The following is a 72,089-nucleotide window of genomic DNA, read 5'->3' on the forward strand; positions in this document are numbered from 1 at the left end:
AGGAATAGAACAGAGAAGTAACTTATGTTGAGATTTGTGGGCAGACTAGAAACATGTAGCCGTTTAAAATTGTTCTGAGGAAAACTAATAACATGGGAATGTGTTTGCTGTGTTGAGTGAGGAAGAGTGTGTATAAAATTGCCCGAATACCAAGATCTCAGCTGTGTATAAACTAATCCACAAAGGACGAAGACTTAGAAGTTAAGTGGAAGAAGGAAAATAACTCTTGTGTTAAGGTGATAGAGTCTAAAACTTATTTAATGTGTTATTTTCTAAGTTTTGTTTTAGTTGTTTGCTGTTTATAATACATTGCCTGGATGGTCAGGATTCCAGCATTCTATTGGGCCTCCAGCCTCTTTAGTTCCAACTCATTAATGCATTGTTAGTTCATTTCATGCTTGCCATGTTGCAGGCTCTGTGCATAAGCAAGTGTCAATTGAGTCTGTGTGTCCGTCCATGACTGGGTCATCTCTCAGAGAGCTCAGCCCCCTGATTCCCCAGAGACCTTATCCCTCCATGGCTAGATGAACATACCTGCTCTTTCACTTGTTCTCAGAGACCTCTCTAATTAATATTCCCCTTTTGTTCATGTGATGAAAAAGAAAAGGCAGTACCACTTAGTGAACAGGCTTCTTCCAGGATCTAGAAGGAATTAAGTGGGGAAATTAAATAACCAGAGATGTGACAACCGAAATAACTGGGTGCCAGGCAGAAATGTCCATTTGACCTGGCTTATTACTGTTTGGAGTCTAGTGCTTTTGGAACATTGCCTGGCTTCTTCTATGCTTTCCACAGGGATCAAAGGCTTTGTTGTTCTGAATGTGTTATTAAGCAGTTAGTTGGAAATCTTCCCTTTCATGCAAGTCAGTGAGAAAAAAAGCAACATGCTGCCATTAGATTGGCCATTGGCAGGCAACCTTTACCTGTCAGTACTCTTTGTATATGTTCTGTGCATCTCTAAGGTTCTGTCCCTTCTGAAGGCAGTCTCAGGACACAGGAACAATTAAGAAATATGTTTAAAATATGATGTCTATCTAATATTTGCTTTAAAACGCTCCAATACACATACACAACGTATAAGAGGATATGAAATAAAATGAAGATGAAGGATGCATGAAGTTCCTTATACTATCCCCTTTACCTTGTTTATTTGAAAACTGTCAAAAGAAAAAACTTCTAAATAACATTTAAAAGACTGAGAAGAAGAAAATATCAGAAATAAGTGTGGAAAGCCCCACATGACAGTAACCCCTCTCATCTGCTTGGGGACAGCAGCTTCAGGTGCTGTGGCCCTCCCTGGACCCCAGAATTCAGTGGATTGGGAGCTGATGAGCCAGGGGAAGCAGAGGTGCCCAGAGGTGGCAGCTGCCCATGGACATGGGACTCTCCGCAGCTCTCTGAGGTGTTAGTTCAAATTATCAGATTGTTGGGAGTTTCAAGATGGCGGCGGCTGCGGCGGCTGGCGCGGAGTAGCTGAGGTGGAAAAGGTGGCCACTGGGCCTCAGGCAGCCGGGAAACTTGTGGACCTTCCTCTGGCCATCTCTTAAGGGAGGACTGCTGCTGCTGGCCGGTCGTGGGGGCTCAACGCCACTTTGCCCCCGGCAGGAGAGGCTGCCTCATTTACAGGCAACAGTTTTGAAGTATGGAGCAGGAAAAGAACTGATTCTTAGCTGCAAAAGCGAGTCTTGAAACAGGGAACACGGCGCCAGGGCTGCTGTGGATGCAGCCAGGATCCCGGAGGCTGGGGCCGCACTGAAGGCGGCCAGCTGCCCTATTTGGGATTCGAGGTTTCAGGCCGGCATTAAAGAAGATTCCTGGGAGCGCCCGAGCGGCGCCGCGACTGAACAGCCCGAGGCGGGAGCGCCGAGAACATGGAAGGCAACAAACCAGAGACAGAGCGAGCGCCCGACCTGGCACAGCACTGTGAGTGATCCCTGGCACAGCTCTGTTCGGGGGGTGGATGCCCACGCGGCTCCCGCCTGCACCACCAGGCCACTCACTGCCCCGGTGCTGCCTCCATTTTCCCAGGTGCGGGCAGCTCCGCCCTGCTCGGCCATCACTGAGCCCATTTGCTTGGCCTGGCGCGGGGCTTTCCGGAGCCTGCAGGCCGGCCTCCTCTCCCACTCCCTCCGCGGTTCTCTGGCGGGGCTGGGGGTGTGGGGCATCCCGACCAGTGTTGGGAGGGCTAGGAAGTACGGGCGGGCCGACTGTCACTCCACCACACCCTGGACTCCGCCCCGGTAAACTTCCTGTTACTGGGAGGCAGATACCATCTCTGCAACCACCAGTTTGGAAAAAAGCCTAACGAATTTCTGGTTGGGAATAGTGTGGCAGGAGAGTTCCCAGGTCCGCTTGAACCTGCCGGAGAGCAGGCTGCAGGCGGGCACTAGACTCGGTTTATACCGGGGGGATACAAAGGTGAACAAGACCCGAGAAAGATCTACACAGTGCTACAAAGGCACCCAGAGAGACCGGTCGTCTGTGCCTAGCAGAAACCTGGTAGACTTCCTGGGCGAGGCGGTGCTGAGCAGGGTCTTGAAGGCCCAGCTGATAGACGAGGGGTGCAGAAGACACACCCCAGCCCAGCACAGTGTGCACAGAGGGGGGAGACGTGCGGCCAGGGAGGCGGAGACTCGACAGAAACCACACACCCGGTGGGGTCGCCACTGCACGATCTAACAGCCTGGGCCAGAGCACACGGAACGGGGAGAAGTCCTGTACAGAAAGTGAAAGCTCAACAGAGATCACACACCCTGTGGTACGTGATCCACCAGCCCAGCAGAGTCCAAGCTGACCAGAAAGGTGGATCCCCGGAGAAGCCCAAGACCCGAGGCAACCACACACACAAGACACTAGAGGCCAACTGAGCAGTCACGGCGGGAGCCATACCAAATTGGCAACCACAGCAACATCCTAGTTAGTCATTAGTCTCAAACCGGTGGACTGTGAAACCCCCTGCCACAATGAATAAACACCAAAAAAAAGACACCAGAAATACAAAAAATCAAGAAAGTACACCACCAAAAGTTAATAAATCTCATACTCTAGATCCTATAGAACAAGAAGCCCTTGAAATAACTGACAAGGAATTTCGAGTGATAATTCTAAGGAAACTGAATGAGATACAAGAAAACTCAGCTAGACATCATGATGAAATGAGGAAAAGTATACAGGATCTGAAAGAGGAAATATACAAGGAAATCAATGTCCTGAAAAAAAATGTAGCAGAACTTGCTGAACTGAAGAAGTTATTCAGCGAAATAAAAAACACAACGGAGAGTTTAACCAGCAGGCTTGTCGAAGTTGAAGAGAGAACCTCTGAACTTGAAGATGGGCTGTTTGAAATAACACAAGCAGACAAAAAGAAAGAAAAAAGAATCAAGGACATGGAAGAAAATCTGAGAGAGATATCAGACAACCTCAAGCGCTCAAATATCCGAGTCATGGGTATTCCAGAAGGGGAGGAAAATGGAGATTCCATTGAAAACATATTCAACAAAATAGTGGCAGAAAACTTCCCAGGTATAGGAAAAATCACAGATCTTCAGATCCAGGAAGCTCAACGATCTCCAAACATATTCAACCCAAAAAGGCCTTCTCCAAGACATGTCATAGTCAAATTGGCAAAACTCAGAGACAAAGAGAGAATCTTAAAAGCTGCAAGAGAGAAGCGTCAAATCACCTATAAGGGAGCCCCAATCAGGTTAACATCAGACTTTTCATCACAAACCCTAAAAGCTAGAAAGGAATGGGATGATATTTTCAAAATACTAAAAGACAAAGATTGCCAGCCAAGAATACTCTACCCTGCAAGGCTATCCTTCCGAAATGAGGGGCAAATAGTATATTTCTCAGACAAACAAAAACTGCGGGAGTTCACTACCACACGACCACCCTTACAAGAAATCCTCAAGGGAGTACTGGGTTTGGTTCCTGAAAAATAACTACCACTGCCATAAAAACCTAAGAAAAATCTAAACCCGCTAGTACAATAAAAATGGCATTCATGAAGAGAAAACAAGCTAACAAAAACACTATCTACAACCTAAGGAACCAACAAACAAAGAAACCAAACAGTAAATCAGAAAGCAAGGAACAAAAGACACCTAAGACAACCAAACAACCAATAAAATGCTAGGAATAAATCAACACCTTTCAATAACAACTCTTAATGTTAAAGGCTTAAATTCCCCAATTAAAAGACACAGACTGGCTGACTGGATCAAAAAGCAGGACCCAACTATATGCTGCCTACAAGAGACCCACCTCACCCATAAAGATTCACATAGACTAAGAGTGAAAAGATGGAAAAAGATTTACCATGCAAACAGAAAAGAAAAACGAGCTGGAGTGGCTATTCTTATATCTGACAAAATAGACTTTAAACTAAAAACCATAAAAAGAGACAATGAGGGACACTACTTAATGATAAAAGGACTGATCCATCAAGAAGACATAACAATCATAAATATGTACGCACCCAATGTTGGAGCAGCCAGATTTATAAAACAAACTCTATTAGACCTAAAGAAGGAAATAGACAATAATACCATAATAGCAGGGGACCTGAACACTCCACTGTCAATATTAGACAGATCATCTAGGCAAAGAATCAGTAGAGAAACACAAGATCTAAACAAGACCCTAGACCAATTGGAATTGGCAGATATCTACAGAACATTCCACCCAACAACCTCAGAATATTCATTCTTCTCAGCAGCACATGGATCATTCTCCAGGATAGATCACATATTAGGTCACAAATCAAGTCTCAATAAATTCAAAAAAATTGGAATTATCCCATGTATCTTCTCAGACCACAATGGATTAAAACTAGAAATTAATAACAAACAAAACTCTGGAAACTATACAAACACATGGAAATTAAACAGCATTCTACTTAATGACATATGGGTCCAAGAAGAAATCAAGCAGGAAATCAAAAAGTTTATTGAAACTAATGAAAACAATGATACATCATACCAAAACCTGTGGGATACTGCAAAAGCAGTATTGAGGGGAAAATTTATTGCATTAAATGCTCACTTCAGAAGAATGGAAAGATGGCAAGTGAACAACCTAACACTTCACCTTAAAGAACTAGAAAAACAAGAACAATCCAATCCTAAAGTTAGCAGACGGAAAGAAATCATTAAGATCAGAGCAGAACTGAATGAAATTGAAAACCAAAAAACAATTCAAAAGATCAACGAATGAAAAAGTTGGTTTTTCGAAAAGATAAATAAAATTGACAAACCATTAGCATGGCTAACAAAAAAAAGAAGAGAGAAGACTCAAATAACAAAAATTAGAAATGAAAAAGGCGATATTACAACTGATTCATCTGAAATACAAGGAATCATTCGAGACTACTATAAACAACTATACGCCAACAAATTTGAAAATCTGGAGGAAATGGATAAATTTCTGGACACACACAAGCTCCCAAAACTGAACCGTGAAGACGTAGAAAATTTGAACAGACCAATAACAATAAAGGAGATTGAAGCTGTTATCAGAAGGCTCCCAACAAAGAAAAGCCCAGGACCAGATGGATTCACAGCAGAATTTTACCAAACATTCAAAGAGGAATTGACACCGATTCTTTACAAACTATTCCAAAAGATTGAAACGGATGCAAATCTCCCAAACTCATTCTATGAAGCAAACATCATCCTGATACCAAACCCAGGTAAAGATATAACCAAAAAAGAAAACTACAGGCCGATATCCTTGATGAATATAGATGCAAAAATCCTCACTAAAATACTAGCAAACAGAATACAGCAACACATACGAAAAATTATTCATCACGATCAAGTGGGATTCATCCCAGGGATGCAAGGTTGGTTCAACATACGCAAATCAATAAATGTGATACACCATATTAATAAACTCAAACACAAGGACCATATGATCATCTCTATAGATGCTGAAAAAGCATTTGATAAAGTTCAGCACTCATTCATGACAAAGACCCTCTATAAGTTAGGTATAGAGGGAAAGTATCTCAACATAATTAAAGCCATATATGCCAAACCCACTGCCAATATCATCCTGAATGGGGAAAAGCTGAAAGCTTTTCCTTTAAGAACAGGCACTAGACAAGGATGCCCACTCTCACCACTCCTATTCAACATAGTGTTGGAAGTACTAGCCAGAGCAATCAGAGAAGAGAAGGAAATAAAGGGCATCCAGATTGGAAAAGATGAAGTCAAACTGTCCCTGTTTGCAGACGACATGATCCTATATATCGAACAGCCTAAAACCTCTACAAAAAAACTCTTGGAATTGATAAATGATTTCAGTACAGTAGCAGGATACAAAATCAACACACAAAAATCAGTAGCATTTCTTTTCTCCAATAGTGAACATGCAGAAGGAGAAATCAAGAAAGCCTGCCCATTTACAATAGCCACCAAAAAAATAAAATACTTAGGAATTGAGTTAACCAAGGAGGTGAAAAATCTCTATAATGAGAACTACAAACCACTGCTGAGAGAAATTAGAGAGGATACAAGAAGATGGAAAGATATTCCATGCTCTTGGATTGGAAGAATCAACATAGTGAAAATGTCCATACTACCCAAAGTGATATACAAATTCAATGCAATCCCCATCACAATTCCAAAGACATTTTTCTCAGAAATGGAAAAAACTATTCAGACATTTATATGGAACAATAAAAGACCACGAATAGCCAAAGCAATGCTCAGCAAAAAAAATAAAGCTGGAGGCATAACACTACCTGACTTTAAGCTATACTACAAAGCTATAATAACCAAAACAGTATGGTACTGGCATAAAAACAGACACACTGACCAATGGAATAGAATAGAGAATCCAGAAATCAACCCACACACTTACTGCCATCTGATCTTTGACAAAGGCACCAAGCCTATTCACTGGGGAAGGGACTGCCTCTTCAGCAAGTGGTGCTGGGATAACTGGATATCGATATGCAGGAGAATGAAACTAGATCCATACCTCTCACCGTATACTAAAATCAACTCAAAATGGATTAAGGATTTAAATATACACCCTGAGACAATAAAACTTCTTAAAGAAAACATAGGAGAAACACTTCAGGAAATAGGACTGGGCACAGACTTCATGAATACGACCCCAAAAGCACGGGCAACCAAAGGAAAAATAAACAAATGGGATTATATCAAACTAAAAAGCTTCTGCACAGCAAAAGAAACAATTAAAAGAGTTAAAAGACAACCAACAGAGTGGGAGAAAATATTTGCAAAATATACATCTGACAAAGGATTAATATCCAGAATATATAAGGAACTCAAACAACTTTACAAGAAGAAAACAAGCAACCCAATTAAAAAATGGGCAAAAGAGCTAAGTAGGCATTTCTCTAAGGAAGATATCCAAATGGCCAACAGACATATGAAAAAATGCTCAACATCACTCAGCATCCGGGAAATGCAAATCAAAACCACATTGAGATACCATCTAACCCCAGTTAGGATGGCTAAAATCCAAAAGACTATGAACGATAAATGCTGGCGAGGCTGTGGAGGAAAAGGAACTCTCATACATTGTTGGTGGGACTGCAAAATGGTGCAGCCTCTATGGAAAATGGTATGGAGGTTCCTTAAACAATTGCAAATAGATCTACCATACGACCCAGCCATCCCACTGTTGGGAATATACCCAGAGGAATGGAAATCATCAAGTCGAAGGTATACCTGTTCCCCAATGTTCATCGCAGCACTCTTTACAATAGCCAAGAGTTGGAACCAGCCCAAATGCCCATCATCAGATGAGTGGATACGGAAAATGTGGTACATCTACACAATGGAATACTACTCAGCTATAAAAATGAATGAAATACTGCCATTTGCAACAACATGGATGGACCTTGAGAGAATTATATTAAGTGAAACAAGTCAGGCACAGAAAGAGAAATACCACATGTTCTCACTTATTGGAGGGAGCTAAAAATTAATATATAAATTCACACACACACATACACACACACACACACAAACCGGGGGGGGGGGGAAGAAGATATAACAACCACAATTATTTGAAGTTGATACAACAAGCAAACAGAAAGGACATTGTTGGGGGCGAGGGGGGAGGGAGAAGGGAGGGAGGTTTTGGTGATGGGGAGCAATAATCAGCTACAATGTATATCGACAAAATAAAATTAAAAAAAAAAAAAAAAAAAAAAACAAATTGTCAGATTGTTCACTTGTTCGTTCACTCAACAAGTACTGACTGAGCCCTGTTCTAGATGCTGAGGATACAGCAGTGAGGTTTCTGCTAACATTGAGCATACATCCCCCTGGGCAAAACTGATGATAAACTTGTACACGTATCAGTGAGCAAGACCATTTCAGGTGGTGCTAAGTGCCGTGAAGAAAATCACACAAGGTGATCTGAAGGACAGGGAAGAGCTGAAAGCTACTTCCGGTTGGGTAATTGGAGAAGACCCACTCTTCTGAGCAGATGCTGTTTGAACTAAGTCAGGGAAAATGGAAAAGGCAGCTTCTAAAATCTGTGGGAACAGATACCAAACAGAGGGAGCTGCAGAGACAGGAAGCAACCCAGGCTAGGTGGAAAAGCAGAATGCGAATGCCCAGAAGGTGAGTGTGCGAGCTCTGCCTTTGGTGGCTTTCTTCCTCTCTTTACTCCTTTCTTCTTTCCTATTCCTTATAAAATTTGTTTCTTCCCAGAGATCAGCTTATCTCTCTGGGTTCCATTTTCCAGTCATTTATGTAGCTCCTCTTTGAGCTCCCAGAAATGTTCTGCATTGATTTTTGGTTGGGGAGTGCTACACTGCTGAAATGAGACTAGGCTCCTAATAATGGGAAAACTTGTATGGATTAGTTGTAATGCACTGCCAAGCCACAAGTAACGTTGTCATTTGCTTTTGAACTGGATTTCAAGTCTGAAGTCAGCCATCAGTCCTTTAAAATTCACATCCAAATCTTCTTCCATCTTTCGCAAGTGGAATCAGAGATGTTTAGTTGTAAAGGAACCTTAGAAATTATGTAGTAATGAGGTTTTGTTTTTGGCCTGATTTTTAGTTTTAAAAAATGGCCTTCCCTGTATGAGAGAATGAGCAGATTATAATTAATATTGGCCTTACAAATATGCATGCCCTTTGTTTTTTTTTTTTTTTTTTTTTTAAATAAATAAATTTAATTTTATTTATTTATTTATTTATTTATTTATTTATTTTTTTTTTTTTTAAATTTTATTTTGTCGATATACATTGTAGCTGATTAATGCTCCCCATCACCAAAACCTCCCTCCCTTCTCCCTCCCCCCTCCCCCCCAACAATGTCCTTTCTGTTTGCTTGTTGTATCAACTTCAAATAAATGTTGTTGTTATATCTTCTTCCCCCCCCCCCCGGTTTGTGTGTGTGTGTGTGTATGTGTGTGTGTGTGAATTTATATATTAATTTTTAGCTCCCTCCAATAAGTGAGAACATGTGGTATTTCTCTTTCTGTGCCTGACTTGTTTCACTTAATATAATTCTCTCAAGGTCCATCCATGTTGTTGCAAATGGCAGTATTTCATTCGTTTTTATAGCTGAGTAGTATTCCATTGTGTAGATGTACCACATTTTCCGTATCCACTCATCTGATGATGGGCATTTGGGCTGGTTCCAACTCTTGGCTATTGTAAAGAGTGCTGCGATGAACATTGGGGAACAGGTATACCTTCGACTTGATGATTTGCATTCCTCTGGGTATATTCCCAGCAGTGGGATGGCTGGGTCGTATGGTAGATCTATTTGCAATTGTTTAAGGAACCTCCATACCATTTTCCATAGAGGCTAATATGCATGCCCTTTGACCAAGAAATTCCATCTTTAGTTTATTCTAAGAAAACACTCATGGTTGTGTACAAAAGGTTCGTTTACAAAATCTTCATCCCATGTTTATAAGAATCAAATGGGTAATGATACAAATGTTGAAAAATAGAAAACCAGTTAAGTGAATTGTGGTACATCTCTTTGGTAGAACACTATGTAGCCATTTAAAGTAATATTATAGGAGAGTTAACTTTAATGGTGTGGAAAGCTGTTTATGTTACATTTTATGGCAGGAATATATTTGGCTGCAACTAATTTAAAACACAATTGTTTACAGTGGCTGAAATAAACAGGGATTTACCTTTCTCACATATCAGGACTACTGATGTTGGCAGCTTCTGGCTGGATGGTTCAGCAACATCTGTACCAGCATCTCTACAATTCCCATGAACTTTTTAATGTTTGATACCTCATGGTCACAAAAGGGCTGCTACAGCTTCAGGCATCCAGTCTACCTCCAGAGCAGAGAGGGAGTGAGGGTGACAGACAACTGCTGCTTCTCTACTTTTTATCAGGAAAGCAGAAACTTTCCTGAAATCCTCCTAGCTGACATCTCTTTGCATCTTATTGGCCAAAATCATATGACATAGCAACGTCTGACTGCAAGGGATGCTAATAAAGTGAGTATTAGCTTTTCAAAACTATGGAGTAGAGGACAAGGGAGTTGAGGGTTAGAAATGAGTGTTGGGTCAGCCAACCCACAAGGTCTGCCACTCAGTGTTAAGTGAAAAATGTAGTTTGCAGAATAATATGTACAACATGGTCCCATTAAAATATTTAAAATAAAATGGATAAACATACAAATTTTTTAAAACTAGGAGGAAATACTTGAAAATTATTCCAGAATGATTCACTTTCTTGTTTTATATTTTCAATGTTTTGTACAATGCAGAGTTAAAAGGACTCCCCAACTCCCTATCGGCCACCTTAAAAGCCTTGAAGCACTGAGTGATGGGATTATAAATGGGATTATGGGATTATTTCTCCTTGACTTAAAAAAAAATAATTTCTATAATGAGCATGTATTACTTTTATAAAAAGTTATGAAAGATGGTTTTATTAAATTTTATATCAGGCATACAAAAAGATATTTAAAATCTTTATTTCGCTTAACTCCTCATTTTACCTATAAGTGAAACTCAGGGAAGTAGGTAATAAGGAGCTTGTCCCGAGTCCCACATCCAGTTAGACATGGAGCGTGGCCAGACCCCAGATGTCCCAGCTCCCACTTTTTCTTTTTTTAGATACTATTGCTTTACTTTGAGATCCTTTTCAAATTGAGTATGGACTTCTAAACTTTCCTAACCAACCACATCCCAACTTCCTCTTCTTCCTTCTGTATTGTGCTCGGTGTCCTTTGACAGATGACACATGTCTTTTCCCATTCAAATTATTGATACCTAAGGTTGTGCATATTCATTGCAGGGTCAATCACTTGGCAGTCGGTTATTGAACAAATATTTATTGTCAGACACTGTGTTATGTACTAGGAATATAATGGTGAACAAGACACAGTCCTTGACGCGAAGAAGTTTACACAGGCTCAGGAGGCAGGCAAGGAAACAAGCAGTCACAACACAGAGGGGTCTACTATGATAAGGGCAGGCTTGGGTACATAGGAGGGGCACTAACCTGGCCTTGGCAGGAGTGGGGAGGGTGGTGTATTTCTAGGATGTTCTTCATAAGGAAGTCACTGCAAGTAGAGGTCTGAAAAAGAAATAGGAGCTAACTAGGAAGAGGGGCACAGAAAGATGAGGGCAGAAGCTTCTTAGGCAAAGGAAAACAATCACCACCTTTCCCAAAAAGCATGTCTGAGGATTGTGGGATGCTAATATTTTTCCTGGAAAAGAGATATTTAGGTTAAATAAGGTTGGGAAAGCTTAACAAGTTTTTGCATGTCCCAAACTTTGTTCAGCTCTTTTTTTCACACACCATATTACCAGACTGCCTTTCTCTAGAGCTCTTGGACCTAATGGTTAATCTACTGAGTGTCATTGAATTGTATGACATAGGAAAATTCATATTTCTTTTCTAATTTTTAATCTAAAAACATCAGCCTTCCCCCCACCCCATTTTTATCACATTTTGGAGCAGATTTTAAGTTTGGATTGGGAGGAGGGGTAATTCTAGGACATTTTCTGGAAACTGACTCTTAATTCATTCTAGAAGGAATGATGTGAAGCAATGAGACACAAAGGATAAAAAGGCAAACTGGTTTAAAAAATTTAGTAGATGTGTATTTGATGGAATTTTGAGTAATTCTAGGGATTTTCTTAAAACCGTGTGCAAGGTTGCAGAGTATTCTTGGTCAGTGGAGAGTTGTTTAAACCCAACATAAGGACGGCATAGTCTGGGTTTGAAATTGATTGCTAGGAGAATCTAGAAAAGTGAGAGAGCTGCATCTCTTTAAGTTTGTTCCACCTGAGCAAGCCAGCCCCTCGCTCTCTGAGATATTTAGTTTTGTCATTAATAGCACCTTAGAGAAGAGAGGTAGAGATGTCAGGGAACATCTGGCTGCTGCTCACCCTGAATTTGCCAGGATCCAGCCTTCTGTCTTCCCTGGGGGGTCACGCTCCTTCCAGTTCCTATTGCCATGTGCAGGGTAGATTTCCATCCTCTACACCTCTTCAGTGCCTTTCCCATGCAGCTTGTCATAGCTTAAGCTGACTTTTCTCCCTTTACTTCCAAAGTAGCTTTGTACAGGTGGAAAAAGCAGGATATTTGGAATCAGTGTGGGTTTGAATCCCAACTTATTACATAGGAATATTGATTATACTTTTAAAAAATAAGTCATGGGCATCATCTCCAGGAAACTTTCCTCAGACCCGTCCCAGTTGGATTTTAGCCTCTCTTTAGGGTCTCTGACTCCCTGCACACATCTCTGTGCTTGGATTTATGATTTATTATATCATAAATGTCTCTTCTTTATGTGCTCCATTAGTCTGTAAGCTCCTGTAAGGGCCCAGACACTTGCTGTCTGTGCAGTGTTGGGACGCTGCTTAACCTTAACCTATGTATGCCTTAGTTTTCTCATCTATAAATGGGGAAATAATAGTCTCCTGCATAGGGTTGTTGCAATGATGAAATGAGAATAGGTATGTGTCAGGACCCAGCACATAGTAGGTACTCAATAACTATTAGTCCTATAACAGAAGAAAATTACTCACACTACACTAATATTTGCAAAGAAAGCATAGCTTATGTGTCTGCAGCTAACCCAGTCTTCACTTGAGCCCCTCTTCTCTCCTAAAGATGATAGCAGAGAAAAACCAACCAAGGTTATTCCAATCTGATAACTTTGTCCTATCTAGCAATTTAAGTAGGCTGTTTAAATAACATATACAGAATAAATCCCCTAATAAATTATTTTAGTAGGTATTTGTATTAGTCCGTTTCTATTGCTTATAACAGAATACCTGAAACTGGGTAAGTTATAAAAAAACCCAATATTTATTGCTTACAGTTTCAGAGGCTGGGAAGTCTGAAGTTCAGGGAACACATCTGGTGAGGCCCTTGTTGGTGGCTGTTAAGTGACACAGGGTATCACATGGTGAAATGGCTGAGCACGAGGGTGTCAACCTCCTCACTTGCTCTTCTTTTAAAGTGATCAGAACTGCGCCCATTATTTCATGAATTGGGATCAATCCATTCATGAGACTACAATCCAATCACTTCTTCAAGGCCTCTCCTTTCAATAACCATAATAGGATTCCGACTCTCTTAACACTGTCCCAGCGGGTATTAAGTTTCAGTGAGCTTTGAGGGGACCATAGCATTCCACCCCTGACCCACCAAAACTCACGTCCTTTTCACATACGAATACATTCATTTCATCCCAATAGCCCCAAAGTCTTAACGTCCCAGCACCAACTCAAAAAGTCGAAAGTCTTACCCGTGAAATCAAACAAGTTAGCTACTTCTAAGTTACAGGGATGGGACAAGCATAGGGTACATATTCCCATTCCAAAAGGGAGAAATAGGCCAAAAGAATGGGGTAACAGGTCCCAGACAAGTCCAAAACCCAGCAGGGCAGGCATTAAATCTGCATGCTGGTGCGAGAGTTGAGTCCCTAAGTCCTCCAGCAGCCCTGCTCCTATGGCTTTCCTGATCTCTGGCCATGCTTTAGTCCTCCCAGGCTGGCATTGCATGCTGGTAGCTCTATAGATCTGGGGTCTCTGTGGCAGTTTTGCTTTCATAGCTACACTAGGCATGGCCCTGGTGAGGTTTCTCTGCAACTCTGACCCCACATTTCCACTTGGCATTGCTCTAAGGAAGCCTCTATGCAATGACTCTGCCCCTGTGACAGATCTCTTCCTGGGTTCCCAGGCTTTTCCATACATCCTTAGCCTCCACAGCTCTGGCATTCTGCAAGCCAGCAGACTCAACATCATGTGGACGCTGCCAGGATTTCCAGCTTATGTCTTCCAAAGCTGTGGGTCTGGCAGCCACAGCTGGAGCAGCCGCAGCTGGGTGTGGGGAACAGCATCTTGAGGTGGCCTTTGGCAGTGAGCCTACAGAGGGTGCCTTGGGCCTGTTCTTTGAAATCATTCTGTTTTCCTAGGCCTCCAGGCCTGTGATGGGAAGGGCAGCTTCAAAGATCTCTGAAATGCCATCAGGGTCTTTCTTCTATTCTCTAGATAATCCATTTCTTCTGTACCAATCTCTTTAGCAAATGGTCACTGGGCTACATCCTTGGTTTTCTCTATCACATAGACTTTCTTACACTTTATGTGGCAAGGCTGAGAGTTTTCAAATTTTTACCCTCTGCTTCCTTTTTAATTATAAATTTCAGCTTTACATCGTGCCTTTGCTTCCATAACTCAGTGTAGACTGTTACAAATATTCGTGCAGCTTCCTGAATGCTTTGCTGCTTAGAAATTTCTTTGCCAAACATGGTGCATCAGCACCTGTAAGTTCAATATTCCATAAAACTTTTGGGCATGAACAGAATACAGCCAGGTTCTTTGTCAGTTCATTGGAAGGGTGATCTTTGTCCCAGTTTTCAATAACCTCTTCGTTTACATCTTAGATCTCCTCAGTAATGGCCTTTACTGTCCATATTTCTGTCGGCATTCTGGTCACCACCATTTAACCAGTCTCTAAGACATTCCAAACTTGTCTTCTAAACTCTCACCAGCATGGAGGCTTTCTCCTAAATTCTTCCAGCCTTTACTGAATACTCAGTTCCAAAGCTGCTTCCATATTTTCAAGTATTTGTTATAAGCAGCGCCCTACTTCTCGGTACCAATTAATCCGTTTCTGTTGCTAATATCAGAATTCCTGACATAAGCAGGACAGCAGAGGAAAACCAAGTTTTATTCCAATCTGATAACTTTGTCCCATCCAACAATTTAAATAGGCTCTTTAGAATAACACACATATTCACACACCACTAATAAATTATTTCAGTGTAGATATTGATGAGAGCAAAATGCGTGTGTTGGGAAAATAGAATAGTTTGGTCAGGGCGGTTTAGCACATCCATTGCAAGCAAATTGTGTGTGTGTGTGTGTGTGTGTGGAGTTAGTGCGCATGTGCACCAACGTATCTTTGTAGTTTTGTGCTATTCTTGTGTTCTACAGAGAGAGAGAGAGAGGAGTTTTAGTGAAGGACATCTGCCCCGCACAGCCATGCTTTCCAACCTATGGCTCCAGGGACCTTTTGGCCAGTTACCTAGCTCATGGACCTGTGTGTGAGGAGTCTGACCCAGCCTGGCGTGTGAGGGGTCTCGTGACCCAGCCTGACGTGTGAGGGGTCTGGTGACCCAGCCTGGCATGTGAAGGGTTTGTGACCCAGTCTGTGAATGGGCTTGAGGAGTCTGGGAGCTCCAGACCCAGCCCTAGCCCAACAATCGGCTCAGTTGGCAGGATTACTGTCAGGTAAAAGAGCCCGACAACTGGCGTGGTCAAGTAGCTAGACAATTGGCGTCACAAACAGGATTATTAGCTCCACAGCATGCCACTCATTTTCTTCAGGTTCACTAAGAGCTTTCTGCAGTACATTGATTTAGAAGTTAATGCACACTCTGAACCATTTCTGATTCCAGAAAACAAACAAGCAAATGTAAAGAAACCCTACAGTTTCTTGGCATTTTGCAAATAGGTCATTAGTGTCAACTGTTATTATGCCAAAAAAAAAAAAAAAAAAAAAAAGGGTGAGCAAACATTTGGACCTAAGTATGGAACAAAGATCTTTCTCCTGGTGTTCAATACAAAGAGAGCTCACCTAAGAGCTGTGTCCTCAGGCAGGAGGAGAATTAAACATTTAGCACCTTCTACTGTGACTCTACTGTCCTCCCTATTCCAGTGAACAATAAGGGTGCAGATTAATAATTCATGCTGGCAATGACTTTGACCACGCTGAGCTGTCTCCCTATTAGCCAAACATTCCATCACTGCCACAGGTGAAGAGTAATTAAAAGCTAATATCTTACTTACAACCATCTCTGTACCCAACCATGGAAAGACCCACTACAGCCTCTGGCTGAGTTTCCCTAAGGTTAAATCCTTCTTGTTTGGTTCCAGACTACTTACTGCACTGTTTCTTGTTCTGTTTGCTAATCTGTGGCAAAGTGCTCAAACCATGTGTTTTCAAACCATGCATTTGAGCACAGGAAGGCTACCTGGTGTGGGATCGAGGGTTGTGGTCACGCTCTCTGACAATCCAGATTCTATACCAGCCTCCTTGAAGTGCGTGAGGGTCAATTGAGCCTGGTATCTCACGTGTTGTAGGGACTTGTGACCCCTTGAAGTCTGAGGCTTGAGCAAGTCCTTTAACCTTCCTGAGCCTCAACCTCCTGAGCCTCCAAAACCAGATCAACAGTTCCTGCCCTGACTGCCTCACAGGAGAGGAAGTGATACTACTTGGTAAATGTTTATAGTTTTTAATGTAAGTAGTTTTCAAAAGGGCAAAAACTGTATGATCCCACATATATGAGATACCTAGAGTAATAAAATTCATAGAGATAGAAAGTAGAATGGTGGTTGCCAGGGGCTAGGGAGGTGGGATTGGGAGTTATTCTTTAATGGGTATGGAGTTTCAGTTTGGGATGATGAAATCTGGAGATGGATAGTTACAGTGGTTGTATAACAGTGTGAATTGTACTTAACACCACTGAACTGTACACTTAAAAATGATTAAAATGGTACATTTTATATTGTATATGTTTTACTACAATTTTTTAAAAAATGTAAGTTGTTTTAATGTTCTCACACCTGTGAGTCATCACAAGCTGACTGAATATCAGCCTCCCTGCTGCTACCAGTCCTTAGAATAGGACCGCAACTTCCCATCTCAGTCTTATATGGTCCTCTCTCCTCTAAATGCACTGGTTGAGTAGAGGTTGCTTGAGATTATCGAGTCTGTATTGAGCCCCAACTTGTGCCAGGAATAGGACGTACGAAGATAAATGGCCTTGAGCCTGGTGAGGGATGCATACCAATCAACAGAGCATTTTGATACAGCGTGGGGAGGGCTCTGATGGGGTGGCAGGGGTGCTGTGGGAGGGCGGAAGGCTTCCTAGGTCCCGAAAGACATGCCAGGGTTAACCAGGCCAGGAGACTGGCAGAGGCACGGCCACCACCTACACTTCTCTTAATGCTTCATTTACTTTCATGCTTCTCTGAGTTTGCTGGTGCTTTTCTTTCAGCTAGAGTGCACTCTTTCCTTTCTTTCCCCATAAAATTCTCCTGATCCTTAAAGTGCCAGCTCAGATGCCACCTCCCTTCTGGAAGCATTCCCTCAACCCAGCCAAAATTGATCTTCCCTGTCCTGAGCTCCCACAGACACCTCTTAGATCTTCATTTAGCACATATTTCATTCTGTCAGGTAATGCAGCTCTTAATATTTCTGTCTCTCTTGTGCAATATATTTTAGGCTTTTTATAGGTCCAAGTAAGACATACTAACTAGAACCAGCTGTAGCATAAAAGAGTCATTTATCAGAATACAGGATGTCTTCTCTGGACCAGTATTATTCCTGGCTCTCTCTGCTCCTGTTTCTCTCTTCCCCACCTGCTTTCTAATCCACATGGTAGGGCTGATGGCACTCCACAACGCCCAGGTCTGGCCCACCTCTGCCTCTCAGGAGCTTAGCCCAGGGGTGGTTTCTATCCTGCTTGGGTCAGTGATCACCCCTTGACCAATTAACTGTGGCCAGGGGAGCAGGTTCACATGTGCATACAGGGTGAGCCAAAGCCCATGTGCATTGATGAAGAGGAGCCCTGAGGGGGTCATTGTGAGCAGAACTCTGTAGCACTGAGCACTGCAGACCCTCAGTCCTTACAGCTCTGTTTTTCCTGGGCTTCCCACCGGCTCCGCTACCCCACCCTTCTGTGTTTTCTTCCTGCCTCTCTGGCCATTTGTTCATCATCTTCTTTGTGGATGCTTCCTCTTTCAGCCACCCTTGATACTAGTGTTCTCTATGATTTCACTTGTGCATGTTCCCATTTTGTTCATTTTCTTTAGGTGATCTCTGTAAGTCCCATGACTTCAATTGCCGTCTATTTGTATTCCACTTACAGTCACTGCTCAGATATGACTGCCTGACCATATACTCTGTTGTTTAGTGGCCATCTCCATGAGATGTCTCACAGTGCACAAAATGGCATGTACCATATCTCTCACCCCTCACCGACACCCCCATGCACCAGACCCTTCTACATTCCATGCCTCTGTGGATGGTGTCACCAACCACCCCCTGTCAAACCTGCGAGTCACTTTAAGTCATCCTCGTTCTTTATCTCCTAAATCCAGTCTGTCATCAAACCCTTTCCCTGTTGCCTCCTAAATACCTCTCACATCTGTCCACTGCCATGGCCTTAATTCAGGTCTGCATCATTCCTTACTATCTTATACTGGCCTCTTTGTACTACCTTGCAATTTGCTTTCTCATATGCAGTTTGCAGCCCATGTGATCTTCCTAAATAAAAACTCTGGTTATGTCAGTCTCTTGTTTAAAATCCTTCAGTGGCTCCTCATTACTACTGGAATAAAAGTCGCATTTTGATGTGCGATATACAAAATTCTTTTTCACCCACCTATCTATGTAACTCCATGTGTTGCTTTCTCTCCAGCCTTTATGAAACATTTACAGACCCCCTTTCATGCTTTCTTTTTCTTAAAAAAATTAATAAATTAGGTTTTGTTATTTACAAATGAAGCCTTAACAAAGGATAAAAAAGTATAGACCACTTCTCAAATTGTAGAAGGGGAAAGGAGGCATCATTAGGTTCAGGGAAAATATTATCTATCCCTATGGTATCTGTTTAAAAATCTTTAGTTTTTTAAAAGAATAGTGATAACCCTGTATCACATATATCAGGTACCTATAAACCTGCTTCTACCCCAAACCAAAAAAGGCCTAAAGGTGTTGACTGTGTAATTGAATGTGCCCTAAAGTCAATCACATGTTATACCTGTAGTCCATATTGCAATCTCTTGCATCTAAGGTGGGGGCTGGAAGGAACAACTGTCTACACAATTGGCAGAGCACAGCTCCTGAACAGACCAACTTTCTGGTCTTTACTAGGCTTTGCCCAGGTGAAAGACTGGCTACTTCCTGGTATCTGCAGTGAGTCACTGGCTCCAGAATATTCTCCATCTCTATAGCTACAGTTGCCTAAGGTTCAAACTTTTTAAGCACTGCCTTCTGTCTTATACTACTCTATTAGGAATGTTTGGTATCAAAGAACAGTGGTTTAAACAAATAGGGGCATATTTTTTCTCACATGATAGGTAGTCTAGAGGTAGGCTGGTTCAGCTCCTCATCAGAACCACTCTCTATGTTGGCTTTCGTTGTCATGGTAACAGCATGGTGGCTGCAGCTCCAGACCTCAGGTCTACACTGAAGGGGAGAAGAAGGGTAGGGAAAGAGTCCCTCTTATCAACTCTGTCTTCTTTTATTAGGAAACCAGAAATAAACTTTGACTTAGGTTTTCTTTTCACCAGAAACGTGATAACATAGCCATCTGTGACTTCAAGGTAGGCTGGGAAAGAGAATATTTAGCAGGTCATATTAATGTCCTGAAAAAAATTAAGGTTATGTTAATGAGGAAGAAAGGAGTAAAGGTTAATGGACTCACAGCTAATAGGGCCTGTCATATGCTACATCAACTGTGTTTCTATTGAATACTCATCCTATTTATATTGCTGAAATTCTTTTAGTGTTGCTTTTTTACCTCTTGAAATTCAAATATATTCTGCTAATATTTTTTGCAAAGTGTTTTCTGCAGAATGCAGCTTTACATAAATAAGATAACAGGCATAAGGTATTATTGGTTGGACTGTTTTCTGAAAAACACACTCCCATAGTATATTAGTTTTTCCACTACTGAGAGATTTAATCAGACATTCATAATATGTATGCAAATCTTGTTAATCTTCTGTTGATAATAATGGTGAGTCTGGATGGTCCATGCTTGACATATGATCGTTAGAATGACTCAACGTGCATATGGAGGCTTCATTCATGTCTTTAGTGCTTACGTTAGTAATGCTTCCCAATTGTTCAGTTTTATATGAATTTATTGGAAGTAAATCTGAACAGCTCATAAATAGTACAATTAATTAATTTTTGTTCCACTTCAGTTCCATTTACTAATTGATTTAAACCTGCTGCTCTGTATTCTCTCTGTTTCCCTTGTGTTCCCTGATCATAACACTCACACTGTTATTTTACTTTTCACTGCAACTGTATGATCTGAGAGCATGCACCACATCTGTCTTGTTTACCATCTGCTTGGCAGAGTGCCTGGCCCATAGTAGGTACACAGTGAACATTGGTTGAATAAATGACTCTTAACAATAATCAGTTAATGTATCAGCTGCAGAGGCATTCATAACTGGCCTACTAGTTCTTGTGTGCTAGCGAATGTCTTATTTGGCGAGAAAAATTGAAAAACATAGGCTACACGCTAGAATATGTCAGGCTGAGTTTGGATATTTAGGCTCTATATGTTTGTTCCTTGTTTTTTTCTGAAATGTGTTTATGTTGTATGGTCCAGGCACCCAGAAAGAGAGAATGCCTTTGTGGTTCCAGTTCCCAAGTCCCAGGGAATTGTTATGATTGTCCTAAATTAAGTCAGGAGCCTGTCCCTGCACCAGTCATCTGTGTTCAGGAGGGTGGGCCACATTGTAATGGTTTCTTTGTAAACATTAAGTAGTGGCAGAAACAATGCCTAGAAAAGAGGGCTGAGACAGACAATCTCACAGGAATTGACAAGGCCACCTCAGCAGTTCTACTGTTTAACTGTTTCGGGTCTACTTCTTTATGCATGACACATGCACACTGAGGTTTCGTTTATTCAGTAGTCATTGAGTGCTGACTGTGGTCATGTGTCCAGTTTTGGTATTCTGCTGTGTATTCTCTCTGTGTTCATTGTACTCTCTATGCCTCAGTTTCCTCATCCGAAAATTAAGTGAAAATACTTACTTTGTAGGATTGTTTTGAGGACTAAATGAGATTTTATACATACAGACTATATGTTATCTATAATACGTATTAATGTAGTATACATAGAATATGTACTACATTATAGATAATAGGTATATAAACTTGGGATAGTGCCTGGCATATAAGTATTAATGAAATGTCAGCTGTTACAAGCCCACAGTTCCTTTTCCACAGTTCTAAAACTGAAAAGCTCTTGAAAACCAAAGTTTCTTCATAACTTTGGTAGAAATTCTGACTGATCTGAACTAAATGACTTGCAGAGCCTTACCTGAAGGGATGTGAGGCAATTTTGAGGCTTTATTTAGCTACTTAGTGTGAATATTCACACATTCTGCTGCGGAAATATCAGTGTGGCAGATTATAGGGTGCTGCCCCAGCCCCGCCGGCAGTATTACCTAAAATTATCATTTTCAAATGAAAAATTTTGAATTCCAAAATACATCTGGACCCCAGGTTTCTGATGAGGTGTGGTGGCCCTGTTTTTCCTTTACCAGTATCCTCTCCTCCACAACTCTGTGCCTAGGTGAATGAATTATAGTCTCTATCTACCTTGAAGGAACTCACAGAGCAATGTCAGTCCAGCATGATGAGGGTAGGTCAAAGGCGGCCCGGGCTCAGGGGGGCACTCGGGGCAGTCCTTAACTCATGGCGGTGTGAGGAAAGGCAGCTGAGTCAAGGAAAGCATCTCAAAGAGGCTTCCTGAGGTGACCCTTGAAGAGTCCAGTGCCACCTCGTGTCAGGCACAGCACAAGAGACTAGGGATTTGGAAATGGGTAAACCACACATTGTGGTTTATTCATTGAGATGGAGCACAGTGTGACCGTAGACAGCAGCAGCAGCCACTAAATATGTAATTGCAGATATGACAAGGGGTATTCTGGATGCTGTGGGAGCCCATGTGAGGAAACTAACCTTGTCCCTAGGGTCAAAGGAGACCTTCCTACCCAAATTACATCTAGACTGAGACCTGAAGCAAGGATGAGTGGGAGTGAACTGGGCGAAGAAGCTGCAAACCCCTGGAACAGCTGGAGGAAAGCACGTGCCAAGGGCCAGGAGGCAAGAAAAAGAGTGCCTTTTTCAGAGAACTGAGCGAAGGCAGTGTAGCTAGAGGAGGGGTGAGAGAGGGTGGTGAGAGACAAGAGGATGGACCACAGAGCTCAGCCGGATGCCTTAGGGTGGGCTGCACGCAGTCTGGTCTCTGAGTGCAGACAGCCCTGGTTTATGGCTATAGTCCCAGCATTGTTATTAATAGCACTGCCTTTTTAAAGTGTTCCTGTTTGGACATTAGAGTATATGGTCTACCTTGCTTATAGGCCAACACGGGGGACCGAGAATTTATCCTTAGGGAAGTGGGAAGCCATTGAAAAATTTTAAACAATTTAAAGAAGTTATCAGGGTGATTTGAGTCACTTGGCTTTGCACAGTAAAAAGGTCTTTTGTCTTACTCTGCCAATCATTCTATTGGTTTCGAGGGTTACTGGAAAAGCTGTCAGACCTGGGAAAATAAGCTAGCGTGCTGGGCAGCAGAGGGACCCCTTTGCTACCATAGGACAGCAGAATTATTTGTGAGTCTCTGTGTATACATGTACATAGAAATAGAGCCAGTATCTGATGATCCTGTGAAATGAAAATGTTCTCTTTCCTTAGTTGCACTCTCAGGAGTTCCTGTGTTGTCTGGACCTACCCTCAGAAACAATTACAGGTCTGTCTCAGAAATTTCAGGAAGGGTGGTGGCTTTTGCTTTCCTTTCTCCCTAAGTGTGTGTGTGTGTGTGTGGGGGGGTGCCCACGTGCAAGCCCATGCTCACCTGCCTTTCCCTATTCAATGTTCTTTGCCGGTCAGAGCTAGCAGTTGGCAGACACTTATTTATCAGTCTCATGCTTTCAGCCAAGAGAAGACAGAGAATTTAGGAAAACCCAAGATTCATGTTTTACATTTTGTGTAGGATGCTTTCATTGTCTCAGAGACACAGATTTACCCCTTTGGGAATTCCTTTACTCCTAGTTGTTATTTCTGTCGCATTTTGAGCTCTCCTGTCTGCTGTGGGGTAGGTGGAAAGATAAAAGCTATGTGACAGCTGGTAATCCCCTTTAGGCCTCACAGTGGGATGTAGTTTAAGGAAGCTTAGTGATAAGAAGCAGATTAGTCCTTCACAATAAGAAGGAATTGGAACTTTTCAAAGCTGCTGAAAAGGTTTTATTGCGGGCAAGTGTCTTCAATGTGATGGTACCCCTGAGTGTGGGGCAGTTGTGGATGGGAGGAGGTTAACTGAGCTCCCTGGGGTAGGCTGCTGGGGACCCACAGGCTGGCTCTTCCAGGGTGAATTCATCTCAGTCTGGTAAACCAGAAATGGCAGACCCAGAGAGAGTGGATGATTCGTCTCTCAGGGGCAGACTCACATAAACAGTCACACAATATAACACATACACATGTGAGCACACACACACACACACACACACACACACACAATATTAGAATGCCCATTTATTAATTTACTCTCAAATACTTGCATTCTTTTTCCAAAGACAAGCTAAGTTATAATTTAAATGCCTGTTTATTCATTTTATACTGAAAAAAACTATCATCTGCAGTTCAGTGTATACTCCATCTCGGGCAGACTCACTCCACAGGTAGTCAGACTACAAGAACACTGGGGAACCTAGAAGCAGGAAAGATAAGCCACTTGGGTGCTCAAAGCCATTTTATAATGTCTGTACAACAGCCTGTCGAGGTCCATTCACAGTGTAGCAAGGTTTCTTAGCCTGGGATCCCTGGCCGGGCACCAGGAGTCCAAAAGCCCCATGAATTTGTGGGGATGTGTGCACATGTGTATTTTTCTGGGAAAAGGATCCATAGCTTTCATGAAATCCTCCCCGCACCAAAGCTTTGGATGTGAACATCCACAGCTAGCTAATAATTTGACACCCTTTGAAGTGATATCTTTTAATACTTGGGCAGCATATATTTATGGGGAGAAGATGGCACTCAGTTTTCCCACTATTGTACCAGAAAATTCAACTCTGACCTACTTGCGTCTGCCAGTTAGCAAAACAAAAGCCCTGCAGATATACAGATCTGTCATCCTCTATCCCTTCTCTAGTACTGAAATGGTTCTTAATCAGAGAAGAAATCATTCCGTGAAAAAGGGAAGTATTTTCATTAAAGGAGGGTGAGGTATTTGGGCAAAGCTTGAAGAAATAGGCTTTTAGAGTTGGATTTATCGACCAAAAGTCATGTTCTTCAAATGTCTCCAGATGGCATTATTCCTAAAAGAGTAATGTAAATGCTGCAAGCAGTCCCAGCAGAGAAACAACATTGCACTTCACTGGTCAAAAGGGAACATACTGTGTATTCTAGGATAAGATGAAGATGTTTGTAAGGCAGGGCCACCACACCTCCACTATGGCAAACCTGCAACAGCACAACGTAGTGTCCCCTCCCACTCCCACCCCTCACCCTGTGGGACCTCTGCTTCTTTTTTTGGAGGCCTGATTTGCCCATGGACTTTTGAGTCTAGCCTGGCTTGAACTGGACATTTAATGCCATTTTAATCTGGGGATCTGAATGTCTCTGCTTGCATTTCACAGGTGAGGTGTTCTCACGCTCCCTACCCTTTCCTGGGCATCCAGTCTTGGCCTGCTCCTGCTCACAGCTTCACTACTCCTATTTCAATAATAATGGATCTTAGTGATGTTGGCCCTCATATGAAAATGATATGAGACAATAACAGTTAAGGATTTGTTGTAATTTATCTTTAATTTCCTTTAAAATCTTAGTGTAGAGTGTTTTCATTGAGAGCTGGGCTTACGAAAGGCTCTCACGTTCTGCACTGTGTATTTTGGTAATATTTAAACTTTTCGTGAACACGAATGGTTTTTAGGAATGATTTGTATGGTTTGCATGAATGTAATTAAAATAGCACTCAGAACACTTTGTAACTGTGTGGTAGAGATAAAGGCAAGTTTTTAGACAGGGATCAGCAAGCTTTTTCCATAACAGGCAAGGTAGTAAATACGTTAGGCTTTGTAGACATATGGTCTCTATCTCAACTACTCAACTCTGCAGCTGTAGTGCAAAAGCAGGCATAGACAATGTGTAAACAAATGGGGGTGACTGTGGGCCAATAAACTATTATAGGCACTGAAATTTGAATTTCATATAATTTTCATATGTCACAAAATGTTCCTCTTTTGATTTTATTTCAACCATTTGAAAATGTAAAAACCTTTCGTAGCTCATTGGTCATAGAGAAACCAGGCAGTCGGTGGATTTGGCTAATCCCCGGTAAACTGCTACCACGAAACATGCTGATGATAGAAGTCAAATCAGTGTTTGCTTCTGGGGACAAAGTGAGAATTAACCCAAACTGTGCTTTGTCTGCTCATCTCTTAAGCTAGTGAAGCTCTTATGCCTCTCATGTAACAGGGTCTCCCTAAGTGAATCATCTTGTGCATGACTTTTGCAGCCCCCTTTTGCTGCAGCTCGACCTTTCCCTTGATCTCTGGAACCTCATTTCTAGCTATCTTCTATGTATCCCAGGTACCACCAATGCAAGCAAAGCTGAACTCGTGAACTGGTTTTTTATGCTCCTGTGTCAGTGAAACAGCACCATTGTCAGGCCAGGTGCCCAAGCCAGGCATGCAGGAATCATTCCAAACTCTTCACTCTCTTTCATTCCCAAATCTAAGCACTGGCTACATCAACTGCCCTGTCCCACTCTCCCCAATCCCCCTCCCCAAATATTTCACAAATTTCTCAAGTTGCCATGGTCTTATTTCAAAATCTCATCATGATTCATGAGAACCTCTGTAGAAGCCTCCGCGCGGGTATCCTGGCATTTAGCGTCCCCTGCACTGATCTCCCTCCTCTATCCAGTGTGGCCTTTATCTGGTCTTGTCACTCCCCTTCCTATATATGCATGTGTGTTTTTAACAACTGTTGTCTCTGGAAAAGGACACGGAGTCTAGAATGGAAGGGAGGCTTACTTTTTATTGTGTATCTTTTTATATGTTAGACTGTCTTACCATGAGTATATGTTTTTGTTTTTGGAATAAAATAATTATTAAAAAAATTAGAGGAATTAGTGGCAGGACTTTATGACTTGTTTAGCACAATGAAGTGGAAGGAAGAATCAGATGATTGTGAAATATGAAAGCTGAAATTACTGGGAGATAATCTTGTTTTTGGAGCTAACCAACATGTTGCTATTCTGCAGTTATAAATTAAGGGTTTTATCTCTGGCTGATGGGTCCTGAGCTTCCCAGGCAGCATGGAGCTGTTCAGACTTTTAAGTCCCACAGCATCTCAAGAGCAGGTTACTGTTTTCTTATCAACTCTTAGTTGCATCCAGCATAATCAATAAAAGCGGTACATTAGAACATTTACTAGCTTTAAGAATCAGGCTTTGAAATAATGAATTCTTACTCTTTTGTGTACTAATTCTATAAACTTGGGCAACTTACACAACTTCTTTGAACTATAGTTCTCTTATGTGTGAAATAAGTAATAACAGTGCCCCCTACATTATAAAAATTTGAGGATTAAATGAGATATTTTAAATAAAGCTCTTACCTAGTGTGTAGCTCATTTTATGCCCTAGGTAAATGCTAGCTTCTTTTGTTAATAAATGCAGAAGAATGAAACTAAACCCCTATCTCACACTATATACAAAAATCAACTCAAAATGAATTGAAGACTTAAATGTAAGACCTGAAATGATAAAACTACTAGGAGAAAACAGGGGAAACATTTCATGGCATTGGTCTGGGCAAGGATTTTTTTGATAAGACCTCAAAAGCACAGGCAACAAAAGCAAAAATTGACAAATGAGATTGCTTTAAACCAAAAACCTTCTGCACAGCAAAGGAAACAGAGTGAAGAGACAGCCTACAGATTGGGAGAAAATATTTGCAAACTGTACATCTGATAAGGGGTTAATATCCAGAATATATAAGGAACTCAAACAACTCAATAGCAAAAGATAATTATAATAATCCAATTAAAAAACTGGTAAAAGACCTGAATAGACATTTCTCAAAAGAAGACATACAAATGGCCAACAGGTATAAGAAAAAATGTTCAACATCAGTAGTCATCAGGAAAATGCAAATCAAAACCACAATGAGATATCTCCCCACCTCAATTAGAATGGCTGTTATAAAAAAGATAAAAAGTGGCATGGATGGAGAGAAAGAACTCTTCTATACTGTTGGTAGGAATGTAAATTAGTACAGCCATTATGAAAAACAGTGTGGAGGTTCCTCAAAAAATTAAAAATACAACTACCATATGTTCCAGCAATCCCACTAGTGGGTAAATATCCAAAAGAAATAAATCAGCATGTCAAACAGATATGTGTACTCTCATGTTTATTGCAGCACTATTGACAGTAGCCAAGATATGGAATCGACCTAAGTGTCCATCAACAGATGAATGGATAACGGGAATGTGGTATATATACACAATGAAATACTATTAAGCCATAAAAAAAGAACAAAATCCTGTCATTTGCAACAACATGGATGAACCCAGAGGACATTATGTTAAATAAAATAAGCCAATCACAGAAAGACAAATGCCACATGTTCTCACTCATATGCATAATCTAAAAAAGTTGATCTCATAAAAGTGAAGAGTAGAATAGTGATTACCATTTAGGTGTCATTTGTTGAAATGGGGGAAAATTCTGTTTTGGATGTGTTAAAACTTGAGGGGGCTATATTACACATCAAAGTCCATGTCAAACAAGCAGATGAATGTATTAGCAGAGGTCTCAGAAGATATCATCCACATGTCCCCTCACCCCTGTCCACATGTTTGCCTTCCCACAGAATTTTTCTAGTGCCCCATCACTGACAGACTACCTGGCTATCTGAACTTGATCCACCGGGGCATTTCATTCTTATGTTCTTATCTTTTGTCCTGGGCTCATTTTTCATTGCCTACTTGGTATGGGCTGAGTGACCAATTAACAGAGTCTAAAGTGAGGCTCTGTATGTTTGATAACTAAAGAGTGAAGAAGGAAACAATGTAGATTAATTTGTGCCCCAAATTACAAATAACTGTGTACAGTTATTTAGTGCTTTTTCAGAGAGCTAAATGGATTTCATGAATTTTAATTAATGTTTAACTTTTAATTATGTTCATGTGGGGTGGCCAGTTGGAACTATGCCTAATTAGACTGATGAGTGTACACACATTTGCATACAGCATGCTTTCCAAGGGCCAGCCAGGGAGAGAGAGGCTTAAAGTAAAAGAAGGAAAACTACATGGAGTTCATAAGCTGAATCATTTATTTTTGGAAAAATAAAAAATTTTCAAATATTTTTGTTTTCTGTTCATCTTAAATAATGTAGGTTTGCTAATATTTTCTCTCATTGGTTTTTGTGTGTTTCTGTGTGTGAGGAAAAAAAAGAAGATTATAAGAGGAGCTAGCTTATTTACAACGGAAAGAATACTGATTTGCATAAGTTTATGGTGGAGACTATGAGCCAGACCAGCAAAATGTTGTTTGCTGAACATCTATTCTCTGTGAAGTACTTTGCTAAGCGCTGAAGTGGGAGCCGTGGTAATTAGGATGCTTTTTGACCAACTCATAGGCTTAAGCAATGAGGAAATTCATTGCCTTACATAAGAAGTGGGGCAGCCTCCAGTCACAGTATGCCAAGCTCTGCTGTCCCCTCTGTGCTTCTCAGGGCTCTGCCCTCCTGTGTTTGATGACTTTGTCTTTAGCTCAGGAGCAAGATGGCTGCAGCAGTTCCAAGTGTCACACCCAGATTCGATAACATCTAAAGGAAAAGAAAGGTTGTCTCTCAAATGTGAGGTATTCTTTCCCAGAAGTCCCCCAGCAGACTTTTCTCACATACCATTTACCAGGATTGGGTCACATGTCCATTTGTAAATCAGTCACTGGCTGAGGAAATGGAATTGCCACCGTTGCCTTAGACCAGGGGTTGGCAGACTACAGGTAGCCACCTATTTTTATAAATTGAGCTTTGTTGGCACAAACCACGCCCATTTGTTTATATATTGTTATGGCTGCTTTCGCACTGCAGTGGCAAAGTTCAGTAGTTGTGACAAATACCTTCTGGCCCGTAAAGCCTAAAATAACTACTATCTGCTTCTTTACAGAAAAAGGGCCAATCCTTGGCTTAGACTAATTTCTGGAATGGATGGGTATTGAAAGGCAAGCACAGCAGCCACTCTAGACACAAAAGAAGTATAGGATCTGACCCTATTCCCCAAAGAGTCACCGGGGGAAGTGGTATTTTAATACATCAAAATAGCTACAAATGCTATTTGCAGTTTAATACCCAAATGAAAGTAGTCCCATAAATACTTATTGAAAACTATCTTTCACTACAAAAGTGGGGGGGGGGGGAAGAAAACCTCTCCACCCATTTATCAAGCTGTGATCCACAGAATTATGAAAATGAACATCAAATAGAGAATACCTAAGGACATGAAAACATTCTTGAAATTCTAGGAAAAAATAGTAGTAGTATTCAAAAAGGAAGCATATGCAGTTTAAGAAACTATGGTTAAAAGGAAGGGGAATCGATATTGTTAACAAAAACAGCCTAGTGAAAGCACAACCTCTCAACTCTTATTTTGCATCTATTTTCAACTTCGGGGCAATTAATATAAAAACTAAAAAGAGTTAAGCAAGGAATATTTAAAAGATTAGTGAATAGGCAACACGAGAGACCCTTGTAAAGCGAGAACTGTTCAGTATCTTAACTGGATACACAATTGTACAAAAGTAATAAAATTGTATAGAAGTTAACACACACACACAAATGAATACAAGTAAAACTAAGGAATTCTGAGTAAGATGGGGGGACTGTATCAATGTCAATATCCTACTTGTGATACTAAAGTTTTGCAAAATCCATTGGGGGAAGCTAAGTAAAGTGTACAGGTATCTTTCCATATTGTTTCTTATAATTGCATGTGAATCTACAATTACCTAAATAAAATGTTCAAGTAAAAAGAAGATAAATAAAAGGACATTGAAACCCTACATAGGTGGAAAGGTATTAAAGCAGTCTGATTGCATCCCAAATATAAAGGAGCTAACTTAGAGCAACTATTAGTAAGTTTTGAGAAGTTGTAGAGAATAAGAGTAGTGACAGAAATTGGAAAAATGCTGTATCATTTTTTCCACAAATGGTCTTTGACATTTCATTTAATCCCCTACAAGTTTATAATAGTTTCTCAATTAGATGTCGGCAATTAAAAAAGAATAAAGAGATCACTAAGCGCCAGTAAGGGTTCACTAAGAGTACTCATTATGGAAACCTGGCTCAGGGAACATATAGTTAGTAAATCTTAGTTTCAACAAACACTCAGAAAACCCCTCATTAAAATATTGAAAATAAGATCGTACAGTTAATTGTAGGCAGCCCAGTGAGTTGTTTTTGCTGGAGAAGGTTTATTCTGTTGGTTTTAGGCCAAACTAAACTATTGCCTATGGTGAAGAGCCATTTTTATTAGTAACTTGGATAAAAACATAGAAGACATTATTAAAATTTTTGCATATGGTATAAAGATCTCAGAAGGATACCTCATTATGATAAATAACAATTTAGTATCAGATTATATGGAACTACTGGAATAATGGGCCCAAACTAATAAAACTAATTAAAAGCAACAATTATGCACTCCTATATTTAGGTTTAAAAGAATGATTATAAATGTGCAAGATGAAAGAGAAACAGCTTTATGGAAGTTCATGGGAAAAAAAAAATCAGAGAGGGGCTGGTTGGTTGGCTCAGTTGATTAGAGCATGGTGCTGATATCACCAAGGTCCAGGGTTTAATCTCTGTACTGACCAGCTGCTGCCCAGCCCCCGGCCCCCAAAATAAGAAGAATTTAACTGATTCTGTAATTAGCTAGGCCTTACAGCTTAACATGCAAACAATTGGGAGTAAACCAGGACTGACTGTGCACAGAGTCTGGGAATAAATGAGAGGATTGGATGCAGAAGGCAGGATTGGGGAGAGGTCAGTGGCCAGAGGGAATTGTACCCAAGAGAGGGACCCGGTGGCTGGATTTTGAAGTGTACATGTTATATTGACAGAATTTCTTCAAGATGAAAATACCAGAAGCAACAGGCAAGTGCTGGTAGGAACTAGGTAGAGGTTCAGTCCCCCCTGAGAACTGAGGGAGGCCCAAGTCCCAGGGGTCCGGGAGGAAAGGCTAACCACATTAACAAGTCCAGAGAATTGGCTACATTGGGGAACATGTACCAGGGTTAGGGACACTGTCTTTGGAGTCTGCTGAAATACTCTCTTTCTACCTCCTTTCTTCCTCTGTGTGTCTTGGACAGGTTACTTGACATTTCTGAGGCTGGGTTTTTGCATCTATTCCATGGGGATAATAATAATATCTACTTCATAGAATTGTTGGGAGAATTAAATGTGGTTTATTAAATGCTTAGCACAGTTCCTTGAATTGTGTGGTAGAAGTTCTACCAGGTACCTTGAGCTCTAGTTACAGGTACAGAGCTGCAAACAAATTCTAGAATATACTTACTTGTTAGGAGGGATTTCCTATTACAGTGACTCTGAATCCTGGCTGTACATTAGAATCACTTTGAGAGCTTTTTTAAAATGCAGATTTTTTTTTTAAAGCATGCCCAGATCAATTGAATATGAATCTCTGGGGCTGGACCCAGGCATTGATAGTTTTTAAAACTCTGCAGATTATTCTACTGTGCAGCTAGCATCGAGAGCCATTGTCTTACTATGTCATCAATCCCGGTTGTCACTGGCTCAGGGCCTGACTAAATCTGCAGGTGGCCTCCTCATTGGAGACAGCTGGAAGAAGCTGTGGCCAGTGGAAAGTGACAGCCAACTGTGAGCTTGAGATGAGCCAACAGAGAGGGGCAGCTGCTAAAAAAAAAAAAACCCCACAAACACATTCACTAATACTATCCATCTGCTTGAAGAGAATTGCTGTATGGAGTGAGGAAAGTACAGGCCCACTGAACTCTGAGCTGATCAAGACAAATCTGGAGTATTGTATTCTGTTTTAGGAAGAATACAGATAAGAGGAGACAATTTTCTAGGCCTTTGGACTGAGCTGGGAAGAGTGGCACTGTCAAGACAGGTGCCTAGGCACAGGCATCACTGTGTACAGGGTGTTTGCCATGAATTTGCAGTCTGGGGAGAATATAGTATATGGAGGGGACAAGATAATCCTAGTTGAAGATTTAGAGCGACAGGTCAAAGATGCGTTTTGATGAGTGTTCTCTCAGGCTGAAAGGTAGGAACAGGGTTGACTGACGGAGATAGAACATGGGTGTGTTGATACAAGCCAGTTGAGAAATCAATTCAACAGACATGAGCAATTGGCACACTTCTCTGGGACCAGGACATATTCTTAAAACTCCAAAAACACATCCAGTGAAAGGTGAGCAGGATGATAAGGAACAGAGACCATGTCTGGTGAGCAACTGGAGATGCTGAGCCTGGAGAAAGCTGTAGAGCTGAGTGGGATGAAAGCCGTCTTAAGATACTTAAATCCACTTAAGGAGGGTTTTGGACTACTGAGTAGACATTATAGGAAATCAGACTTTTGTTCAAAAGTAAGAAATTGTTTTAGTAGCAGAAACTGAAATTAGAGTAAGATTATGTCCTGTGACGTGGTAAACTCCGTGTCGCTAGACATCTTCGAGCTGGTATTGTAAGGTTTACCAGTATTAAGTGGGAAGTAGGTCTAGATGAGTGGGAGGTTTTAAGTTCTCCGCTCTTATGTCAGCAGGCCCAACTCAACCTTTATTTGATTAAAGTGTTGTGGTACGTTGTAGGATTTTATTTTTTAAAAGAGTATGCCAAAAAAAAAAAAAGGGTAAGAAACTAGGATTGCTAAAATTCTTTAAAATTTTTTTTAATTGACAAATAATAATTGTATGTATTTATGGAATATAATGAGATGTTTTGATGTATGTTTACATTGTGGGATTATTAAATGAAGCTAAATAACATATTTGTCACCTCACATACCTATTCTTTTTATGGTGACAACATTTAAAGTCTACTTTTTTTTTCTTTTAGCAATTTTGAAATATACAATACGTTGTTATTAATGATAGTGACTATTGTGTGCAATAAATCACTAAAGCTTATTCCTCCTATCTGAAACTTTGTACCCTTTAATCAATGTCTCCCCTTTCCCCAGCCCCTGGTAACAACCATTCTACTTTCTGCTTTTGTGAGTTAGACTTTTTTAGTGGTATTATTTTTTGATTTCTTTTACAAAGAAAGAAACTATGACAAATATTTGAACAACTGAGTGCCGCTTGTTTGTATAACCAACCAAGATTCAAACATTTGTGTAAATAAGGACTATGTTTTTTAATGCAGGTGAAGTGACATGGAGAGTCTGTAAGTTTACTTTCCTGGTCTTGTAGTTTGGGAAGCATCATTGGGTATCTGCCCTTAAAACTTTTTGAGCTATTTTATAATCAGCTCAACAAATGTTTTTAGTACCTACCAAGTATGAGGTATCATTCTTTGACAATTGTCAAACTACAATTTTTCTTTCCCCAAACTTCTACAAATAGGAAGTTAATCTCAGCATTGGCAGCATCTTCCATATTTAAAAACAGAGTCACAGCACAGCAAATACAAACAGCGATGTCAGTGGGCATTTACTGGTTGCTTTCCTTTGGTGATTTCTCCCTTCCTTCTTCCTGATAACCCCCATTTCCATTTAGGGATCTATATATTTCTGGAGAGCTGACCTACCTTGACTAGGAGGTGAAGCATGTGTGTTAGGCTCAGCTAAGTTGTACATTATATCCTCCTTGCCACTGTGAGTTCAAAGGCAGTCACATGACCTGATCTGGGCCTAGCAGAGTGTATTTCAGGATTGTCACCAGGAAGTCTGAGACAAAGACATACTCTTTTTCTTGCTTGACTTGAGCAAGAAACATGGTCCCTGAGACCTGTATGTAGTGGCTGTCATGCAACCATGATAAGGTGAGCTTCAGAAAGAACTGACATTAAGAAAGTCAGAATGGAGAAAAGAGAAAATCAGGCTCTTGGCGACATCATCCAGTTGCTGGATTTAACATTGCCTGAAGCCAAAACTACTTCTGGGTAGTTCTAATATATCTTTCTAAATATGTAACTCCTTTATACTTAAGCCAGTTTGACTTAGGTATTCTTTGATTTGGAACCAAAGCATGGATTACATTTATAACAAAAATAACCAAAAAGTCTATTAACATGCAATCACAGCATCTTCATTGTGGAAGGAACTTGTCTAGAAAAGCAGGCATTCTTAACAAGGCCTGAACTAAGCCACACTTACAGCTAAGCTAATGTGTCTGTTCCTTCAGATGGATCTCTGATGACATCTTTAATGACATTTTGCATTGCCACCTGTGTTATTGCACTACTGATAATGCACTAGTTTTCTAAATTTACTTCTTAAACAACTTTTATATATTGATACATTCTTGTCTATTGCTTTTTGGGTGTCAGAGGAACAACATCTAATGACTGCTGCACCTTTCGTCACTGCTTACTTTTCTGTTATTCTGAGCAGTGAAGAAACTCAGTGCCGTGTTCTCAGTTTAACTTTTCCTTCTCTTTGCTTATTAAAAAAACACATATTTGTGGTCAATTTTAATAGATATATAAAATTTTTAATGTAACAAATAAATTGCAAGAAAATAAGATAGGAGAACCTATAGATTGAGAGACTTAAAGGACATATCAGCCAATCACTATATATGGACCTTATTTGAATCCCACTTCAAACAAACTGTAAAACAAAACAAAACAAATGTTAAGTTAAACTAAATTTGGCTTGAGGCTGCCACCATACCTTGAGTCCCTACTTAATGAACTGCAGTGTGACTTAGTACATAAACAAACTTGACAGCTTAATTGAGGAGTATATTTTGTAACAAATAGCTGGGTTTCAGCCAAACACAGGCTGCCGGCCGATCAGACCATGTCTAAGTAAGGCAAACGTGGTGCTACAACCAATCAAGCTGTTCCTGTATGTCACTTCTGCTTTCTGTGTATAAATACTCACCGCCTACTTTATGGAGCAGAGCTCCCTGAACCTCTTCTGGTTCTGAGTGCTGCCCAGTTCCTGAATCGTTCTTTGCTCAGTTTGACTTTGTTAAATTTAATTACTATGAAGTTTTCCTTTTTACACAAAAAACCATTTTGGAGACAATTGGAATTTTAAGGACTGGATATTTGAAGTATAAATTGTTGTCATTGATATTTTTAGGTATAATAATGGTGTTGTTTTTATTTATTTTTTAAAAAGAGTCCTTGTCTTTTAGTAATACATACTGAAATATTTAAGGAGAAAAGAATATGATATCTGGGATCTGCTCCAAAATAATGCAGAAGAGAGGAAATGACTCAGAAGACAGACAAAACAAAATTGGTCATGAATTGATCATTGCTGAAGCTGAGTAATGGGTGCATAGGGGCTCATTAAACTGATCTGTTTACTTTTTCTTTGATGAAAAGTTAAATGAAAATTAAAGAATTCCCCTAAATTTCCAGTGGTAATCAGTATTAACAATTTGATATATTTCCAGAATATTTTCAATGTATAAATTACAGAGAGAAAGGAGAACAGTGGAGAAGGTTTGGTTTTATTTGGATTTAATGGATTCACTTTATATGTTGCCTACAACTGTCTTTCTCTTTTTGTAGTTGTGGGTGGGGCACTTAGTATATCATAGCCATTTTGTGATTTAGTTAAATTAAATTAATTTATTTACTTTGGTGGCTGGCCAGTATGGTGATCCAAACCCTTGACCTTGGTGTTATGAGCACCATGCTCTACCCAACTGAGCTAACCAGCCAGCCCCCATTTATTTTTTATTGGAGCAGTTGATGGTTTTTATTTTTTTATTTTTTTCCCTAAAGAGGACAAAATTCTTTCACTTAGGGAATAGTTTTGGCTTTTTGTGCTGAAGACCTGCATTTGAAGCCTGGCGTTTCTGTGGGCTTTGGCCAGAGAAGGCTTTAATTGCAAGTCTTGGGCAGTTCCCATTCATCTGATGGTGACTTTCACCTCTCCATATTTGAAGCATTGGCCCTAAACCTCCTGCACAGGATCTTGCTGTCAGACAACAATCATAAAACCTGTTGGAAATTCAGCACTCTGTTTCCTACTGATTGGGGGCCAAACTTTTGTGAGAGTTAGAAAAAGCATTGTGAAATTCCTATTGCTTTTTTGTGATTTTACATAATGTGAATTCTTAGTAACTCATGTATACTGGTTAGAGAGAATTTGTGAGTGGAGTTTTTTGGCAGCTGGCTGGAGAGTGACATCGTTCATTTCTCTTTTATTCTGATGGGAAAAAGAAAAACAATCTAAGTTTAGAATCCTTTCTCTTTCTTCCTTAGCCCTTAAGGAACACACTGAATACCATACTTTTCATGACTTGTTTTTAAAGTATTTTAAAATATTACTATTATTGTTTCATTCTCTTATCAAATATTCTCAGAGCGACTAACTACTCTGTGCCAGGCACAGTATCAGGTGCTTAGGAACAGGGAATGCAAAGAAAATGAGTTTTCACATTGTTGTGCTAGTGGATATACTGAATGAAGTTGGGCATTGAGGAAGGAAGGGTTTATGATTAGAATGGTGAGCATTTGTTAGATGGTCATGTTTTATGGTTGGATAGGTAACATTTACTGATTAATTGTCATGTGCTAAGTGCCTTTCTAAAAGTTTTATATCAATTATCTCGTTCGATACTTCACAGTGACCTTATGAAGTACATGCTTTTGTTATTCCCTTTTTGTAAGTAGGAAACTGAGGCACACAGCAATTAAATAATTTGGTCAAAATCACGCAGCTAAAAAGTGGTACATGCTGGATTTAAGCTCAGACAGTCCAACTCAGAATCTGTACTCATTATGGAATTATTACTAAGGAGTTCATTGGCTCATCGGTGTATTGTATTAGCGGCTTCCAGTCTTAAGAGATGTTTAATTATTGTTAACTGTCAATATACCTGAGTCTGTTGAAGTTTTAAGCTATGAAACATGTTGAAGGGCTTTGAACAGATACAGTGTCATATTGCAGTAGGGGGTCAGAACTAATTTTTAGATTAAAATTGAACACATTTTTACTGTGTGTTGGTACTTTTAGGAGATGAAATTTTACTTGCAAGTGGGTCTAGAGCCATATCAGAATGAATCTTGTTCTTTCACTTGCAATGTTCATTTGTGATGAAAGGAAATCCATTGGGCTGTTATTTTTGCTAAGTCAATTTTAGGTCTTTCAGTTATTCATCACGAGTTTTGCTTTAGTGTGTGAAAATATGTGTGTCCCCAACATGCATATATACATATACATATATGTACAAGGATATATGCACGTATGAGTATATATGCTTACCTTAAAAATACAAAAATCTCCCTATATTACTAGATTCTTATTTTGTATCACCTGTACTTGGTGGTTCTAAACTCTTTCAATTGGGAATCAGGTCTGAAACTAAGAATGACATGTTACTACAAGCTAGGCTGTGCAACCCTTAACTCAAATTCAGATTACCTTTTCTTCCTGTCATTTTGTCATAGTAATGATGAAAGCTGTCATTCGCTGGATGTTGGCTATGTGTCAGACTTTGTTTTAAGCACCTTACCTGCATTATCTCATTTAATTCTTAAAATAACCCTTTGAGATAAGTATTGTTATCCTCATTTTGCAGATGAAGCAAAAGCTTAGCATGGTTGAGAGAGATGTTAAACAAAGGCTTACAGAGCTTAAATTTGTCCAGAGTCACACAGATAGCAGAGCCTGAACCAGGGTTGTCTGCCTTCAAACAGACAAAACTGTGTGGGGACTAAGGCAGTCGATAAGGAAAGAAGATGTTCAGAGTGATGTGTGCTTGTTTGAGGGTATTTTAGTTTTAAGAAATAAATAGTAGTACCTATAGCTTCCTGTGCACTGATGAAGTAGAAAGACAGTAGAATCCTAGTTCTGTTTAATATAAAGATATTTTACAAATCATAACTTCTCTGAGCCTTAGTTTTCTCATCTATAAAATAAGGATATTAGTTCCTGTTTAACCTACACTGCAAGGTTGTGAGGATTAAATGAGATAAGGGAAATGAAAGTGCTGGGTAAGGAAGGAATTCTTAGCCTGTACTCTCATTTCCCTGCTCCCCACCCAGGGATTTTTAAACTAATTTTTTGGGATTAAAATTAGATACTGCTGTGCGTTTAGTTTAATAGGTCCCTGAAAAAGGAGTTAGTCCTGTTTGTTTACTTCAGTCATTCACTCAGATAACTTTTATTGAGTACCTAGTATATCCCAAGCATGGGCATTGTTGCTAGAAGTATAGCAGTGACTCAGACCTGGTTGCAGACTGGTCAGGATATTTTTTTGTTAGAACTGTTATCTGTAGTGCGGTCTAACCCAACCACATGCTAACTGACCACATGTAAAATGAACAAGGTCAAATTCTGCCTGTGCCTGCCTAGATTGATCTGCTTAAAGAAATCTCTGGACAGATGGGGCATCTGGCACCTGTTGTGACTTTGCATCATGTCCTATGGAATAAATGAGGGAACGAGAAAATTTAAGAGTGAAGTAAAAGTAAAGCTAGGCCAGACACCAAGGCTTCACAGTCTGCCCAAACTTGAGAGGCTCCTAGCAAGGTTGTTTAAACTGGAACTGTCTACTTAATGTTTTTAAATCCCCCCAAATGAAGTGAATCACACATTCCTCTCAGCTTACCCATAGACTGTAATGAATAATAGACTTTGGTCCATTTTTAAACATTTAAATTGGGTGGTCTGCAAAATTTCATACTTGAACTGTTTTTTTAACGTTTACACAAACACGCACAGTCCTATAGGCAGCTGGAATGGAGACAAAAAGTGCTGAGTTCAAAAAGTATTTACTAAGCATTTCCTATGATAGGCATTGTGAAAGATCAAAACACCCCCACACTCAAATCCAACAGAAATAGTCAAAACAGCAAAACTTTATGATCTTCTAGATGCCCCTCCTTCTTGGGTGCTTTTGGTCCAGGAGCTGACAGTGCAGTGCAGGAAGCTCTGAGACCATTTATCCCATCCCCAGGGATGGTGGGCAGATGGGAAGTCTGAGGCCTGGAAAGGTAAAAATTGCAAACTTTGAGTGCTCATTAGGGAAAGTATCAAAACCAGTCTGGGTCTTCTGGTAGTAGACATGTACCACTTTCTCCACTCACACCCCCACCCCCCGCCCCACACATATACACGCCTAAATACACATCAATTTCAGGAAGCTATAAGCAATTACTCTTATAACCAGTAAAATGTATAATTCGGGGAGGGGGCAAGGCTTTGTTGGTGAAAAGGAGGAGGAGAATGGGTTTCCAATTCCAAAAGTTGGGATTGAACTTCTTCTAAAACATCATTAACTGAATCAGTGCAGCAGAGGCTTATTTGTAGGTAAATTATAGCTTGATGGAACCAACACCATCATCATGCATCATCATCATCATTTTAAAGCAGTAACATGATAACAGACTCAAATGCCAGTCCATGAGCTTCACTAACAGCTGTCACTGTGTGGGTGGACTTGGCTGTGAGTGTCTTGGGTCACCCTGATTTCTTCTTGTGTTTGCTATTTCACTATCAGTGGGTACATGGTGGCCACTGCAGATCACTCAGACTCATGGCAAAGATCATCCTCAGATAATCAGGAGAGTCAGAGCTTAAGAATCAACATGCAGCCTTACTTACACTTTTCATTTGAACTGTGCTTGAAGCTTTAAATGTTTCCAGCTGTATGTGTATTGGGGCAGGCGGGGGGTGGGGGGTGGAGGAGGTAAGATCTTCAGAAATTAGTGTTGTTCTGAAGGAGGGCTCAGTAATTGTAAATGGCCAACAGGGCAGGCCAGAGGCCATTGAGGACTCAGGTTATCATGAGAGAAAGAATTTACTGATAGAATTGCTTTGATGGACAAGTAGCTGGGGACTTCTCCTGCAGCACGCGCTGCAGCACCCAACAGCAGGACAGATATTCCCAAGGCTAAGTCTTTGTACAATTCTGTTCCTGGGGAAAATAACTCCCACTCCCACTGCAGCTCCACCCTAGCCAATGATATTCAGATCGTCCAGTGATTTTTCAAGAATTTTTGAATGGCTATGATATGTTCAGCTCCTAATTAGAGAAGAGGGAGCTGCTGATTGTTCAGTCTCCAAACCTCGTGCTTGGGAAATGCATTCTCATTTTCTCTAGGCCAGTAGTTCTAGAAGAAAAAGGAGGGAAACATTCCACATCTGCCAACGCATTAAATATGTAATGGATGCATTTCGTAGTTACACGATTTAAAAGACATAAATTTTTTCCCAACCCTGTCCTCTTCCCAGAAACAACCACTATTAACTTTCTGTCCGTTCCTAAAGAGATATTGTATTCATATACACATATATATGTACGTATACACATATACGCACACATATATCTGTTTAATTTATCCTTTTTATTTACACAAATGTTAACATACTATACACATTATTCCATACCTTACTTCTTTTCCTTAGGGATAGTTCCAGGATATCACAGGTAGTGTTGACATATTCTATTTTAATAGCTGTAGAATGATTGTTCCATTGTTTAGATGGGCCGTCATTTACTTAATCAGCCTTTTGTTAGACATTTAAGTCATACAGTCTTTTGCTATTCCAGCAATAGTCAATCATATATCCTTGAACATAAATCTTTGGGCACATGTGCTAATTTACCTAGAGTTAGTATTCAGAAATAGAATTACTAGGCCAATGGTATACACTTTATTTATTTATTTATTATTTTTGACTGGTAAGGGGATTGCAACATGTCAATGTTGGTCAAGGGGTCAGCACCACACCCAGCCAGTGAGTGCACCGGCCATCCCTATATAGAATCTGAACCCGCGACCTCGGCACTCCCAGCACTGCACTCTCCCAGGTGAGCCACGGGGCCGGCCCATACACTTTTTAATATTAATAGAAAGTACCAAATTGCCCTCCTATAGAGGATTTATTCATTTATACCTTACCAGCAGTGCATAAGAATGCGTGTCCCTGACCTTCTTTACCCTATTTCTATCCCCACCTAGGCCATATCAAGAGTCTGTCTTTTGTAGGGGAAAAGGTTTGGGGCTGGGGATAAGCATGAATATTTTGAAAACTCACCACATGGGTATTAATGGTATTTTAGTTGCAAGGCACAGAAAATCTACCTCAAACTGACTTAAGCCAAAAATTAAAAAAAAAAAAATACCGGCATGTATAACAAAAGTCCAGAGTCAAAATGTGATTCAGGCATAGCCAAATCTAGGGAGGGCCTCCATGTTACACAACTTCAGGGGGCACATTCACATTGTATTAGAAAACAACGTGAATGGTGCCTCCTGGAGTTAGTGGCCCTATATTCAAGGGCACAGTTGAGGTTGTGGGGACTTGGTCTCTCTCCATTTCTCAGCCCTATTTCCTAGGGGTTTGCTTCCTTCTCAGGCAGGCCTTTTCCAAGTGGTAGCCTTGGTAACTCTAGGTTTATATTCTATCAACTTTAGAACTTCAGAATCAAGAGCTTTCCCTTCTCTGTAGATAGAACAAAAGGCCCACAATTGCTCCTCGTTGATCTGGCTTGGGTCCAGTGCTCATTTCTAGCAACTGATCACTCTGGGAACATCTTTTAATTTGCTTGCATGTCATCCTTCTTCTGATAATAGCACGTTTTCTTCCTCAATTCTCAATCCACATGGTTCTAGGGCCCTGCCTTCACCAAGGGATGAACATGCTACCAGGCTTGGCCAATCAGTTCACATCGTACCAATGGCCAGAACGATTTTGATTCTCAGACATCATTGTCAGACACCACCATCCTGACCACTAATCCATCAATAGGCCAGATGAGTGCTTCTCAAACTCAGGAGAGTTACAGCTGAAGAATAGGGGATACAAATGTGCATGTATATTAGTCTGTTTCTGGTGCTTATAACAAAATTCCTGACACTGTAAAATATTGTAAAGGAACAATATTTATTGCCTACAGTTTCAGAGGCTGGGAAGTCCAAAGTCCAGGGAACACAGCTAGTAAAAGCCTTGGTGATGATTCTGCAGCGATGCAGGGTATCACATGGTGAATAAGGCAAGAACAGAAAGAGCTAACTTCTCTCACTCCTTCTCCTTTTAAAGCCCTCAGAAACACACCCATGACCACCATTAAACCATCAGCTTATTACTCCATTTACTATGGCATGGTCCTCACAAGCTAATCACCTCCTCAAGTCCTCACCTTTCAATTACCATAATAGGATTTCCCACCCTCCTACCACAGTCACAGTTTGGGTTAAGGTTCTAATATATGGACTTTGGGGGACACAGTTCAATCTAAGGCAGCGTACAAATCACTGGGGGATCTTGTAATAAAGCAGACTCTAATTCATTAGATCTGAGGTGGGGCCTGAGATTCTGCATTTCTGACAAGCTCTTGGAGGATGCTGATGTTATAGTCCCCAAGAAGGTACAGTGTGAATCCAGTCACCTCTCCAAGTTTCGTATTGTCTAATAATTTTGAGATTTCATAGTATATACAGAAAGATATGAAACAAACATATCTCCACATGCCGTCAATTCTAATTTGTCTCCATTTCACATAGCAAAGAGAAATCACATTTGTATGATCACATTTATCAAAAAACTAAGTATTATTGAAACATTCATTCATTTTATAAATACAATTCCATTTCCTGCCTTGATGGGGTGGGGATAGGAAGCCTTTGTTGAATTGTTATGAAAGAATTACACTTTTGACCAACGTTGGCAAAAAAGTAACTTTTTCTTTTGGGGACTCTGAGCTCTGTGTTGTCTCAGTGAAGAGAAAAAAAAAAAAGAAAGAAAGAAAGAAACAATTTCTGCTGCTTCTGCTATCAAACTAGTGACTTATTGTGCTTTGCCTGAGGAACCAATTTAACCTTGGCAGATGCTAGGCTTTATATATCTAGTTATCCCATCATAGCTGGGTGGCTGGTGGCAAAATCTGGTGACAATATACTGTTTTCTTGGGAATAAAAAAATCATTCTCTCTTGTGACCAACTGCTCTTTAGGTTTTCTTTTTAAATAAATTCTTTTCTTGTCATCTCTTAGAACCGGTATCTCATTCTGGAACAAAGTTGAGTAGCATTAAAATTTTTCTTTGCTCTCCCTAATTCAGATCAAGTATTGAATGGATTCCTTCAACCCTCAGCACCATTTATTGGATCAGAAAAATGATTTCTTTTGCAAAGCAATTTCATGCTTTGTTTTCGCCAATATGTCTCTAAAATACAAGGTTAGATGGCATTACCAGAAAGGTCTTAATCATTCTAGAGACTGAAAAGGGAAAAGAAATTTTTAAGAGGAGTACAGTAAGGCCAAGCCTTTGTGCACTTATACCTTCATGCCTTGATGATCATTGTGTGGCATTGTGAAGGTATTTGCTTAAAACCACACCTCCTACAAGGAAAACTGTGGTCTCAAACACTTGGGTCATTATGTAAATAGGTGTTAATTGAACAAAAGTGTACTGTGATTGACAGTTTGGCTGTTTTGATGAGAAAATAACAAGAAGACAGCTGGATTTTCTTATGCTTTTTTGTGTGCATCCTCATACTGATTCTGTTTTACAGATATGATTTCCACCAGAAGGCTAATCTAGAGAATTCTGCAGAATTCTCATTTTTCATTTCATTTTCATATTGCTAAACTGTTAAGTAAACCCAGTCCCATCTATGAACTTAGAAAGCAGCTTTCAGACAATTATTAGAAGTTAACATCTCTTCTGAATATTGATCTTCCATAAATACCGTAGTGTCCACATTTGCCCTTTGAGATTAGTATAGCCCATCCCCTAAATTGGAATTACCTTGAAATGCTTAAGAAGTGGGATGTTGAGGCCTTCTCCTGGCTCTCTGTATATGCAGATGACTCACAGAGTGGCAGAGGTGCCCTTAGTGATGCCCAAGCTGGCAAGTCACAGTTCAACAAACTGCTTCTTGAAGGTGGAACAGAAGGGAGAGGGGCATTTGTTATAGCAGGGGTTATCTTAATCTATTAGCATTGTAAATAATAGGAGACAGAAGATTTGGGGATTTGTCAATTGGCCAAGTAGCATTTTCCCAACAATTCTTTTTTTTTTTTTTTAAGTTTTATTTTGTCAATATACATTGTGGCTGATTATTGCTCCCCATCACCAAAACCTCCCTCCCTTCTCCCTCCCCCCCTCCCCCCCAACAATGTCCTTTCTGTTTGCTTGTCGTATCAACTTCAAGTAGTTCCCAACAATTCTTTATTGAGTACCTGCTGTGTACCAAGGCATGATGGTAGGCTTTGAGTATATTGTTATGAATTCGACATACTGAACCCTGACCTCATGGAGATAACTTAAATGAGCCATCTAATTTCTCTGGACTTTACTTGAAAAATGAAGCTAATTCCTAACCTCAGAGGGTTGCTGTAATAATCAGACACGTTTTAAAAAGTAAAAAGTATTAACTATAGAGTTCTTGAGGTCAGTATGTTTACACAGCCTCAGTAATGTCCTTAACCTTCAACTCTCTAAGATCAGCTGTTTTGCCTATTATATGCTTTCATGAAGTTATCCTCATGTGGCCCTCCCTTTGCCCTTTGTCTTTTTGTGATAGTTTCATTTTCCTCTCCAAAGATGATTACATTTTCCTGATTCTTTAACAATGCCAGCTTCTTATCTGCTTTGCAAAATACTCTTCAAAAGGAGAGGCCTCCTAATTAAGAAATTTCTTAGGTATTTGAGCAGAGCTCAGAAGGAGAAAAATGACTATTCATAAAAGGTACTAAGAAAAAAATCAAAAATAATTTTCTGTATTATATACACAATGAAAATCAGATACTTAAAATACCACCCCAGAATACAGTTATCATGAGACATCTCATCATTTCCTAGAGCTAGAAATAAACAGAGAACAATTTTGGAGTTGGGCAAGTAGCCAGCCCTGGCGTTTGTGGACAGGAATGATGAGGGTCATGCTCTGAGTGAGGCAGCAGGCTGGGGGACACATTCTCTGGAGCATATTGTTGGAGCAGCCGAGACTTGGAAACATGCAGGGAAAGCTCCTAAGAATGTCTGTGCTGGACACAGAGAAGGAAGATCGCAATACTTGCATTTAAAAGACCCCTGGCATGTCAGTCTCCCCGGATACTTTTTTGGCTCATTGTACAAGTTTTGTGTATGATCTGATGAGGTAGTTCCTCGTCCCCCCTCCACTTCTAATGTCCAGGGTAACATATATTCTCTGCGTCTCCGTGCTCCATGTCTCCTATCTCTGCACCTCCCCCTCTTCCCCACGCCCAAACCCTCAACTAAACATATGTGATTTCATCACTAAGAGCAGAAAAGCACAGCGAACCTCAAATCTGAGCCCCTAAAGAAACGTTTTAGAGGATTTTTGTTTTACACTTTGTAAATTGCACAATTAACAGATATTAGGAGATTAAGGGCCCTTTTCTCCACCCCCTGTCAAAAAGAGTCTGCTCGGTGCATAGTTAGTATCATGGTATAGGGCCAGATAATAAATATTTTAAGCTTAGTGGGACGTATAGTCTCTGTCGCAACTACTCGACTAGGCTGGTGTATTGTGAAAGCAGCTATAGGCAATATGCAAACACAGCTGTATTCCAACAAACTTTATTTATGGGCAATGAAATTTGAATATCATGTGATTTTTATGTATCGTGAAATATTATTCTTTTGATTTTTTTCCATTTAAAAACATAAAAACCATGATTAGCTTGTGGGCCTAATAAAAACAGGCAGTGGGTTGGATTTGGCCCAGGGACCATCACACTTTGCCCACCCCTGCTATAGTGGAAGAAGTTCAGAACGAGGAGAAGCCTTGCATTCCAGTTTCAGTTTTACTACTTTTTAGCTTGACATTATAATTTAACTTCTAACCTCAGTTCCCCACCTGATAAACGAGTATGGAAAGGGGGTAAAAAGTAACTCAAGTGGGTAAACCTGGCAAACACTGCCTCAGCCATGTGATCAAGGTTAACATCATCAGTGGTAGGTCAGTGTGATAGAGTAAGAAATATATATATTTGGTCTTTGTCCCCTGTTCCTGACACAGAGCTTCTAAAACCCTTAGAATTTCCAGAGTGATGGAGTGAAGGGAGCATCTTTTGTTATTCATAATAAGCCCCTTTCAGCTGTACCTGAGTTCATGCTAACCAGGTGGCTCTTGTTGGGCCCAGGATGGGGACCGGTTATCAGAGCTTCAACCAACCAAGTGGTTAGAGGTTTGGAACTTTCAGCCCTTCTCCCAATCCCCTGCCCTCCAGGGAGGGGAGGGGGGTTAGAGACTGAGTTAATCATCAATGGCCAATGACTTCATCAATTATACCCATGTTGTGGAGCCTCCATTAAAAATCCTTAAACAATAGGGTTCTGAGAGCTTCCAGACTGAAGAATGCATCCATGTGCCGGGGGCTGGCACACCGTAACTCCATGGGGACAGAAGCTTCTGTGCTCAGGACCCTTCCAGACTGCACTCTGTACCTCTTCATCTAGCTGTACCCTTTATGATAAACCGTTATAGTAAGTAAAGTGTCTTTCTGAGTTCTGTGAGCCATTCTAGCAAATGATCAAACATGACAAGGGGATCCTGGGAACCCCTCCCTCAATTTATAGCCAATGGGTCAAAAGTAGGGGAGGCCCAGGACTTGTGACTGTCATGTGAAGTGGGGCAGTCTTGTGAGATTGAGCCCTTAACCTGTGGGGTCTGTGCTAACTCTGGGTAGTTTGTATCAGAATTGAGTTGAATTATAGGACACCTGGTTGGTGTCCAGAGTTGGAGAATTGATTGGTGTAAAGAAGAAACCCACCCATTTGGTGTTAGAAGTGTTGTGAGTAAGAACAGTTCAGAGCCATGTTGATAGCATGTACCTTTGATATGATTTGATGGAATTGGAAATTCACATCTGTGGTCATTGTCCAAAAAAATCGTAACACCAGTTTAAGCATGAGAAAAATATCATATAAATCCAGGGCAGGCTACAAAATACCTATCCAATATTCCTCAAAACTATCAAGGCCATCAAAAACAAAGTCCGAAACACTGTCACAGACCAGAGGAGACTAAAGAGACATGATGATTAAACATAAAATGGCATCCTGGAGATGGCATCCTGGGACAGAAGAACACTAGGGAAAAGCTAGAGACATCTGAATAAAATATGGATACTAATGTATCAGTATTGGTTCTTTAATTGTGACAGATGTACTGTGGTAATGTAAGATGTTAAAATTAGGTGGGATACATGTTAGGAGAATATGGTAACTCTGTACTATCTTTGCAACTTTGCTGTAAACATAAAACTATTCTAAAATAAAAATCTTATTTGTATTTAAAAAAACAAAGAAAGAAAGAAAAATCTTTAGGATCTGGCAGTTGAGTAAGTGTGGTGGGCAAGGGAGAAGGAGAAATAAAGATTATGTTAGCCTTCACCCCAAGCACCTGGGAAGGTAGCCATGCCAGTGGACAGAAATAATGTAATAGAGCAGGCAGGGAGGCTTGAAACAGGAAATAATAAACTGAGGATACCACGGATACAGCCATAAATATGATGTACCATTTAACACTTAAAGTGATAAAATACCCAGAAAGGGCGTTTTGATTTCAGATGTTTTATTTAAAATGAACTCTAGCCTTACAGTATTTGACATATAAATCCTAATTTAAGAAAGAAAGATTAACTGGACTAAACAATAAAACAGTTATTGACTTTGTGTAAATAGCTGGACTATATGTCTCTGTGTGGGTATATTTATCCTATTGTCATTAACGCAATAATGATATTAATGTTTGGAGCTTGGAGTAGCTATAAGTCTCTCATTTGCAGAGGATTTAGAGCCATGTTGCCAAGTGGAACATATTTATTTAAGTGACTCAGCAGCCAGAGCCAGTCCTTTTTCTTTAGCTAGAAGTACTAGTTGTGTTGACCTAAACCATACTGGAGAAATGTGTTTTGTTTACTTCAAACGAGAAGTAAGAACTTTGTTTGAGTCACTCCTTTTTCTCTCTCTCTCCTTGTTTGTTTTCTACAGCCAGAATTGCTTCAAAAGTGGACACAGCCCTTCATCAGATATCTGCGATGTCTACTGTGCATTAACAATGTATATGATAAAACCATGGGCAAGAACCCATGCCAGTGTAGGTCATGAACAAGCCAGTGTAGTTCATGAACAGGCAACTCACAAAAGAAAAAATTCAGATGGTAGTAAATGTATGAAAAAAATCAAACCTGGGCCAAGCCCGTGGCGCATTCAGGAGAGTGCGGCGCTGGGAGCGCGGCGACTCTCCTGCCGCGGGTTCGGATCCTATATAGGAATGGCCGGTGCACTCACTGGCTGAGTGCCAGTCACGAAAAAGACAAAAAAAAAAAAAAAAAAATTAAACCTCACAAATAACCAAAGATGTGTAATTAAACTTACACCTGTGAGATGGTAAAGACCGTGAAGAAATATAGATAGGCTCTAGTGTTGGCAAGGGTATAAGGAAGAGCACACTGACAGGAATGTAGATCAATATAATCTCTTGGGAGGGCAGCTTGAAATATATGTTCCAAGCTTTCAAATGTATTTATCCTTTGTTCCAGTCACTCCAATTCTAGACTATCCTAAGGAAATAATGGGACAGGCATGTAAAGATATATGTAAAGAATGATTATCTGAAGCATTGTTTAAAACAGTAAAGCACTGGTGATAATATGCAACAATAGCACAGCCATTGGTTAGCTTCAACGCTGTAGATGCAGTCATTATAACAGAAAGACTTGCATTATTAAGTTTTTGAAAAGTGTATTTCAAAATGAATTCATATAGTCCAGGTTATAAAAAGAAAGTATGTGTGCATGTATGCTTCTAGAAAAACATATACTAAATTTTAAATGCCTTTAAACTGTAGATGCAAATAAAAATGTTTTAAATCTAAATCAAATTGCAGACTCTCAGCTCTACATTCTGAGTGATGTGAACTGTCCTTGTCTCATAAACTTCTGTTATTTGTAGAGCCAAAAACATGTTTCCCAGGCTGGCTGGTGAGCTCAGTTGGTTAGTGTGGGTGCTATTAATACCAAAGTCAAGGGGTCTGTCCCTGTACTGGCCAGCTGCCAAGAAAACTTAAAAAAAAAAAAAAATGTTCCCATCACCACCCATATGCTCCATCTCCAAAATAATCCTGTCTTTCTTAAATAAAAGTTACAGCTCATCCTAAATTATTGAGTAAGAATTTTCATTGAGTGTGAAGAATCTAGTGCTGTTTTAACCAAAGAGAAACCAATAAATATCACTCCTTAGTTTTATTTTATGCTACAAGACATGGCTTAGTGAAAAGCACTATACTTAACAATACAGAGTGCAAAATGAGATTTCAGGGGGGATAAAATCTTTTTCTTCACTTTGGTTTTGTTAATTTATATCTTGCTTCTTTCCAAATGTGTTTGAAGTACTAGATCTTTCAATAGAATGTATGCTGAGCATAGGAAGTGTTCACACACATACCATTATTCTGACTCCAAGATAACGATGATAAAAGACAGAACATATTTCCAAAGACATTCAAAATCTCTGAACTAGAGACTTCACCTTTCACACATGAATGAAATGATTTAAGGTCACCTTTCTTCCAAAGTCAGTAGAAAACCAGTGTACCACGTAGTTCAGATCATTCAGGGGGTAGAGCTTGAGAGGAGCTGACTGTAACCCAGAGTCTGTATCTAAATAAAGCTTCATGTAACCATGTACAGTACAGCCCAATATAGTTAACAGAAGAGAGGAAAAGGGGTGAGTAGAGGGGAAAAGGTTTAGAGGTTGCCTGTTCTTTGCCAAGTACTAAGCTTAAATGCTTATCGTGCTCTGTCTCATTCAGTAAGCTGCAGGCATCTTATAATGTTCAGATAGTAATTTGATCTAAATATTTCTGAATAAATCAGTCTTCTTCCTGATATTGCTCTTACTAGCTGTGTCCCTTGGGCAGCCATCCCTAGATCTGCCAGTTACCCAGTTAGTTGCTGATGGTCCCAGATTTCTCCTCCCACCACCACTGAGCATGCCATTATCCAATGCTTAAACCACACACCACAGCCAAGGTGAGGAAAGCTTGGGATTATTTGAAGTAGTCTACCAGATACCTTGAATTCCACAGACAGAGTTGTGAACAGGACTTCTCTTTTATCTCTCTAATTTGTATCTGCCTCTTTCCAAAAAGGAGCTGAAGTTCCAAAATCTTCTAACAGTTTGTGTGCTGTAAGACATTTCATAAGAGGGAGAAACATTAGGACTCTACACAGAAGGACAGTATATATGTAAAGCAAGACAAGGCAGTGAGGAAAGGAGAGAAAGCAAAAGTCTTACTCTGTGTAGGAGCAAAAGGAGTGTCAGGAGAAAGATTTAGGACAGTTCACATGGGAGTGAAGCTCCTTAATATGCTTTAGTGATTAAAATAGGTGACACATATGAAGGGTGTCTTTGGCTTTGTGGCAAGAGGCTTGTTTCTTTTTTTTTTTTTTTTTTGTCTTTTTCGTGACCAACACTCAGCCAGTGAGTGCACCGGCCATTCCTATATAGGATCCGAACCCACGGCGGGAGGGTCGCCGCGCTCCCGAGCGCCGCACTCTCACGAGTGCGCCACAGGCTCGGCCCCAAGAGGCTTGTTTCTGAGTCTTTCCCTGCACCTGGAAGCCTTCTTCCTAAGATAACTTCACATCAAGATTCCTTCCAGAACCTTGAGCCCAGTTAATTCCATCCCCATTATCCCTGCCATGCTCAGCTATACTTAAAATGTCAGCTTCTCTTATGCTGACGTCCCTCTTCTGTTTTCCCATCCCTTACCATTATTCTAAATCCTGCTCACGTTCCTCAAGTCATGTGCTCTGCTAACACCTTGTATTAGTCTGTTTCTGTTGCTTATAACAAAATACACAGAACTGGGTAATTATAAAGAGAATGAAATTTATCACTTACACTTTTGGAGGCTGGGAGGTCCAGAGTCCAGGGAACACTTATGGTGAGGGCCTTTCTTCAGTGGTGGTTTTACAGCAACTCAGGGGTCTCACATGGTAGAAAATGGTAGAGCAGAGAGAGGGACAGACTCTTCATGCTCCCCTTTTAAATCCCTCAGAACCTCACCCTGACCACCATTATTAATCCATTCACTATGACATGGTCCTACAATATAATCACCTCTTCAAGGCCCCACCTTTCAATTACCATAATAGGATTTACCACCCTCAAAGGTTATAGTGGGAATTAAGCTTCTACTATGTGAACTTGGGGGACACAATTCAATCAATCCACAGCACACCTCCTAATTGCAAAGTCCCAAACAGGGGCCTGTGGACTAAATCTGGCCCTTTGCCATGTTTTGTTCAAGCTGCACATCCAACCTTTATTCCTGCATGGTAACCACTGGCAAGAGCCAGGGATCTACTGCCTCTTGTTTGCTAAAGTCCCTACTACTCCCTGTTGTTTCCCGATCCTGGCAGTGTTCCATTTCTTGGTCTGGGTGGTAGTCAGATGAGTCTGTCCAGTTTATGAAAATTCATAGGGCACTTTTTATTCTGCATTTTTCTGTGTGTATGTTATGTAACTGTTTAAAAATTTTTTAAAAAGTTAAAAAGCAGAATCTTGACTTCCCCAGACAAACCCTGTGTCATAGACATCATTATTTTTACCATTTAGTAAATGAAGATATGGGGACATGGAAAGGGCAGACAGTTTGTCCACAGTTATATAGCTGGGACATGACAGAACTGGGAATCACATCCAGGTGGCCAGCGCTCTTGACCACTGTGTTTTTCTTCCTCCCTGGAGAGTTGGCCCACGCATGAGATACTCTAATTCTATTCTTGGCTTCTGTTTGTTGACACCTTGATATCTAAACCATGATTGTCAGAGATGCATTTACATTATTTCTCTTATGTGCTGTGGTAGATTAAAGATGACTGTAAATTATTTGCAGTTCCTTCCATTGAGATGTGGGATCTAATTCCCCTCTCCTTGAATTTGGGCTGGCCTTAATGATTTGTTTAACTGGTAGAATGCAGTGGAGATAACACTGCTTGACTTATGAGGTAGGCTATAGGAAGACTTGCAGCATCTGCCTTGGCTTCTATGAATACTGACTCTTGGAACCCAGTAGCCATGCTGTGAGGAAGCCCAAGGAGCCCCATACAGAGGCCCACATGGAAAGGAAATATAGATACTGGTCAACAGCCCCAGCTGAGTCTCCAGCCTGCAGCCAGCACCAACTTGCCAACCAGATGAGAGAGCCGTCTTAGAAGTGGATTGATTCTCCAGCCTCAGCTGAGTTACCCCAGTTAATGCTCCATTGAGAGAGAGAAGCTGTCCCTTCTGAGCACTGTCCAAATTGCAGATTTCATGAGAAAAATAAATGACTAGTGTCATTTTAAGCCACTAAATTTTGGGATGGCATATTATGTAGCAGTAGGTAACTGGAACATCTGACAGCTTTGTTTATTAGAACCATATAGGTCAAAAAAGTTTCATTTTTTTAATATTAGTGCTAATTATAGAAAATTTCCTGTAGCAAAAACTTAACTCAAACCATCCCTGCAAATCATCCCAGAAATTTTTTTGCATACTTAAAATGTTTTTTTTTTTTCTCTATCCTCACTAAAGCAAATACCAAAGACCACCTACATTAGTACAGATTTACAGGCTAAATTGAAATCTTCTAAGGAAAAACATAGAAGACTGTCAACAAAATGCCATAAAAATAATTGTAGGAACTAAATCAATGTAAAATCAGATTCTTCATGAATCTGTGAGTCATTGGAAATTAAGTACGAGAACTACAGTCTAAAGTTAATTCCTCACATTATCTAAAAGAGCAGGATACCGACATCTAACATTTTTGCTTAGGGCTCACCACTCACCCAAGACATTTGCTTGGCAAATATTTTTCCAACCAGATAGTAGAATTACATAGGGTGTGTTCTACCAGACCTGACCAGCCAAGTTGGAGAGTGATTGATTACAACCGGGGTGATGTGTTTATTGCAAAGGGAAGTCACAGAGTTATCACTCCCATTTCTTCTGAGTCCTTTCCAGTATGTACTCCCTGTGCTCAGTATTGCCAGCAAGATAAGTGAGGAGGGAAGGAAATGCCTTTAAATGCATGGCTGGTGGTAAAATGCCTATGAGAAACTTGATAGGGCTATGGCTGGCCTTGAAACACTTATTAGAAAGATGATAGGTCTATGAAAACTTAAGAAAAGATGGCACTGCTATGGTCTGAATGTGTCCCCCCCACAAATTGATATGTTGAAACCTAGTCCCCAATACAATGCTATTAGGAGGTAGGACCTTTGGGAGGTGAATAGGATTAGTGCCTTTATGAAAGGGGACCAACAGAGCTTGTTTGCCCCTTCCACCATGAGAGGATGTAGCAAGAAGTGCATCTGTGAGAAGGTGGGCTCTCACCAGACACCATATCTACCAGCACTTGATCCTGGACTTCCCAGCCTCCAGAACTGTCAGAAATAAATTTCTACTGTTTAGAACCCACCCAGTCTATGGTACTTTGTGTGTGACAGCATGTGGGTCACATATATGTCATCCCTTATACAGATCATGAATTGTGGTACCCAGGAGGTGACTGAGGAGAGTGCGACTTGGTGATGGTGAGACAGATACAGATCTGGTATTAGACAGGATTCACATTAATTTCCCCTCTGCCTCTTCTTTGTGACAGTGTTCATGGAGCCTCAGTTTCCTCACCTTTAAAATGGGCAAAATGCTATCTACTTCAGGAGATTATTTTAAGGGTTATTTATTCTTCTTATCATTACTGTTGTCATCAACATTGTTATTATTAATAGCTAACATTTACTGAGCATGTGTTATTTCCTGTCTTAAGCACTTTACCTGCATTGTCTCATTTAATTCTCTAAACACTACAAAGTCCAATTGTTATTCCAATTTTTTTTTTTTTTTTTTTTAAAGATGACCGGTAAGGGGATCTTAACCCTTGACTTGGTGTTGTCAGTACCACACAAAGCCAGTGAGTGAACCGGCCATCCGTATATGGGATCCGAACCCGGGGCCTTGGTGTTATCAGCACCGCACTCTCCCGAGTGAGCCACAGGCCGGCCCGTTATTCCAATTTTTAATGAAAAAACTGGGATGAAGAGATATTACAGGTTTCCTCAGGGTTGGTTACACAGCACATGATAACATGCTGTGTGGAAGTCCTTGCATTGGGCCTGGCACATGATAGGCGCTCTCTACACGTCCCTTTGCCCACCCCCACCCCCCACACCTTTTGTGTATAGCAGCAATGTTAAGGAGACCACCAGCTCTTTGTGGGTGTTTTGTTTATGGGTTGGTAGGGAAAAGCCCGTTCATTTTATTTTCCTCCTCCAGGCTTGACTAGATGTGTCACTTATGATATTTCCAATGATGACCTTTTTTTTTTTCCCATTTATTATGAAGGCTTCACTTGGGCCTTTGACAAGACTACAGTATCAACTGGAGCTCAAACAGGAAATACATGATACACCCAAATTGGATAATTTGAAGAGAATTAATCAAGAAACTCCTCAGAAAGTAGAAAATGCAGGAGATATTGCATGGCTACTTCAGGCTAATACCAGAAGGGCTGACACCAGCCCTAGGCTGGAAGAGGAAAGAGTGCTAACCTGAACCTGGGGACCAAGAGGCTGCATGGAGGGGGCTGCCTGACCCGAGCTGTGACCTTTGGTTAAGAGATACAGCCAGCCCACAGTGAGCCATACAGGAGGGAACAAAAGAAATGAATACTCCAGCCTCACTCTTTTCTCTCCCTCCCCCTGCCGTGGCCCCCCAGGGGAGCCCAGCTGGAAGACCCTTGATGCAGCCCATGTACATTGGGCTCCCAGAGAAGGTAGAGTGGATCTTGAGGGGCAGGTGGAAGATATTCAGCACTGCTGCCAACCTTGGGCATGCCTGGGAAGTGGTGAGGCAGATTGCAAATTCAGTTCCTCACATTTCTTGGTATTTGTGTAGATTCAAACATTCTTGGCTCCGGCTGTTTAACAGATGGCTAGATCTACCAGGTAGACAGTTATAAATTACTGTTCATAAGTGTGCATTTGCAAAGAGTCTCTGGCAGTGATTTTGTTGGAAGATAAAGAATTGGAGTTGGTACTTTTGAGTTTTCAGTACCCTTTGAGATTGATTTACTATCTCATTAGCCATACCTCTTAAAAAAAAAATCTCAGTCCACTTATTTATAAAATGAACACAGTAATATATCCTTCTCAGGGACACATGAAGCTTTAACTAGTTAAAGTCTATACATTTTTTGAGATTTTGCATGGAGATGAGAAGTCTTATTATGCTGAGTGCTACAGAATACTACCAACTGGGCTATTTATTTATTTATTTTGGTTTTAGCAGCCGGCCATTAAGGGGATGTGAACTGTTGACCTTGGTGTTATCAGCACCATGCTCTAACCAAGTGAGCTAACTGGCCAGCCGTGGACCGGGTAATTTATCATGAACAAAAATCTATCTGGCTCATGGTCCTAAAGGCTGGGAAGCCCAAAAGCATGGTGCTGGCATCTGGTGAGGACCTTCCTGTTATGTCATCCTATAGCAGAAGGCCTGTGGCAGAAGACGGAAGGACAAGAATGAGAGACAGAGAGGGCTGAACTTACTTTTCTAACAACCCACTCGAGGTAATGAGCCCACTCCCACAATAATGACATTAATTTATTCATGAGGGCAGAGCCTATTCACCTCTTATAGGCTCCACCTCTTAATTTTGTCACAATGGCAATTAAATTTCAACATGAGTTTTGGATAGGACATTCCAAACATAGCAGGTGGTGTTACAGGGATATACCTATATAAAAATATACCTATATAAAAATTCATCAGACTATATACTTTAGATTATGTACTTTACCTACTTTACATATTACATATTCAATAAAAAATTATTTTTTAAGTTTATTGAGTGTTACAGCCAAACCCTGGCAAATGTAGTAATGATAATACCAGGAAAACATAGTGAAAAATTTACCTTACCATAGAGTACAGTAGTCCCCGCTTATCATTTCACTTTCCACAGTTTAATTTACCTTGCAGTCAACTGCAATCTGAAAATAATAAATGGAAAATTGCAAAAATAAGTTCATAAGTTTTAAATTGCATGCTGTTCTGAGTAGCGTGATGAAATCTGCTGTCCTGCTCCATCCCACCTCGGAACATGAATCATTCCTTTGTCCGGCATATCTACACTGTATATGCTACTTGCCCATTACTGTATAGGGAAAACCATAGTGTACATAGGGTTCAGTACTATCCATGGTTTCAGCATCCACTGATGGTATAGGAACGTATCCCCTGTTGGTAAGGGAGGACTACAGTATACATAAACATAATCTTTCTGGAGAGTTTGGCTATGTGTATAAAAGACCTTAGGAATATGTACACCTTTCAACCTAGCAATAGCCTATAGAAGTCATTAAGGACATACACACAAGATTATTCATAAAGATGTTCATTTCAATGCCCTTTGTAATATTGAGCATTTGGAAGCAACCCCATGTTCAATGTAGAAAGCTGATAATTTTGGAACAATATGCAGCTATTTAAGAAACTTGGTGGGGAAGGGGCTGTGTTTGCATTCATGTGTGTTTCTACTGAGGAAACAGGATATACATAACGAAGACTCCAGAAAATTGTGTTAGTTAACTCAAAACGTGGCTGTAGTCACGATGAAGACATTTGACATATGTATATTGAAGTAAATTGATAAATACTAGTAGATATGTTATTATCAACGTCATTCACATCTGTGAAAGAAAAATATTAGAGGTTTCACATTCCTTCCTTGAACATCTATTTATTCTCATATTCTTCGGTTTAGCTTTAGGTTTCTCTACAGCCTGGTATCTGATTGAGACTCAGCAAACAAAATCCTGTCTGTGGCCTTGAAATGGCATTATTCCGTTTTAGCGTTGCTGGTTAAAGAAACTTCAGGCTTCTAAGAGAGGCTGTTGATGTAAGTACAGAGACTGAATACTAAACCGTAAAACCATCAAGAGGAAAGCTGTTGGATAAAGTTGAAGGCTGAAAACATTCCCATAATAAAACCCTACTCTGTTTTATTACATTAAATATCCTTTTAGAGTTGTCTCTAAGAAGCCCACTTGGAGACATCCAAACTTTCTAAAATTCTTCTATGGAAATAATATTACATGCTATTTAATTGTCATGGGGTAACATTATTCAAATAGGTCACTGTAACTCCCAAAGATTATATAAAGTTTTTTTTTTTTTTTGTCGTTTTTCCGTGACCGGCACTCAGCCAGTGAGTGCACTGGTCATTCCTATATAGGATCCGAACCCGTGGCGGGAGCGTCGCCGCGCTCCCAGCGCAGCACGCTACCGAGTGCGCCACGGGCTCGGCCCTATATAAAGTTTGATTAGTGAGCACAGTTATTCTATGAGAAATCAATTCAGAAATTTATTTCTGTCTCTTTTTCTTTTGGCCAAAGGAAAAATTAAGTCAATGACCTTGGTAGATTTATTTTGAGAAGTGTATATAAGAGATTTTGTACTGTCATTTCTAAAAGCTTTTTTATTCAAGTTAGCCAAAAATCTTTGGAAGTGGGTAATTTTTTCATTGGAAAAATGAGGAATCATCTTATTTGCGAGGTTGCCTTATTGCTGTGGATTGAATGTCTCTCCAAAACTCACTTAATCCCCACTGTAACTGTTAAGAGGATGGGAAATCCTATTATGGTATTTGAAAGATAGGGCTCTAAAGAGGTGATTAGATCGAGAGAGTGAGTGGAGTGATCCATTCATGAAATAATGGGAATAGTTCTGATGGCTTTCGAAGGAGAACAACTGAGAAGCTTAGCTCTCTCTTGCTCAGACATTTTACTATGTGATACCCTGCATTGCTATAGAGTCACCACCACCAGGAAAAGGCCCTCACCAGATATATTCTTTAGACGTTGAACTTCTCAGACTCTGAAAATGTAAGAAATAAATTTCATTTCTTTATACATTGCCCAGTTTCAGATATTTTTGTTATAAGCAACAGAACCAGATTAGTACCCTTATATTGAGCCTTTTTTTTTAAGCTTCTCAGAGCCTCAATTTCTGCACCTGTAAAATGGGAATAATAGTGCTAAAACATCTAAGTGGTATTAGAAGAATTAAATAGTGTCTGACATGTGGCGAGTGCTCAGTACATTGTAATTCTGTATATACACATACAAAATAACTCACATAGTTACAGCACTGTACACACGAGTTGTCTCACTTGTAGTTTCTCACCTCCTGCCTCACACAACATTTAGCACACACTAGGCACAATTGTTTTTGCTTGAAATCCCCTTTTTTGGTTTGTCAGATATGGCAAAAAAACAAAAACAAAAAAGATTTGTGACTATTATTTTTTTGTCCAGGCCACACTAATCTGGGATTTCAGTAAAATTATAAATACTTTCTAATAAAATTAAACATGACAATAACAGGGTTAATCCCTTCCAAAACTTCTTTTATTCAAGGGAATTCTTATGGTACCTTGTCCTTCTACCTCATTCATTTATTTATTCATTGCCCAAATACTTACTGAACACCAGTTCTGAGCTTTGCCCACAGCTAGGTGCTGGGGACATAGTGAACAAAACAAAAGACTCCCCTGCCATCACTCATGGAGATTACATTCTGTTAGAGGTGCCCTCATGATGTCACTTCTTTTCCTGCTCCACCAAACAATTCTCAGCCCTCGTTCCCTGTTGCTTATGAGCTAGTCCTAGAGGCCAGCCACTTGCTCCAGTGAGAGCAGCTGTTCTCTGAGCATTGGGCTTCCTGGCCTTCCAAGCAAAGAGGCCTTCCACCTCTGTAACCTTGAAGGATTTCTAGATAGGCCAGCTGTTACACAGCCTATACAGAACTGGAACCCTCTCTCCAGGAACTCCATTACAATGAACTTATTATTGCACAAAATGTTGGCTGAAAGACTTGAAAAATGTTCCATAAATAATACCAGGTTGTCCGGGGCTTGTCCACGTGATTTACCGGCATCCTTTCATGTGACAAAAATATGAAAGGAAAACTTGAGGAATGTGTTAGCCACTATTGGCACGGACCAGAGATATTGCAAGAGAGTTTGCAAGATTCTAGTCCAGAGTCTCTTCAGATTCTTAAAACAGCAAGGATTATGTAACGATAAGCAAAAATAAACGGTAAAACTGTGAATGAAGAATGAACACAAAGAGGGGAAATCCTTCTATGGAAACAAGCTTTCCTCCAGAAGAGGTAAACAAGAACCTACTAAAAAAAAAAAATCTGTCAGCCTGAAGTAATAAATGGAGGCTGGAGTCTGCACAGTGCCTCCCTGGTCCATGTTTCTCTGCTAAAACCCCGTGTTTTTAAATGGAAGTTAATGTTGGACACCTCAGGGATTGATGTAGCAGACACTGGCTTCATTGTGGGGACACAAAACACAGATGCAAAGATGTTTTTGGGAGTGGGTTAAGTAGAGGGTGAAGGGGTACAGCGAAGTGAGAAACAGCAAGCAGATTCTGTGAAGGTGGAGGCAGCTTCATTTGGGAAGGCATTCCTCCTGAGTGACTCGTGCATTCATCAAAGCAGTATTTGTTGAGCATCCGCTCTGTGTCTTCTATTGTGCTGGGCTCTGGGGACACAGCAGAGGTGGCGGGGGGAGGAGCTAACATCCATGATCCCCTTCCAGTTGCCAGATATTGCTGGGGGCTTGCACTGAAATCCAGCCCCGAGAATGATGTTCCAGCGCTGGAAGGAGGTGGAGCCAGCCTGAAAACGAGGTCTTTGACTCCGGAGCTCGCTGTCTCCTCCCTCTTGTTTTGGAATCTCTATCCCATTGTGGTTATGTTTTTATTTTTACTTTTAATCACAGCTGAAATTTTTATTCCTGTTGTGGAATGCCATTTCTCCTTTGATCTTTGGAATTGCTTTGGGCCAAAATGTCTCTTTGACCCAGAGAACCGTACTCTCAGGTGATATGACTGGTTCTGCCTTCTCCTTCCAGCTTCTGTTTTTTCCTCTTGGCATCGGTATGGGTTTCATGTTCAGGCTCTGAATCATCCATTCTGTTGCCAAATACTCATTCTGAAATCCCCCTAAGATCCACTCTGCTCTCTCCTCAAGACAGACACAAAGGCCTCCTCCCTTCAAACCAAACTTGGTATTAACCAAAATGAAAGCAAGGAAAGAGACTCAGTGAATTGCTGACAGCTCTCCAGGTCTATTACTTTTCTCATTCTGAAGTCAAATTCTGTTTGAAAGAGAAAAGACATGTTTCCAGTAGAACATGGTAAAATGAGCTCCATGGGTTTGATTCAGAGAACTCTAGTGCAGTGCTGATAGAAGAATCATAAATGAACATGATTGTGAAAACTTTGAAATGATAAAACATTATGTCTGTGTCTTTAATTTCAATCGTTCATTTATTGAACTGATATTTCTTGAGTACCTACTATGTGCCAAGCACTGCAGTGCTAGGGATATATTTGGCAGTAAACACAACAGACAAAAAAATTCTCACAGAGTTTATACTCTAGTGGGGGGAACAGTTAATAATTGTAACAAGTAAGGTTTGTATGGTATGTTAGAAAGTGATAAGTGCTAAGAAGAAAAATAAAGCAGGGACGAGAGATAAGGAGTATGAGGGTGTGGTTGTAATTTTACATAGGCCAAAGCAAGCCTAGATTAAAAGATAACATTTGGGTAAGGATGTGAAGTGAGGGAATGAACGTTCAGATATCTTGGTGGAAGCATTCCAGTGAACAAATGCAAAGGCCTTGTGCAAGGAGCCTGCCTGGTGTGTGCTCTGGGAAAAGCGAAGATACCAGTGTGGTTGGAGCACAAAGGTTCAAGTAGTAGGTGAGGTCCGACAGTGTAGGGCCTTGTAGGAGTTTGGCTTTTCTCTAAGTGAGCTGGGAGCCATTAGGTTTTGAGCAAGAGTGGCAAGATTCGACTTAGTTTTAATAGGGGTTAATGGAGTCAAGAGAGGATTTTTATGGATGGGATAAATAACAGCATGTTTGTGTGCTGTTGGAAACAGTCCACGGGGAGAGAAAACATTATGATGCAGGGGAGAGAATTGCTGAAGGGATGCCCTTGAGTAGGGAAGAAGGGTTGGGATGTGGAGCTTGAGGAGAGGGGTTGGCCTCAGGATCACAGATAGTTCATCCACGGTGACAAGAGAGAAGGCAGAGTGTGTATGGGCACTGGTGCATTTAGGTGGATAGTTGTGGTAGTGGGAACTCATGATAGTTCTCTTCTGATTGCTGCACCGCCTCCCCACCCTCGAAGTAGAAAGCAAAGTCCTGAGCCAAGAGTGAAGATGGGGGAGGAGGAGTTGTTGGAGTTTTGAGGAAACAGGAGTATGAATTAACTCTCTTGGAATGTGGGAGAGAAAATGGACAAGGGGAATGGAGTAGGATTACCAGGTGGCAATCCTAGTGTCAGGTCATTAATTTAAAATGAGATCAGCTGCATGAGTTTATGTTTTTCTTTAGCCATGTCGTGCTGCATGGGTGCTGGCACAGAGGAAGTGGAGAGTCAGATTTATCCCAGCTGTAGGTTTTACTGGGTGAGTATTATCATAATATTCAGGAAGGCAGAGGCAGGAGAGGTGGGGGCATTAGTAAGTGAATGATGATAATAAACTGCCTTAAGTGAGGTTACGGAGGATATGAATAATAGTGAAAAGATGGTAGGATCCATGCATAGTAGGTCTCCTTGGATTGGGAGGGTGGGTACTAAAGGGAGTGAGCTGGAAACCAAGGAAGTGGTTGTTGGGATGCTTGAAACTGATGGTGGAGACCATGTGGATTTTGGTAATGACACGGTCTAGAGTATGACTGCAGAGGAAGCTGAGGTAGGGTGCAGGACAAGGTATTTGATGGCAAGGAACATAGAAACAGGGATATTAGGAGGCTCCTCTGTGGATTTTGGAATCACCAAGCATTTTAAAATATGAGTAATGTCGCCACGGGTAACAGTGAGTCAGGAGCCAAAATCCTCAAAGAATGAGGGGGAATGACAGCGTGGGAGTCTTATTGATGACCAGCAAGAAGGTGTAGCCAGTGGTGTAGTCTTTTGACAATAGCTCTTCAAAGATGGTGAGCATAGAGAGAGGAAGATCACTGACAGGGAGAAGCAAGAGGCCAGCGTGGGCCCTGGGGCCGTGGCACAGAGGAACAGAAGGGGAAACAGCAGGGGAAGCGGCGTCCACAGGGAGGACCCCAGTTTCAGGTAGAACAAGAAAGTGAAGAAGATGTTCAAAGTTTGAGGATAGAGAGGGCTTTGCTGACGAGGGGTTTGGGGCAGTGGGCTGTTCAGAACTGTGTGCGAGTGCGGGTCTGGTGATGATGTTTATTTGCTGCATCCCGGAAGATTCTAGGCTTGTAGTGACCGACCTTAACAGGGTAAAGGTCACGATGGGTGGGCTTGTTGGTGTCTAAGGCTGAGAATGCAGTACATGTGTGCTGGTGGCGGCAGCGGGGGTAGAAGGATAGTGTGGTGGGGGGAGGTTGTCCCCTCTTAGAACTTTGTCCCCTCCCAATTACAACTATGTGCAATGGGTACTTGAAAGAAGAGTAAAAGAAAAGGCATCAGAGTCCTCAGAGTAGTTGTGTCAAGGTGGTGGAATTATGGGCAAATTTTCTTTTTCTTTTCACCGTTTTTCCCTGAAGTCCATCCAAGTACCTTGCCAATGAACTTAATTTAAAAATGTTACCACTTCTTGCTTGTAATTTAAATAAAACATCCAGTACTTTTTTACAGAGTTCAAATTATTTTGTCTAGAATTCACTAAGGACAAAACACACATTAAAAATGATGACCACAAATAATATCCCTGCTGATGATATTTCCCTGGGTGTTCTTAATGTGTTTTTACAGGATATCCCAGATAAAGCAAATGCCTTTCTGTCCTTGAACACGGCCAAGTACAATGCATCCTGCCACAGACTGTATCACATTTTTTTGGCTAGATCCAAACCTCTCAGGTTTTTCCAGGAAGTGTGTTTCTAAAAATTTCCAAAGCCTGTATAGTTCTTATGTTCCCAAATACACAGATTTGTCATTAGTAACAGCTAAAGTGTTGTTCTTTATGTTTTTGCTAAGTCCGCTGAAGCCTCAAGGGCTGTTAGAAGTGAAATTATTCTAAATTTCCACGTTGGTTATCAAATCTATTCATTATTATTAAATGAAGAGTACACTTATTCTCTTAACCATCATCTGTCCTTATCCCTAGCAGTAGTTCTTTGTAATTGAACCTCTTGGTCCTGCAGGCTAAGATTATTACACAAATGTTTGTAGAAACTCACCAATCTATTAACTACCTAACCCACTAAACACTGTAGGATACTTTTGAAATTCCTTATAATGTTCTGCTTTAGGGAAAGTATGTTGGTTTTCCTCCAGGTTGTAGGTAGAACACTGAAGAGACAGACATTGGATTCAACATAAATATAGGGAATATCCTTAATCACAGTGTATTGTTTGAATGGATGAATAAAGAATGAATGAACAAATGAATGTCTGATTAGTATTACAAAGACCCTCTAAACTCCAGGCATTTCAGGAGACTAACGTGGATCTTGAGTATGATATCCTGCAGAAAAAGTAAGAACTGCTGGAAACCGACAACACAGAAAACGGAACTGAATTCTCGAACGTGTCTAACAGTAAATACCTCTGTAAACTTGGGCAATTTACTTAACCTCACTGATCTTCTGTTCTCTCATCTGAAATATGAGAGGATTTGACTAAAATTATAGAATTTAGATTATGAAGGGATTGTAGGGATTTTCTGATGTCTCTTAAAAGAAAGAGGGGTTTCTAACTCCCAGTCTTTTTTTTTTTTTCTTTTTTTTATGTTGTGCTGAGCTTTAAGCCACTTCCAAATCAAAAAGTTGATGATTCCAACTTTAAAAGTAGTTTCAAAATTGTGGCAATTTTGGAAGCAGATTTGCACATGCTGTCCACGTTACCACCCACACCCGGTGCCTAGTGAGCCTTCTCTGAGCACTTTTTGTGATGCTGCCCAACTCTGTGATGTGCTAAACACCACTGAACTGTACACTTTAAATAGGTGAACTGTATGGCATGTGTACTATATCTCAATAAAGCCAGGTCAGAATTCTTTTGTTTGCAGGCGATAGAAACCAGCTCAAACTGCCTCAAGCAAAAAAGGAAAGTTAATAGCCCATGTCATTGAAAAGCCCCACACTGTGTCTAGGCAGGCCTAGGTCCCGGGCTCAGTGTGTCAACCCCACATGCTGTCTTCATCTCTCAGCTCTTGTTCCTCTGCATTAGCTTCACTCAAAGGAAGGCTTTCTGCACAGGTTGTCCCTGGTAGTTCTCAGCTTACATTTTTACCAGTTTAGCAACTCTAACAGAAGCATCTTTTTCCCAGTAGTTCCAGGAAAAGTCCTGGAATTCAGTGTCAGTGGCTTGGTTAGGGTCACATGACCATCTAATAATAATAATGACACACACTCACGTAACACTTTCTGTGTACAAACTCTATTCTTACAACATCCCATTAATAGGGTTCAGGACACATTACCTGAAAATATGGCACCCTGACATACTGAATATTTTAAGCTAAAGGAATTTGAGAAAATGGCAGACGCAGGAAGGTCACTCTCACCTCCCCTCCCCTTCACCCCTGAAGCAGGTCATAAAACCCTCAGGTAAGAGGTGCCCTCCCTATATCCAGAGGAAAGGTGCATTCTTATCTCTGAAGATGAGGGGACACAGAAGAATCTAAACAGAGGCCTTGCTAAGTTTTCCCCAGTTTACTACACGTATCTCCTACCCTGTGCCCTATCATCTCTCTCCACAATATTCACCCTTCATCAAACTATAAAAAACATTCAGGTTTAATTGTTTCTTTGAGTCTTCATTTCCTTGGGAAGGCTTCTGTGAGATGTAAAACTTAAATGAATTCATGTGCTTTTTAAAAAATTAATTTGCCTATTATTACAGGAGCCCCAGCCAATGAACCTAGGATGGGTAGAAGAAAAGATATTTTTCTTGCCCTTCACCATTTTATAGATGAAAAAATTGAGGTATGCAGAGGTTAAGTAACTTGTTCAGGGTCCCATAGTGATAAATATTGGGGCTGCGATTTAAAACTCAGGTAGTCAGCCCCTTAGGTTTCGTGGTTTTATTGGTCTTAAGTGCTGTGCTACCTGTAGTCACTGGAAAGGAATGTTCAGACTGGCCAGCAGTCCTGGGCCGATCCAATATTTGCAACTGCATTCTCTCTTGACACCCTGGGTTCTAGACCCTTGAGGACTAGTGTGTGTGTGTTTGTGTGTGTGTGTGTGTCTGTCTGTGTCTGTCTGTGTGTGTGTGTCTGTGTGTATAATACTGTATAATAAAATACTATATGTTTGTAGAATACTATATATAAAATATGTCAGATGGGTATATATCATATCAGATGTTAATGACTTTTAGAAAGCAGGTTTGTGAGCACCTTCTGCTTCAGAGATCGCAGCTGTTTCTGTGTCGTATTCTCCATAATAGCTAGCCAACATCACCCTGACTATAGCCATTTGGAAAGGAAGCCTCAGGGTTTGTCAGGAACAATAAGACTCAGGCTTCTTAGTCCCAGAAACAGGAGAATCATGTCAGGATCTTAGTCTGTCTTTAAGAAAATATTATCAGTATACAGATTTGGGCATCAGCAACAAGAAGTAAAGGGAGACTTTAAAAACTACTCACTAGAATAAGTCATAACTAATAGACACACCCATTACTGTGAGATCCAAGGATTAGGCTTAACATGAACATTAATTTCAAAAAATGCTGATGCAGATTTGGAGAATTAAGTTTATCAGTCTTTTTCCGATGCAGGAAATAAACTTACATGGATAAATATTTCTAAGGTGTCATTACTGACCATGTTTTTCAGAATGTGGTTCATATGACCGCTGATATTGGCATCACCTGGGATGTTCCTTATTAAATCATAATCCCATGTGGTGGGCCCAAGAATCTGCATTTGTTAAACACACTAGGTGATTCTTATGTCTATTAAAGTTTGAGAATCGTCACTATAAGTGGCTGGGGGAAATTGGCTAGGATCTTAGGATCTCTAAGTTGAAGTAAAGGCAACATCCAAAGGAGGCACCTTCCATTGGGTAGGGAAAGGGGGAGGCTCAAAACCTCAGAGGCCACCGTATTTCAAGCAGCTTTAATTGCTAGGTGGTACCTCTAATGTTTATATCTTCTTATTCTTTATATTCAGAGGTGTTGGTGTCTATATACACTGCTAGTTCCATAGAGCAGAAAAGAATAGCCCAAACCGATACACTTAAGAATTTTTCAGATGAAAAACTTGCTCCTGTGATCATGATTTATAATCATAAGTAAGCAACAATAACAATTAATATTAATGATAATAGGAATTGTTAAATAGTAAGAGCTAACTTTATTGAGAGCACTGGACCAGACACTTGACATACATTATCCCATCCTGTCCTCCTTGTCACCTTGTGAATGAATAGGTGCTGACATTATCTCCATTATCAGACACAGAGACTGAGGAACAGATGTTAAGTAATTTGTCCCAGATCACAAAGGTGGTGGCACAATTGGGACTCATCCATTTAACATTAGAACCCATTTGCTTTTAACCTTTGAGCCATATTGTCTTGTTCTCTCAACAAGAATTTATTATTCTCCAGGAGATTGAAAACAGAGAGTCTTTAGAAACACTTACTACAACAACCATAGATTTATTATATATCTAAAAAGAAAGGCTCCCCAGGCCTCCACACTCTAAGAGATCTGATGGATGTGCACAAAGTCAGGCTTTTATGTCTCAGGTATCTGTCGCCAAAATTAGGAAACAGCGGTGCCCATATCCTGTAGAAAATTTCTGGGTCTTGGATTTTTGACTTTGTAAGGCCAGTTTAATTGCTGCTTTTGATCTGTCCTAAGGTTTTTTTGCTGGGTTAAGAATAGAGTTGAGAGGGATAGCATGCCTGGAAGGATCAGCCACTGTGCCCGTCTATAAATGCACAAAACCACACCAGAGGACTTCTGCTCAAATTCAAGCACCTACTTTGAGCCAGGCCATGAGTTAATATAATGGGATATCCAAAGCTTACATCTTCATAAATTCGTAATGCAGATGGAACACCTGCACAAATTATTACAATATAAGGCAACATGTAGCAGAGCGTGGAAGCCCTAAGTCCAACTGCCTGGCCCACGTCCAGTGCCCCCACTGCCCTTTTAAAGTACTTAACCCTTCTTGGCCTCAGTTTTCTCAGCTGCAATAAGGAATAATAATAGCATATTTGCATGGAGGGCACCGTAAGAATTAAATGAAATAAAATGTATAAAGTGCTTCACATGATTCCTGTCCCATAGTATGGGACAATACTTATTGAGCAATAAGTAGCTCTTGTTATGTTGTAAACAAAATATTATTTGCAGGGCTGGCAGATTAGCTCACTTGGTGCTGATAACATCAAGGTCAAGGGTTTGGATCCTGTACAGGCCAGCTGCCAAAACACAAAAACATCAACAACAAAAATATAATTTGTGGCAAGAGGAAGGAGATGTTGCTCCTAGCAATCAGGGAAGACTTCTTTGAGGAGGAGCATTTGATCTGGGCCCAAAAGGGAGGAATTTCTGTGAGAAAGGAGGGATCATTCCATCCAGCAGCAGTAACGTAACTGCAAAAGTACAAAGACCGGAGAGGCCAGGCACACGTAGGGAATGGAGTAATGCGGAATGGCTGAGCTGCAGAGGGCAAGGGAGCTGTGGAGGGGGCGGAGGGAGGGACTGGTCCAGAGAGGGAGTTTGTGGAGGGTCTCAAGTCATGATCGTCATCAGATTAATCTCCTAGTCCACACTTCAGGTTTGGATGCTGAATACCCAGTAAGAAGAATTGAGCTGTTATTTTATTTTTCGTTTGTAACACTTATGACCCTAGTCAGGGCCGACTTGGAGGCAAGATGAATTCCCTGTCAGCTTTAGGCGTCTGCATGGATTACTCACCCCTGGAGTCACTGGACTCTAAACTCTTTCTAAACCATGACTGAGTTACTAAAGGTCTACAGTTCCCTGCACACCCCCTGCCCTTGGGCCTTTGCTAGTCACAACCACAGGGGCCTAAGCAGCCCCGAAGACAGTCCTGATTTGGAAGCTGCTGTCATCAGGCAACTCAGGATCCCAGCCCTGGTGGTCAGGAGGAGAAAGAAGAGCCAGTCTCATTTTACAAGAGGTACAAGAGGGCGCCCGGAAGAATTGTGCTCAGCGGCTGATTTTCGTTGTTATCTGCTTGGATATTGGGATTGATTCACTCCCAGTCAGAGGTTCTCAGAGCCCAGAATGTTACAGAAATGAAATGTCTCATGCATTTTGGTCTCTGTAACACTTAATCCACCACCTCCACCCCCATCATCCAACATTTTCAATCTTTGTAATGTACAGATAGCTAAAGGGCAGGACTTGAATGTTTTAAAATTAGAAGGGAATTAAAAGTAAAGTCCTGATGGTTCTCTTCTGTCTTTGTTCCTCTAATTGGAGAAGGCCATATCCACGTCTCCATAAGAAATGGACAGTTAGGGAATTGGTACAGGGATGGAGTCGTGTGTAATCTTGCCCTACGTGAATTTATGTCAAGGAGTATTTAAGGGAGAGTCTCGAAGCTTGGCTAGTCTATAATTAGACTGGCTGTACTGGTTTTTCTTTGGTTAGTAAATGCATGAGCCAGAAACAATGCTGTGACAGGACTTGGGTACAGAATTGGTACGTTGTCAGATCCAGAGCAAACTGAAAGTATGTCATACTTTGAGCATTTTCGGAGAGCAGACATGGCCACAAGCTTAGGCTTGGCTTAACTTGATTCTCACACTGAAAGTGCTTCAACAGCACCAGATGTAGCAGTGAAGAATATGCAGGTGTTTGTAAATATATGATATTCAGTATTGTTAAGCTATCACTGAATTTTTTTTTTTTAATCTTGGATCAGTTGGCGAATGTTTGTACATATATTCAAACAGGTTGTATATATTATAAATATCTTTATATATATATATATATATATATATATATATATATATAAGTATCTTTTAATGCTTACCTTCAGTCCCAATAAATACTGGGAATACCTTGCACTTGTATAAAGCAGTTTTACTCTCCCTACCTTATCTGATTCTGCCCAGAACCAAGAGAGGCATAATAAATATTATCTCCTTGATCCACAGGATACTGACACAGAAATTGGGTGACTTGCCCAAAGTGACGAAGCTGACAGTGGCTAGCCCAGGAGCAGCCAGCTAGGTCATCTGCCTGTGGAGTCAGTGTGTGGGCTCTCTACCACATTGTTACAGAATAGCGTGGCTTGATTGATTTTTCTAAAGCCCTGATTTTTCAGCTTCCCAAGACAACTGAAATAGGACATCTTTTTGTTACTTTGTTATGTTGACCCAATTACATACCTTCTCTTCTATAGATTTCCCCATCTCTTAGGATGTGGGAAGCAAATTTTATGCATAGCCAAGGATTTTTTTAAAACCTAATTTATAAGCAAGATCTGAATTTCTTTGGAGCGGGAAGCAGGGAAAACAAATACCATATCTATGCTGATTGCTGGCATAGACATGCTACCCAGCACTCTGAGAAGGGTCTTAGAAATTCAAATTATTTTATTGTTACCTAAAACAAAACCCTCCTTAGACATTCCCCACACCCCTACCCCCTTTAACTATATCCTCCCCTCCCTCCCTCTCCTCCTCCTCCTCCTCTTTTTCACAGGCCAACTTTGTGGAGAGCTGGCTGACTCCCTGTCCTCGTTTCCTCCTCTCCAGCTCTCACTCTTCTGCAGTCTGGGCAGTGCCCAGGTTTTTGTTAAGGTCACCAGTGGTCTCCATGTGAATCAATTCAGTGGGCAGGTTTTAGGACTCAGTTTATATATTCTCTCAGAGCAGCTACACATTGTGACCTTGGGAAAATTACTTAATTTCTCTAAATTATGTGTAATGTAGGGATAGCACCTTTCTCATAGGATTGTTGTCATATCTAAATGAGATAGTCTGTGGGAAGAGGTGAGCACAGTGCTGCTACAGTGATAAGCAACCAATAAATGTAACCACTGCTCCACTGCCTTTCTCAGCATACTCTTCCCCTGGTTTCTCTGACACTGTATTTTCTTGTTTTCCTTCTGTACCTTTGGTTCCTTCTATCCCTCTTTGCTATCATGAAATGTTGGAATTTATTTATTTGACAAATATCTAACAAGTGCACATTTTATGCCCTCTGCAGCTCAGCCATTCTGCATTTCTCCATTCCCTACGTGTGCTTGGCCTCTCAGGTCTTTGTACTTTTGCAGTTACATTACTGCTGCCGGAGTTATATTTGGGTGTGGGAAATTTTAAAAATTACTATATAATATACCAGATGAAAATGTATATAGATGGTATAACACCTATCATAATATATATGCATATATTTATAATTATCATACTTATATATTTATTGCAAATAGATACCTATATATTATCATTACAATATCTTTACACAATATAACAAAATGTCAGATAGATATCTTATTTTAAACTGTAACACTCAATATATAAAAGACAATGATACCTCATCCCTAGTTCAGAATTTAGTACAAATTAATAAACCGCAACACTCATCCATCCCCTTTTCCCTGCTTTCTAAAACTTAATAGCATCTGCTATGATATACAGTAGTCCTCTCGTATCTGTGAGGGCTATGTTCCAAGACCCACAGTGGATGACTGAAACTGTACATAGTACCAAACCCTATATACACAGATACTTCAAAAATTTGTGGAAAAATAGAATTAAAAGATAATACGGATCTTTCCATGAGCTTTTTGAAGACTCCTTGTTACTACATTTTTTCTATACATACATACCTATGATAAAATTTAATTTATAAAGTCGGCCCAGTAAGAGATTAACAACAGTGATTAATAATAATATAGAACAGTTATAACAATATACTATAATAAGGTCTCTCTCAAAATATTTTATTATACTATACTCACCTATTTTCAGACGATGGTTGACCACAGGTAACAGCAATCTCAGAAAGTGGAGCCGCCGTTAAGAGGGGACTCCTGAATGTCATATCAGATATTATTAAATTATGGGAAGCAGGGAGAGAGAGATGAATGGGTGTTGCAGTTTAGAATAAGATGTTCAGGGAGGTTCTCACTGATTGGAGGGGATCTTGAACTAGAGACCTGAACGAAGTGGGAAAGTGATACATGAAGAATATCTGGAAAAAGACTTCCAGGTAAAGGGAACAGCAAGTGCAAAAGCCTCAAGGTAGGAAATACTTGATCCATTTGAGGAACAGCAAGAAAGCTGGTGTGGCTGGGGCAGAGTGTGCCCAGCAGGAGTGTGGTGGGGATGAGTTGAAGTCAGAGAAGCAGAAGGGGTTAGGAGAGGGGCAGGGCAGATCAAGTAGAATTTTCCAGGCAGTGTAAAGACTTGGTGAGAGGGGGTCAGGGTGGAAGCAGGGAGGCTTGTTAAGGAAGCTGCTAAAATAGTCCAGCATTTCTCTGCATCTGTCCTAGACTCTTCCCTTCCCATCTTGTTCTCTCTCCTAGACCACATCTGTTTGAAAGAGCATCTGTGTTTCAAAAACTCCCAAACTCTCTTGCTCCTCTGTCTGTTCTGACCCCCAGCCTTACTTATCTATCTACTTCTAT

This window comes from Cynocephalus volans, chromosome 12 (assembly GCF_027409185.1).
Source record: "Cynocephalus volans isolate mCynVol1 chromosome 12, mCynVol1.pri, whole genome shotgun sequence".
Taxonomy (NCBI): Eukaryota; Metazoa; Chordata; class Mammalia; order Dermoptera; family Cynocephalidae; genus Cynocephalus; species Cynocephalus volans.